Below are 72,089 nucleotides of genomic sequence, written 5' to 3' on the forward strand. Positions count from 1 at the left end.
ATCATCCCCTTATATCACATGCAAATATCTCATCCTTGAAATCTCCCGAATGCATTTGTCGAGTCATAGAAATATATAGAAATTGCAATGTCATGGTGGTGCGAAAGTTTCTAGATTCTACAATGAAAACACTTGAGTCTAGAAAGAGTGAGATTAAGAGGTGTTTTCACAATACAACCTTCATTTAGACATACATAATTGAGGAGATAATCCTCAACACACAAAGCATGGGCTCATATAAAGATTTAGTCAATGAAAAGCCGACTTTCCAAGTACTAGGAAAGGGTTCAAAAGAGCAATTCATTTTGGATAATAGTGAAGGTGAATGATACTGTAGAGGAACACCAATGATTTCAAATAGTTCACAACTCTATGGCACTAAAGTGAGAAGTTTAAGCATATGGGTAGTGAATTATTGTGTGAATTGCGACGAACATGATATCTCAAAATTGTACATTGAAGATTGTGCAAGCAAAATTGTAATAAGTTCCAAGATCCTTTTTTTTCGATCAAGGGCCATCAATGTTTTGTTCACTTATTTATACATATTTGTATAACATCAATTGAGTTGGTTTTTCTCTAAGTTTCTTTCATTCCGTCCTATGTACTTGTGTGTTTATACTAGTTATTTTGTGGTTGATGTATTAAAAGGACAATTTTATTGCTATGGATTATTTATGCTGAGAGAATTTACTACTTATAACACAAAAGTGCAAGTTCAACTAGAAGTTATTTAACATTCCAAGAAACCCCTTTCATAAGTCTTGAGCCACTCCAAATCATCATATAAACCTAAACATGGACTTTTATAAACATATAAATTCCTCATATAAACATTAGCTCAAGCCATTGCAAATCATTATGAATCCCCACATAAACCTAAAGATCTTGGATGTCAATTATTGACATGTCTTTTGTTGTGATAGAAACATTGCTCGTCATAGCCCACTGATTTTGCTCATGGCCTCTAAATTATTTTTACTAAGTTCTCATTTTCTCTGCATTATAGGAGAGTTGCATTCTTCACCTAAAAAGTTCATAGTTATTTATCTATTGCATAACTTCAAATGATACATCTTTCATTGCGATAACAATATAGTCTTTAACAATTATATAAAATCCTGTTCATAGTCTTGTTGTTACCTTTACTAGCTTTTTTTATCTCATAATCTGATTGTATTGCTCTCACAAACTTACACCTTCATTGATATTATGGCAATCAGTCTTTCAGCATGACCAAATATTTTTTTCACAGCTTATAGCATCTTGTCCATAGTCTCACAAATACCACTAAAACAGCCTTGATTTCCACTGCTAAACTCTGAGATCATAAGTTTAAAAATAGATGAACCAAGATCGTTTACTATTTACCATATACATTCCATTTCATGATTACACCCCCAAATTGATTCTTCATTTATGTATATACTCCCTTTTTTTACAGTTCAATGTAAGACGAATAACCAAAAGTGGAAAAGCACAGATACCAAAGCATTCTAAACAAATGACTCTGATGCCCATCATCAACAGTTAGTGGCAGACCATTTGCAGTTCCATTCCATGACTCTGTAACTAGAAATACACCATACCAGCTCTCTTGCAAGTTACATATGGCACCATGGTCTCTTAAAGTTACATATGACACCATAACCTCATCATTCATGTCATTTTCATGCCTTGGATAGTAAAGGAGCCTCTTGAAAATCTTCCATTTGGGCGGTTTTTCTATTACCATCTTCAAGGTGTGTTTCATCTTCAACTGGGAAAATCCATCCTGTGATAAACCCAATATGTTAAAGATAATTATTGGATGCATAGCTGATAAGATGTGAGTAGAAAACAGCAGAAGCAAATGAAATTCATGTTGATATAGTGGTAAAAGAGAAAAGGGGCATCACCTGAAAACCATAAAAAGGATGCAAGAAAAAACACAGCAGTCAATATTAGTGCAGTGGTACGCCAATTATTCAACTTGTCCTGCATGGAAAGTGGATAGAAATGGTCAAGAAACATCTCTATGCTGAAGTTATGATCTACGGAAGGATTAAAATTAACAAACCTACCTGAACTGCACCAACCAGCGGAGAAGAAGGAACATCCCCAAACACATGAATGCAAACAGTGGATACAGCCATTGCCAATGGTCTTAGATCTGTTGATACACATTGCAATGACAAGTAGTTGACGGGACCCTACACAGTTAGCCATCAATAATCAGCCCCATGTACACACTAAAATTAGTTCAAGGGGAATCGTAATACAATCTTCCGACCAAAACTGAAAACTTACCTGTGTGGCAAATATGAAGAGTTCACCTAAAGAAAAAAGAGGAATAAACAGTAGCAGAGTGCTGGAAGTGAAGGCTGCAAAACAGAAAACTGTCCCAACAAAGGTTGTGATAGCAAGAAGCTGTGACACCCAAATGTTCCAGCAAATACCTCAGTATTAATCTGCATAGACACATAGGGAACTCTATAAGGATGGAAAATACCTTAAAACCATTTTGGATAGTTGAGCCAATTTTATCAAGAATAAGCCCTCCAGCTACAGTACCAAAGATACCACAAATAATTGTTATACCACCAAAGACTAGATCTGCATTTTCCTGCATTCATTTACAAGCATAGCTTAGGTCAAACATCGTCATTCAAATCTCTCCTATAAAATAGAGCCAAAGGCGCTAAGGTTTGCAGGAGAACAACATACAAGATTATAAATTGAGTAGCCTGCTCTTGGTCCCCAGTATGAATATGCACCAAGAACAAAGGTGAACACGGTGTAACCTAGAAAACATCAACAGTATATCCAGCTCAGAGATAAGTAAAGAAGTATATTCCAGGAGCAGTGTATATAAGTATATTGCACCAAGAACAAAGGTGAACACAGTGTAACCTAGCAAACATCAACAGTATATCCAGCTCAGAGATAAGTATATTTAAGTATATTCCAGGAGCAGTGTAGAGAAATAAAAACTGTATATGTTCACATTTGTTCATGGTTAGCCCCAAGATAATGGCACATAAAACTTTACCTAGAACATTGATTGTATAGCTCCTGCTTTGAAACAGGGTCTTCACATCCATCAAAAATACTTTGCTATGCTGGACCAACTGTTGAAAGCTTCCTCTCCTGCCAAAACAAAAAGAAAAAAATATAATTCTAATATGCTTTATAGACAAGGATGGATAGGATCAACTACTTAGATTCCTAACTTACGAATTGATTTTATTGTTCTCCTGCTCCTTCATATTTCCATCATGATGCGCATTTTCTGAATGACCTTCATGATCAAAGCAACGCCAATGCTTTAGTTTCATGCATTGCAGGCTTTCTTATTTCTTATAAAATAAACATGCCCATCCTTGGGAGTGCTTTAAATCATGAAACTATATTCCTTAATTTCACCATTAGCGAAACAATGTTGATTGACTACCTAAACAAAAAGGAAATGCCTAGCTTCTATGTTCAGTGAAGTAAATAAATATATATATTGGGGCTTCTAGCTCAATTATTAACCACTTCATCCACGATTGGTCTACGATTTCAATCCCTTCATGCACTTCATAAAGATGTGCGTCACCTGGCATTTTACCCAACAAATTAACTTCATCAGGTCAGCACCATTAGGGAAAGGATGCTGGATCTTCTCTTTGAGATTCCGTCCAGCCACAGGTTCCCATGACTATCATATTATAACTTCACCCCACTCACGAACCCAACCATTATATGTGAGTTAGTGATTTTGGATTTAACGTGGAGAACATCCAAATAACAAAGTGAATGTCACTTATGACATAGAAATTGGAGAATGGAACATAAAGCAATCAAGTTCTAGGAGAGTTCTGCTTGGGATATGGCATAGGGCATCATTATAATTTGCCGAAGACCATATATGTAATTCGGAGATAAATCTGTATAGAGAAGATAAGGTATGCCTAAAAGAGTAGAGATAGGCATGAAGAAAAAGCGGGAAGAAGAGTGAAGAAAAAACAAGGGAAGATAAAAAAAAAGCAACGACAGGAGAATATAAGAAAAAAGCAACAACAGTTGAGGGCAATTTTTTAAACTCTCGTTGCATTATTTCTGAAGGGTGATCAGGCATTTAAAAGGAGGGGCTGAGCTCTACAGGTTGAAAAAAACAAGCCATCACATGCTTATTTTGGAGGTCAGACACGGCTACAGCGTGGTGACAAAGTAGAGGTGCTGGTTTCTATTGCAGGCATCATACGACATCAAACAGTGATTGTTTGAGATGATTCTGGTCAGCATCGCATTCTTCATCTTGATACAGGATTCTAAATATTTGCACACAAAAAACCAAGCTTTGTTAGAGAAAACGGAATTTGTGAAGGAATCAGTTGGCATCAACGTTTAACCTTTTTTTCTATCGAAGGCTAGGAGAGTCCACATTGGATGTCGTTTGTTTCTTTGTATTCCTCTTATCAAATTTGATCTTCTCATCTTGCTTTCCCCAGATTTTCTTGAAGGTGTGGTGAAGACTAGAACTTGAGACCTCTTGCCTCATCATTTTGAGTTATTTCACTTGTAAAATGTTTTGTAGATGAACATTATTTAAACTTCTTACTATCTGAATTTGGGTGGTTTGGGTTCTCAAATTGGTGCAAGTTTGTATCCTCACAAGAGAAAAGGACAAGATAACATAGTCCTTGAACCAATTTGAGAACCAAACCACCCAAATTCGGATAGTAAGAAGTTTTCCTAGTGTCCATTCACGAGACTGATTAAAAGTGAAATGACTCGGAATGATGAGGCAACAGGTCTCAAGTTCTAGTCTTCACCACACCTTCAAGAAAACCTGGGAAATACTCATTGGAATTGTGTAGAAATGAAGAGCACGTGTTGATAGAATTATCTCAAACAATCACTGCCTGATGTCATATGATGCCTGCAACAGAAACCAGCATCTTGCAGCCACGTTCGATCTCCGAAATAAGCATGTGAGGCCCACAATGGAATGCAGTCCCCAATTTATAGGCCTATTCATCCTCCAAAAATGACGCATCAAGAGTCTAAATAATTCCCTCCACTCCTGTCATTGCTTTTCTTCTTCATTCTTGTTGCTTTTCTCATTCGTGTCTATCTCTACTCTTCCACCCGTGCCTTATCCTCTCTATAAACATTTATCCCCAAATTAAATATATGGCCTTCATCAAATGCCCTAAGCCATATCCTAAAAATAAATCTCCTACAACTTGATTATTAAATTGCTTTATGCTTTATTTTCCAATTTCTATGGATGTCCTCCACTTTGTATATAAAATCACTTGAAGTCGAGGTTTAACTTGTTTCTTTCATATCAAAGACTAGGAGTGTCCATATTGAAAACCGTTCATTTCTTTGTATTCTTCATAGAAATTTCTATTTTCTCATCTTGTTTTACATAGATTTCCTTGAAGGTGTGGTGAAAACTAGAACTTGAAACATCTTGCCCATTGTTCTGAAGCAGCTCACTTACCACCAATTCGCTTGACGAAACCTAAAGTTTGTATTCCTCCTATAAATTTCTATTTTCTCGTGTTTTTTTTCATAGATTTTCTTGAAGATGTGGTGAAAACTAGAACTTGAGACGTCTTGCCTCATCGTTCTGAAGCGGCTCACTTAACAGCAGTTTGCTTGTCGAAACCTCAAGTTTGTTAAAAGCCAGCTCATGTTTTATTGTTTTGTTTTGTGCGGGCGAATGATGACATTGATCCTCTGGGAGCAATACTTTAAGTAGTTGTTAAATGTGAACATAGTTAGGAAAGTGTGAACCTAATTAAGAGATCATTGGATTTCCAACTACCTGTAGATATTGGTTACATACACCAATTCTACAACTTTGTAATCAAAAGCTCGTTTTTCCTAATCTACTGACTTTTCCTCAAGTCTTCTAGGTGATATTGCTATGTGAGAGTTAGTATAATATCCGTGCATTTTCTACAAATGGTATCAGAGTAGGTTTTGGTTACTTTCTCTATCCTATTCTTCCTAATAGGCAAACAAAGATCTTTCTCTTTATCTCTTCCCTTCTAAGAAGTCGTACAACATCTCCATCTATAGCAATGAAAACTTCAAACAGCAAAAAACTATAGCCGAGGCAATTTTTCACTATTTTCACATTTTCAAAAAGTAGATTTCGAGTTGATTCTTTTGACTACTTGCACACCCAAATTGGATTTTTGGTTCTAGACAAAAAAGGTTTGCCGTAGTCTCAAACCCTAACTACACAACAACTGCAACAACCAGTTTTTACCACAGCAAAACAAGTTTTCAGTATAGCATAGTAACTCTTCTCTATTTCTTCCAGCCCATTGCTTATACTATTCTTCAATATTATATTGCTTTAGTACATTTTGGTGAGTGAAACCACCAAGTACTGTAATATCTTATCCATCTTCTTTGCAATGGCTGGGAAAACTAATATTTTTGGCATGCTTAATGTTGAAGACAAGTTGGATGGTACTAACTATCATATGTGAGGTACATGACGAGACATGCATTGGTTGCAAAGTAGCTACGGAAAATTATCATGGGATCTGATGAACATCCAACTTCATGTTCTTCTCTAAACTCTCTCCCATTGAGGAACTGATGTAAATAATGCGTTGAGCTCCACTCTTCAACAATCCACTTCTTCACAACTTTAGTAAGATGGTAAGGATGTTCAAGCCCATGCTCTCATTGCATTGTCAATCAAACATCACATTGTTTAACATATCTGATATTGCACCACCTCCAAAAGTGCTTGGTATGCTTTAAAGAACCAATATGTTCAAAGGAATGAAGCAATGGTTGTTATGCTCCCGTGGCAACATGAAGAGAAAAAGATGGAAGAAAGTGATTACACGGATGCATTCTTGATAGAGATCAAAGACCTCAAGGAATAACTACTCAACATTGATGAAGTGATTTCTAACAAACAATTAGTTTCTCAATGTCTTCTTGCTGCTTTTCGGATTCATATCAAGGCTCTGCCATGACAATAAGGCTTCTTATTACAAGAGGTAAAGAAAGCTTCAACTTTGATGAGCTTCAATTTACAAAAATCTCAATCTCAAGCAAATCGGGATGTTCTTAATAGTGGTGATCAAGCTTTTGTTACCTCATCCAAGTTCAAAAGTCAAGAAAACAAAATAACCTTCTTTTTAAAGGCAATAATGCCTCGACTTCCCATGATGAGAAGAAGAAGAAAAGGTGCAATTACTATCATAAACCATGCCATGACATTAGTGAATGTTGAAAGAGGAAAGCTAGTGAAGAGAAGAAAAAACAAATTGGTCTTAGTATTACCACCTCTATTGGTAAGAAGGAAGAAGCACACATTTCTCAACATGAGTGAGCATTCTCCATATACACAATGTATGATCCCTCAGAGGATGACATATGTTTATTGGTAAATGAGTCTAAAGATGCTTGGTATTTTGATAGCGGTTCTTCTAAACACATAACTTCTTGCGAAAATGTGGTGGATTCCCAAACACAACGCAATTTTGAACTACAACATTCTTGGTTCAGCCATTTAAATTTGGGCAACCTTGCATGGCTTAGTAAGCATAATAACATTAAGACCAGATTATTTTTTTTTCTCTTCACTAGCTTTCCTTTTTCAACATTAGCTAATGTTGTGGCCTGGATTACGACAATAATTACACCTTTTCTTCTTCTTCTCATCATGGAAAGTTGAGGCAACATTGCCTTTAGAAGGAAGGTTATTTAGTTTTCGTCCTTGTTGGCTTTTGAACTTGGAAGAGGTAACAAAAGCTCGATCACCACTATTAAGAACATCCTAGTTTGCTCGAGATTGAAATTCCTGTAAGAGACAGGAGATTAGCTCATCAAAGTTGAAACTCTCTTTACGTCTTGTAAGAAGCCTTATTGTTGTGGCGAAGCCTTTTGATATGAATCCGGAAGCACATCAAGAACTTTAGAAACTAACTACTTGTTTGAAATCACTTCATGAATGTTGAGTAGTTGTTCCTTGAAGTCCTTGATTTTTGTTAAGAATGCGTCCATGGATTCACCTTCTTGCATCCTTGTCCCTTCAACTTGCTACTTAAGCATAACAACTCTTGCTTCATTCCTTCGAGCATATAGGTTCTTTAACACATCCCAAGCACTTTTTGAGGTTGTGCAAGATCGGATGTGGAACAATGTGTCATTTGATCGATAATGTAACAAGCGCATGGGCTTGAGCATCCTTACCATCCCACTTAAGTTGTGAGGAAGCGGATTGTTGAGTGGAGGTTGAAGCATTGTTTGCATCAGTTGTCCCTGAAGGGGAGCAAGAGTTTGGAGAAGAACTTGAAGTTGGACGTTCATCGGATCCAATGACAATGTCCCATAGTTGCTTTGCTACCAATACGTGTCTCATCATGTACACCCACATATGATAGTTAGTACCATCCAACTTGTCTTCAACATTAAGCATACCAAAAATATTGGTTTGCTCAGCCATTGCAAAAGCAAGAAATATGGATGAGATATTGCAGTACTTGGTGGTTATATTCACCAAAATGTACTAAAGCAATATAATATTGAAGAAATAGATGAGAGATAAGAGTTACTCTACTGTGCTGAAAACTTATTTTGTTGTGGTAAACATTGGTTGTTGCAATTGTTGTGCAGTCAGGGTTTGAGACTGCTACAAAACTTGTTTTGATTGTACCTCCAAAACCAAAAATCCGATTTGGGCATGCAAGTAGTCAAAAGAATCAGGTCGTAATCTACTTTTTGAAAATGTGAAAATAGGGAAAGATCGCCTCTACTGCAGTTTTCTATTGTGCGAACTTTCATTGCTATAGATGGAGAGGTTTGTTGTCTTCTTAGATGGGAAGAGATAAACAGAAAGATCTTTGTATGCCTATTTGGAAGACTAGGATAGAGAAAGTAACCTAAACCTGCTCTGATACCATATGTAGAAAATGCAAGGATTTTAGACTAACTCTCACACAGCAAGATCACTTAGAAGACTTAAGGAAATATCAATAGATTAGGGAAAACGAGCACTGATTACAAAGATGTACAATGGTTTATATAACCAATTTCTACATGTAGGTGGAAACCCAACGGTCACTTAATTGGGTTCACACTATTCTAACTATATTCACACCTAACAACTACTTAACTAGGTTTATACTATTCTAAGTATGTTCGCACCCAACAACTACTTAATTAGGTTCACACTATTATAACTATATTCACACCAAACCTTTCATAGGATACACATTAAGTGTAACACTTATCATATTGTTCAGTGCATAGGATAGATATATGTCCATATAAGATGGCTTGGTGATGAATCCATCCTTTGATGTGTGTAAAAAATGTCTTATAGTGGGCCATCTTCCCAACAAGTGATATTTTGGAGCTTATCCATGTTCGCTTGTTTCCAAGTTAATAATATCAGTTGGATCATTATTCTTATCCACTTTGGTCATGTTTAGAGAGAGAGGGAGAGGGAGAGATGAAATAGTCATAAAAACTCAACCACCGAAGTTGAACTAGAATATGCTACACCACATTAGAAGTCTATCTAGAGGATTCTATAATTTTCCAGTCATAATATGTAAGCCTATGATACAATGACATACTCAAAATAATACCTATCATATGAATTGGACTTGAGATAAAGCAGAATATTGCAAAAGGAAGCATCAGAATAGCTTCTCCCCAAAAAGCAGCTCGCCAGTTTAGCAAACTCCCAACCTACAAGCAACAAATCACAGCAATTATTAACCAACACCCATCAAGAGGCTAAGGATAGGAGATGATTATAATAGGGAAACCATACTTACCACACCTCCATAAACATAACCCAAAGCCATTCCAACAGGAATACACATGTAGAAGAGAGAAAGCCACGCTGTTTTCTGAAATAAAATAAAAATCATCATAAACACACGTAACTTCAGCAGATACACTTGTTGCAGATGCTCAAGATATTTAACAAAACACATATATTGCATAATATAACCTTGTCATGAGGGGCATTATCAATAACAAATGGTGCTGCAAGACTGATGAAAGATGCCTCTCCAACGCCTACAAGCCTAAAGAGATAAATTAATAATTAAAAAGGACCATGTCCAAGTATTAATAATAAAGAGGTAAACCAAGCTTACATTCTTGCAATGGATATGGTCCAAAATTCAACTGCGCAACCACATGCTGCTGTTGCAAATGTCCAGACTGACAACCCAACTCCAATGAGCTTGAATGGATTGCATCTGTTCACAAGATAAAAACGCGTCATTACTGTAATATACAATTTGATACATTGCCTCTTATTTATAGATGTTGAAATGAAGTAACCTTTAGAAACTAATTGCAGGAAGAAAGAGATTTATTATCAGTAACCTATGCAAGGATATCATAGGATATTCGTAATGACAGATTGATTAGAAATAGAAGCATGAAAGATTACTTCATGAAACAACCTATTTTACCTAGCTTTAATGCTTTACATATCATTTGCAAACTTGGCTTTCAAAAACAATAGAACGCCCTCTTCATGAAGAGGCAATAGAAATAAAAAAAATGCCAAGCTTCACATCATATAATCCAAAATCCCTAATCTAATCTCCCACAAACTATATTTTCTGAATTTATACTTGTATAGAAAACCCATAAGAACCCTCTTCTTTTAGAAAGTTCATGAATTAAGACAAAAATGAAATTTCACTTTTTATCAGAGTATAAGTACATTGAGAGACCTACTCTTTTGCCAAATGCGCGAAAATGGGTGATGCAATCAATAGGCCAACCATGAATGCTGATGAAAGGACACCATCTTCAAAATTGGTCAGCCCAAAGCTCCCTCTGAAAGATGGTAAAATAGAGGCCTTGAGATTCTACAGTATTTTCCGGATTGTTGAGATTAAAGAAGGATAACTGCAACTGAAGACCTTACTGAATTCCACTGCCACTATAGCAAGTTTCAGTAGGATTACAAGTGGAATTTGCGGCAGATCCATTCACCCCATTACTTGCAATTGCTCCACGATCGAGATAATTGAGGAGATTTATAGCACAAAAGATGAGAAGCATCCTATGATCACCACATCATAGGAGAGTTTGAAAATGGGAAAACATATTGGGAAATCATAATTCATAATTCTCTCAACAGCAAGGTGCATCATACTTATCAATAATACCTCTCTGGAGAAAACCATGTTGGCTGGTTTTCTGTTTGAGAATGCCCAGACATATCAATCTATTATCCACTGCCTTGTACACTTGATATAATGACACGATGGAAAAACAATAATTCGACACATACACCTGCAAAAAGCACAAAATAAGAGCTTGAATTTATAAATATAAAAACGTTCTGTCACAAAGAAATTAGAGTGATCATTGAGATAATAAAAAATACATCAATTCAAAAGGGCACAGGATATAGAAACACTAATGTGGGCTACGAAGTTTTTACATAGTTGAACCATACATTATAATCTAAATGCATACACGTACAAAAGTAGGAAAAAAATTAATGTTTAGACGACCACAACATTTCCATACATAATATATGATATAATTTCCAATACGTCTGTAATTTGCTTTGATGCTTGGAAAAGGAATATCCTGACTGATGTGCAAAGAAGTTTTATTTTTTCTAAATAAATCTAAACACAATACGTGTCTTTTCTCTCCCTTTCTTTCCTGTGATACACTGCATCACGTCTTTCTTTCCTCCTAATTTTCATACTGAATTCCAGTAAGTCTGTAAACTTCCATGAAACGGGAAATTCGACCCAATAAATCACAACATAATATGTGTATATTTCTTGTTACTCGCGTCTTACTTTGAAGATCTATATGCTCTTCGTTTCTCTCTCTCAATCTCAATCTCAAGATATTAAGAAGAACAAAAGAACAGAATAGTTTTTCAAATCAAAACCTTCACAATACAAAGAATTCACATGGACTCTAAATCAGGGAGAAGCAGAACAGAGAGGGCAAGGGACCTAGAGAAATCTTGGAGAAAACAAGTAGCATTGATTTGATTCACAGCCATGGTAGAGATAAAGAAAGAAATTACCTGGAATCCAGAGATCAAGCAGAGATGAAAACAGAGACGGAGTTCTTCTTCGCTGAAGATCGATCTCTCAGTTTGAAATCTCTGTGTAAAAATCATTTGGTAGACAAACTCTCTTCAGATGATTAATTATTATTATTATTTATTTATTTTTCCAAAAATCAGATGATTAATTGATGGTGTGAATGTGGCGATCCAATCGCTCAAGTTGCCCGTGGGCTCTAGCAGGGCACCCGATGAACTACGGTTGTTATCCGACCGGGCCCAGTGTGAACACGAGGACTACGATAGGACCATGGTCCATGGAAAAAATGAACACGAAGACTATACTTTGTTCGTTGATCTGAAACTGAGTTGTTTGCTAAGCTTAGTCGCAGCTAAAGCCCCGAAAGCAAAAATAGAGATGGCCATTGAGAATGGAAGCCAAATAGCTACAGAAAAACTCGATAAAAACAATTTCCCTACGTGGAAAATTCAGAATGACGAATTTCCTGATGGGAAACAGGTATTGGGAGTACATTGAAGGAGACCTAGAAGAGGCTTCAAAATGCGACTGCTGCACAAATTAGGGCATACAAAGATTGGAATCAAGGAGCAAGAAAAGTGTTGCATTGGCTATCACTTAGATTCGATGTTTGGACATATACAAGATGCTCTATTCCCAAAGGAGGCTTGCTATAGTTTGGTGAGACTGTTTGCAGTAAATACAAAGGCAAGAAAACTTCAATTGAAAACTGAACCGAACTGTTGAGAATCGAACTCAACTTCCCATAGAGTTCACATTAGCCAGTGGACATCATACTAGGCTAGATTTGTAATTAGTAGAAAGGGCACTTGCCTTAGACTAGTTGGTATTTAAACCAACTCTTTGTAACTTCGTTATTGTTGGATATAATCTATCTTTTTACTAATATATCTTCTTGTTCAAGCTCTCTCTCTCTCTCTCTCACGGCGCGCACGTGCCTTACATGCACTCACACACACACATAGCTCGCTTCCGTTGCACGTCACCACCTACATCTCACTCTTTACACGCTATCAAAGTGTGTGGTTTTCTGAACAAGCTCACTCAACTGTGTTGTGATCACAACACCAACAATCAACCAAACTGGTTCAAGCAACAGAGAAAGAAATCGACATCATGAATACTCAGATGGGAAGCGCTCTTCCTACGAAAAGCTCAATAGGACAAACCTTGCATCTTGGGAATACAAGATGCATCAATACCTTGTCAGACAAGGTTATTAGAGCTATATCGAAGGAGCTCACAAAACGCAACCCAACCCAACCCAACACACGCTAACTACCCAGTGTGGGAGCAGGCCTCAAGCCGTGTGTTGTATTGCCTTGCATCATGCGTACATCACCATATGCTCGGCTATATTCGAGAGTCAAAAACGCCAATAGAAGTGTGGGGCAATCTCAAGAAGATTTTCACAGCCAACACGGCCGCACGCAAGCTCCAACTTCGACATGAGTTAAACAATATGCAATAGAGGGAGATGTTAATCACCATCTATACCTTGAAGATCAAGGAGTTGTGTGATGCCCTCGGATCAATCAATGCCATCATCGACGATGAAGAAATGGTGCAAATATGCCTCAACGGCTTAGCACCATGATTCAACACAATTAGATCGGTCATTCTCGCAAGGGAGAATCCAGTGCCTTCATTTTTCGACCTTCAATCGATACTATTGGTGGAAGAAAATGATACACGACAAAGGAGAAATGCACCAGATGGTCATATGCTCTACTCCAAGTCAAACGATAGAAGAGGATTCGGTTGAGGAAATAGAGGTCGATTCGGCTGAGGCCGACAAGGTTAACCGACCTGAGAACTCAACACCCACCATTGGCAAGTCAATAGGCGCAATCCTAGAGAGTTCGGCAGAATGGGGAGTCATCCTGCCAGACTGAGCCATCGCAACAACCCGATTGAATGCGGGTACTAGGGAAAACTCGACCACTACGAAGAGGAGTGCCAAAAGAAACAACGAGAGTCGACTTCGACTAGCTAAAACCTCACTAGCTATGTTTCAAATTTCGACTACGATGATCGTGGCGGAATGTTCATGATGAGGCACAAAGCGCATTCAATGTTGACACAAGGAGAGACAAGTACCTCTCCTTCGGATAATGTATGGTTTGTCGACTCCGGAGCATCCAATCATATGACGTCCCACAAAGATTGGTTCAATCGGCTCGGCTATGTCGAAATCGGAGATGACACAACTCACTCGATTCAGCATATCGAAAATGTCCCATTCAGGAACGATGGCAAACTGTTGAGCGGCAAGCTCAACCGGAGCCGGATCGGCTGAATAAGCCGGAGCCGGTAAGCGAGACGGATCGGGCGAAACGGATCGGTATGACGGTGAGCAACCGAACCGGCAAGCAGTGGAGGCCGGGTGCAATCCGTAACCGGAAGTCCAATCGGAAGCCTAGTATAGGATAAACTACTAGGTAGCTATAGTCTCGTAGTAAGTGCCAGATGCTCGTGTGAGCATTGAAGTACATGGTACTTCTGTCAGTCCCAAGAGGACTTGTATAAATAGTGCTACTTAGCACAGTGTGTATACAGAGTCTTGATATAATTTTGAAATTACGTTCTGCTCTCTCTGTCTCTCTCGTTGTGTGTGTGTGTGTGTGTGTGTGTGTGTGTGTGTGTGTTGTTCTTTGTTTTACACTTCCGCAAACACTTACGTTTACATGGTATCAGAGCACGAGGGTTGATAACCTCTGCTGCAGACATTTACTCTTGAGAAGAAAACCCTAACAGGTCGAAAACAGACACAATAGAAGACATGGATAGAGGCATGGCTACGTCGCTCCCGAGGGAGAAGCTCGACAGGAGCAACTACGCATCCTGGTCTTACAAGATGCACCAGTACCTGCTTGGACACGGGTACTGGAGTTATGTCGAAGGAGCGAATGATGCGGCGCCAGACTCGGCACACAAGGACTTCCCGGTATGGGAACAAGCGGCAAGCAGGGTGATGTACTGCTTCGCTTCCAGTGTCGGCGATCAGCTGCTCAGCCACATCCGTGACGCCAAGACACTGAAGGATGCTTGGGGGAACCTGAAAAACGTTTTCGCCGCAAGCACCACTACCCGGAAGCTGCAACTCAGACAAGAGTTGAGCAATGTTCGACAGAAGAACATGTTCGTGGCAGACTACACGGGCCGGATAAAGGAGATCTGCGACTCGCTCGCCTCTATCAATGTTACCGTAGAGGAAGACAAGATGGTGCAGGTATGTCTCGGAGGCTTGGCGTCCAAGTTCGGAGCGTTCCGGACTGCGGTGTGTACAAGGGAGAATACCCCCTCATTCTTCGACTTACAATCGATGCTCCTTGTAGAGGAGAACCACGCCGGTGCATCTACCAATGCATCCCCGGACAGCCGAATGTTGTACACAGGAATGGATCGGTTCCATGGGTGTGATGGAAGAGGTGGGTCGGCACGCAATGGAGGCGGCTGGCAAGAGCAGGAACGAAGGCACTATAAGTGTGCTGACAGCAGTTCCGGGACTTCCACAAGCAGGGGGAGTCAAGGCGGTGCCGGAGGCCGGCAAGACAAATCCACTACGGAATGTTGGTACTATGGCAAAAAAGGCCACAGGGAAAGCGAGTGCTGGAGAAAGCGTGCTGATTCGGACAAATCCGGATCCGGCAAGACCGGTAAGGATGGCCGGCAAAACTCGCACTACGCAAACGGATCAGGAGGATTCGGAACCGGAAAGGCCGGTAAGGGGCCAGCCTTGGTGATGAATCACAAGGCAAACTCAATGAAGAAGACCACTTCCAAAACGGAGGAAGTGTGGTATGTTGATTCCGGCGCGTCGAACCACATGACGAGCCACAAAGAGTGGTTCTCCTTTCTGGAGAAACCGGATCAACCAGGAGTAGTCGAAACTGGAGACGACACTCCTCACCCAATCGTGCATGTCGGAGAGGTCCCTCTAAGCCACGTCAGACAGAAAGGGAAGTTGATGAACGTATTACACATTCCGACAATCACGAAGAACCTGGTGTCCGTCGGTCAGATTGTCGACCAGGGGATGCAGGTGCGGTTTACGCACCTCGGGTGCTTCATTGAGGATGAGGGCGAAGTCATTGCGCAAGGGCGCAGAGACGGGAGGATGTTTATCCTCAACACCAATGACTTTGGCACCGCTCTGTTCGTGAAACGACAGAAGGTCGAGTCGGACATCGACCTGTGGCACAAGCGGATAGGCCACGTCAACTACCGGAGGCTTTAAGATCTGCAAACGAAACAAGTCGTTTTCGGTTTGCCGAAGTTCAGCGGCCGGAGAGCCGAAATTTGTGAAGCCTGCCAACTTGGGAAGCAACACCGGCTTCCATTCCCTACCGAACGGAACCGGAGCCGTAACAAGCTCGATCTCATCCATTCGGATGTGTGGGGACCGGCACAAAGTGTAAGCCTTGGCGGGAGCCGGTACTTCGTCTCCTTCATCGACGACTATACCCGACATACTTGGATCTACCTCATTGAGCGGAAGAGCGAAGTCTTCGACTGTTTCCGGAGCCTCCAGAAGATGGTGGAACGGGAATCGGAGAGGAAGATCAAATGCCTTCGGTCGGATGGCGGAAAGGAATATTTTTCCGGCCAATTCACTAGTTATCTGCAGCAGAAGGGAATTCGGCGAGAGTTCAGCTGCAGATACACACCGGAGCAAAATGGTGTGGCCGAAAGGAAGAACCGGACACTCGTCGAAGCAGCAAGGGCAATGTTGGAGGAGAAGAGCATGCCCCGGTTCTACTGGGCGGAGGCGGTCCGGATGGCCGTCTACATACAAAACCGCATTGGTGACAAGGTGTCAGCTCATGAGCTGTATTTCGAGCGCAAGCCGAACTTAAGACACCTTCGGATATTCGGCAGCACAACATATGTGCATGTGCCGGATCAGAAGCGGAGAAAGCTGGATGCAAAATCGGAAAAATGCATCCTAGTCGGCTATGCTCAAGAGCAAAAGGGGCATAAGTGCTATAACCCCCTGACGAAGGAAGTCCGAGTTAGCCGGGATGTTGAGTTCGATGAATCGGCATCCTGGTACTCTGTACCGACTCTGACTTCCGATCCCAACCTAATGTCAGAAGATCAAGCCAGTGAGCCTGAATCAGCCCTGGTAGAGGATGATGAAGCCGGGACTCAAGATGAGAGTCCGGAATTGTTTCGGTTGAGTGGACCGAACGAGCGACTGAGTCAGTTGGACCAGTCGGATGAAGTGACGACAAGTGGTGGAGACTCTGCCGTGCTCTCCCCGCGCAAGGAACCGAGGAAACGGTTCACGCGCAAAGAGAAGGGGAAGAGGAAGATGTCGGAATTCGAAACCGGCAACGATGAGTCGGATCGGTGCGTATCCGACTCCGGAAAGGAGAAAGGCAGATCTTCAGTAACGAAGACCTAACTGGCCAAGAAGGGCCTCAAATCAGGTGACGGTGCGTTGCGCCGATCAACCCGTCAGAAGGATCTCGTCGTGCGGTACGGGTACAATGAATACACGTACATGACTAAGGTGACATAAGTGCGTGAGCCAGAGAGCTATGCAGAAGCGGCAAAGGACGCAAATTGGCGTGCCGCTATGGACGAAGAAATGCGGGCACTCGATGCCAACGAAACTTGGGACCTAGTTGATCCTCCCCGTCACTGTAAACCGATCGGCTGCAAGTGGGTGTACAAGGTCAAGTACAATGCCGACGGTTCTGTTAACCGGTACAAAGCCCGGTTAGTGGCGAAGGGATACGCGCAGACCCACGGAATCGACTATGACGAGACCTTCGCTCCTGTGGCGAAGATGACGACGGTTCGTGTGGTACTGGCGGTTGCTGCGGCAAGGGGGTGGCATCTTCACCAGATGGATGTGAAGAACGCCTTCCTTCAAGGAGTGCTTGAAGAAGAAGTCTTTATGACTCAGCCCCCCGAATTTCAATCGGAGATGAACAAGTCGGCGGTATGCCGACTGAAGAAGTCGCTTTACGGCTTGAAGCAAGCCCCCCGAGCCTGGAACGCGAAGATCACGCACCGGTTGCGTAAGCTGGGGTTTGCTGTCTCTAAGTCGGACTCTTCGTTGTTCATCCGGCAAGGCTCTGACGGTCCGGTATGTATACTCTTGTATGTGGATGATTTAGTCATCACTGGACCGGGTCTTCCCGAAATCAACCGCGTCAAGTCCCAGTTGTCGGACGCATTCGAAATGAAGGACCTGGGGGACCTTCATTATTTTCTTGGGATCGAAGTGATCCGGACCCCCGACGGCATATTGCTCTCACAACGACATTACGTCTTGAATATGCTGTATAAGTTCGGTATGACGGATTGCCGACCTGTCTCCACACCCCTGGACCGGAACCAGAAGCTCTGTCCCAACTCCGGACCGGCCTGCAATGAGAAACGGTTCTGACAGGTTGTCGGAAGCCTGATCTACTTAACCATCACTCGACCCGATATCAGCTATCCGGTCGGCATGGTAAGTTAGTTCATGCAGAAGCCGACCGTGGAGCACCTTCACTGCGCGCAACGAATATTACGGTATGTCAGCGGCACTAAGGACCGGGGACTGCTATACCGGCGAGGTATACCCGAAGAGCTTGTCGGTTACACAGATGCTGACTGGGCCGGCGATGCGTCTGATCGCCGCTCCACTTCCCGATACATGTTCTCCATAGGTAGCGCGGCCGTTGCGTGGAGCAGCAAGAAGCAGCCCATAGTGGCTTTGTCAAGCACTGAGGCTGAGTACCGGGCCGCTACCGTTGCCACTTGTGAAGCCATCTGGCTTCGGCGACTGCTGCGAGACTTGCGGATCGAGGTACCGACCCCGATCCCGATTTACTGCGATAACATGAGCAGCCTGCAGCTCGCCAAGAACCCTGTGTTCCATGCTCGCACAAAGCACATCGAGGTGCACTACCACTTCGTGTGTGAGCGGGTCCTGAGCGGTGAAGTTGACCTACGCTATGTTCATACGGATCGGCAAGTTGCCGAAATCTTCACCAAGCCGCTCGGATTGGACAAGTTGCAACACTTTACCGACATGCTTGGTATTCAGCATCTCGACGTGCCGCACTTGAGGGGGAGAAGCAAGGGCAAAGTCTCTACCGAAACGGGCAAAGGCCAAAAAATTGTTGAACCCGTCGGTAAGAGGAGAGCCGGAAGAAGAGGAGACAAGAAGATGAAGGAAGCCGAGTCGACGAAGGAAGTCGACACATCCAAACAAGTCGGAGCAAGCGGCTGTGAAGAAGAGTTGTGCACTCAGGAAGAGAAGTGCATGCTGTGTGGAGGTCATCACGACGGCACTAACCATGATGCGGAGTCGAATGAAGAATTCGATTTCGGTTCACCGGCTGAAGAAGCCGAGGGAAGCATGGAGAAGGCCAAGACTCGGAAGTGGTCCGATGTGGTGAGAGGCCTGAAGCCGGAAGTCGAATCGGAGTGTACCGATTCGGACAAGAGCTGGAACGAGTCGGAGACAGCTGACTCGGATCAACAGATGGATCTGGACGAGTCGGATCGACTGAAGGCCAAGGGGACACGGACACAGCGGAAGTCGATGCCATCGTGGGAGAACCGACAGATCGGCAAGCGCTGGAGTCACAGCAACGTGAGTGCTGAGATGGGCCTATTGAGCAGACATGCCGACCAAGAGGGTCGAGGCGCGCAGAACCAAAGGGGTCGCGGCAAACGGGACCGGACCGAACGAGGAGCGCGAGCAAGGCGGAGTGACGCTAGGAGATGTCGGTTGGAAGAACCGACTGCCACAGAGGTCGACACTACGACCCCACCTCAGGTTGATCTTGAGGGGGAGTGTTGAGCGGCAAGCTCAACCAGAGCCGGATCGGCTGAATAAGCCAGAGCCGGTAAGCGAGACGGATTGGGCGAAACAGATCGGTATGACGGTGAGCAACCGAACCGGCAAGCAGTGGAGGCCGGGTGCAATCCGTAACCGGAAGTCCAATCGGAAGCCTAGTATAGGATAGACTACTAGGTAGCTATAGTCTCGTAGTAAGTGCAAGATGCTCGTGTGAGCATTGAAGTACATGGTACTTCTGTCAGTCCCAAGAGGACTTGTATAAATAGTGCTACTTAGCACAGTGTGTATACAGAGTCTTGATATAATTTTGAAATTACGTTCTGCTCTCTCTGTCTCTCTCGCTGTGTGTGTGTGTGTGTGTGTGTGTGTGTGTGTTGTTCTCTGTTTTACGCTTCCGCAAACACTTACGTTTACACAAACAAACCTACCTCAAAAACGTCTTGCATGTCCCAACCATCACGAAAAATTTGGTCTCGGTCGGCCAAGTAGTAGAACAAGGCATGCAAGCGCGGTTCAATAATGAAGGGTGCTTCATTGAAAAAGACGATCAAATCATAGCGCACAGTCATCGAGAAGGCCGAACGTTCATCCTCGAGTCGAGCGAAGTGAAATCCGACATGTTCGCAAACAACATCAAAGTCGAAACCGACTTGAAATTGTGGCACAAACGAATTAGCCACATCAATCTCCAAAAGCTTAAAGGAATGCAATTGAAAGGAGTCGTAATTGGACTCCCGACATTTACCGAAAAGGAAAAAGTTGGTGTATTTGAAACTTGCCAATTCGGCAAACAACACTGACAACCATTCCCGAAAGAGAGGAATGTGAGCAAAGGGACCTTAGTGTTGAAGACGCAGTTGTCTTGTGCGGAACAAATCAACACTCCCCTAAGGTGAGGATCATAAGTGGATGTCGGCAAGGTAGATTGATGGCATCAGAAACAGAAACAGAGAGAACGCAAGAGAGAGATGATTAGGCACAAGATGAACTATATTTCAACAACAACCACACCACAAAACTAGGTTACAAAGTCAATTTATGTACTGACTGACTTAGGGCAACTGCCCTTCTCACTATTATAAATAGCCTAAACCTAGTGTGTATAGAAGGAAACAATGTGAATACGTTCATTAGAGACCCGCATTCAACACTCCCTCGTAATGGGCGTATACATTGAAATTTTGTAAATCAAAATAAATGTACAATATAGATTGATACAAAGTTTTCGAACAAATCAAAATTTCGTTTGAGTCGGTGAACTTCGAAAAACTAAAGGCCGAACTGGCCGAGGTTGGGGAGCCGAACTTCGAACTGTCGAAGTTGATTATTTGAAAACATCCTAAGTGTTCGACTTAATCAGACTGATTCTTCGTTACGCCCATCTGGTGCCGAAGGGACTTCGCCACATCAGACGCAACAACATATTCGGCCTCGATCGTTAATGTGGCAATGCACTTCTGAAGTTTCGATTTCCACGAGATTGCTCCATTGCTGAACTTAAAGCAGTATCCGGTTGTCGATTTTCAACTGTCCACACAACTGGCAAAGTCTGAGTTGGTGTAGCCAACTACGCTTGAAGTGTCGTTCGGACCGAATAGAATGCCAAGGTCTTTGTGCCCACCAGATATCTGAACACATGCTTTACTGCATTCCAGTGCGATCGGCTAGGGTTGTGCATGAATCTATTGACGACTCCTACGACGTGAGCAATGTCAAGTTGTGTCGTGACCATCGCGTACATCAGGGAGCTGACTGTCGGTGCATATAGTACTGGCTTCATAGTTTCCCCCTCCGAACCGAATATCGGGCAGTCTCGGCGAGATAGTCGAAGGCTAATGGGGAGCGAGGTCGAAGCAGATTTCGTCGATTGCATATTGAAGCATTCAAGGACACGTTTAATATAGTCAGATTGGGATAGAAACAATTGTCTTTGATTTCGATTTCGACTAATCTTCATGCCGAGAATGTGTCTTGCCGAACTAAGGTCCTTCATGGCAAACTTCAACTGCAGTTGCCGAATGAGTTTGGCAAGCTCTCCGGCTTGCTGACCGGAGATTAGCATATCGTCCATGTAGATGACGAGGAAGATGGGTGACCCATCTCAAGTTGTTTTCGTGAAGAGACAGTGGTCCTCATCGCTCTTCGAGAAGCCGACCGACTGAATGAAGTCATTGAACTTCTTATACCACTGTTGCGGTGCTTGTTTTAGGCCGTAAAGACTCTTCCCGAGTCGATAGACTATATGTTCTTGGCTGGTGCCCCTCACACTATATCTCCATATGTCTCCTTCCAAAACTACCCTCAATATCCTCAACCTGACCACACCATGGACCCATAATACAGTCCATATTAGGTGAGTAAAAAAAGCCTACATCATGCAAGATGGCATAGAGCTAAATTTTTAGAGAGGTCACACATTTTCCTCATCGACTTTGGCTTCCGTCACCACAAACATTATAATGCTCCTTGAGGTTAGGCCTACGACATCATCACAAAATATTGGGGCCAAACCATCAATTGGAGTTGCTACAAGGTGTAAGCCATCACCTTAAACTTTAAATGACACAAGGGAAGAAGTTGTGAGAAACATCCCTCACCTAGTTGATGTTCATCTTGTTTCCCTATCCTCTCCTAGAGAAATGATTACCCAACCATATGGTCTCGTCATCTACCAATACCACCCTGACCTCATCCATCCCTTTCCCACTTAGGAATCCTCTCCAAAAATTTTATTAGTGTCAATTATATGTGGAATACTTCTCATTGAAAAGAATACATAAAGATAAATAAACTAGGATTACTCAATGCAAGTTGTGCACCAAGTTGCAACACATACTTCACCTTAATGCAAGTAAAACTTTAGAGGGATGTTGATTTTGGAGAGTGTTAATGGATGTGAGATCATGTGTGCATTATGGCATGAGTATCGTGAATAAGACAACCATAATCTCCAATATAGTAGTTGGAAATTGACTATCCTGAACTATTCCAATAAAATTCACTCTACCAATTGATTATGCGTAGAATAACCAAATCGTTAGTAAGGGGGACCATCATATACTCATATCTAGGGATTCCACATTACGTCATTATGCCAAAAAAATTGTGCACACCTTTACTAGGTCACACTACATTAAGGTTTCAAGAATAACTAAAAGCCCATCATGCCTTAATACTTGGAAGGCTCATACACTTGATAAGTGTCAGAAGGGTCATGTTGTCCTAAGGATAATGGAGACGATCGCTTCAACTTGTGAAAATAAAGTTAAATCATTGAAAAATCTAGAGTCCACTTGTTCATTGGCAATCTAGATGACATGGTTTGTTTTCACATCGAGTTGAATCAACTCAATAAGTGTTATGGGGGTTGAGTTCTCCCTAGGACAATAGAGAACACTACTTCAACTTGTGAAAACTTAAGTCAACTTGTGCATTGCATATCTAGTGTGGGTGACATTGTTTGTTCTTAGGTGGCCACTTAAATATTGTTGCATTCGATTGCATTCAATTTTGTGTTGACTCTAGTGACCTTGACAATCCCACCTTTTTTCATCACGATCCACAAATCTCATTCATCATTTCATGTAGCCACCTAATTTATACACTTTTGAGAACATCTATTTGATTTATCATCTTAGGTATCGCCATCCTACATTAAAAATCCATCCCACTCTTTTTGACACCAACAACTTTATCTTGCCCTACTCTTCACCAATCCATGTTCTTTGACTCGATCATGGACCTCACCATCCTCATTTGGTTGTGAGTCAACTTCGTCGTACTTCAACTCATAATGTAAATGGCTCCCATATCTTTTCTTTGACATTTCCAAGTGAACAAGCTAGAAACTAACCACTAGCTTTAATTTTCTACAAGCAAGATTGTTTGTTGTTGAGAAACATCAAACTTGGCATTGTATCTCTACGCCTTTTTATTCGCGTAAAAAACAACGATACGACTGAAACCATGGCAAGACAAGACGGGGTAAGATGAGGATGTGCAATGACAAGACATGAGGGTCAAGTCAACACAAGAGCTTTAAATGCTCCTTTCAATGCTCATAACCGTGCAATGGAGGAAATATCGATCCACTTGATCGAAATGGCCGGCGTGTGGTAATTTGCTACGAAATACATACATAGTTCGACCAGGTCAAGCAATGTCTACTTTTACTACATTGAAAAAGAGAAGACCAAAAAACATCTCTCTCTTTTTTTTTCTTTCACTATATATACATGCATAAGTTACATAGAGGGGAGGCTCAAGGCTTTCCACCGCACATAAACAAAGAGATTTATACATATAGATTTCTTTAATTTCTTAATTAATTAAATTAAATTTATACATATAGAGTTCTTAATTAAATTAAATTAAATTAAATTTATCAATCGGTTTGAATGGCTTCTACGTCGAAGCCGGCCAGACGAGGCGGAGCCGCCTCCTCCTTCGCCGCCGTTTTCTTGGCGGCGCTGCTCCATCTCAGCGGTTCCATGCGCGCCGCCGCCGCCGCGCGCTGCGGCAGCCAAGCCGGAGGAGCCATTTGCGCCGATAATCTCTGCTGCAGCCAATACGGCTACTGCGGCTCCACGAGCGCCTACTGCGGAACCGGCTGCCAGAGCGGGCCCTGCACCCCCTCCTCCTCCTCTTCTTCTTCCTCCACCTCCGCAGGCGGCTGCGATCCGCCCTGCGAGGCGAACCTCTGCTGCAGCCAGTACGGCTACTGCGGCTCCAGCAGCGCCTACTGTGGAGCCGGCTGCCAGGGAGGGCCCTGCAGCTCCTCGGACGTCTCTTCCATCATCACGAGCGGCATCTTCAATCGGTTCCTACCACGCCGGAACTCCGCCCCAGCTAGCGGCTTCTACACCTACGCCTACTTCCTGGCGGCGGCCCGAGCCTATAGCGGCTTCGGAACCACAGGCGGCTCCGACGTGAGAAAGCGGGAGCTCGCCGCTTTCTTTGCCAACATAGCCCACGAGACCGGAAGTAAGTCTCTCTCTGTGTCTACTCTAGTCTCTTCTAGTCTGGTTTGGTCTAGTCTAGTCTAGTCTAAGTCTCAAGTCTCGTCCGCCCGCCCGCCTGCTAGTTACGATCATTGGTCATCGACCGTGAGTACTTACGAGAGGCGGATGGGATGGACATTACGTACTTGTAAAATTTTAGGAATCGGCCGTGGTTCGGTTTCGGCCTAACCGGTTTGGCCTTGTCCAAACCGAATCGGTTAAGCCTTAACCGGTTTCAGAGTTTCCAAGCTTGAGCTGAAAAATCGGTTAATCTGAACCCCCTTTAAGAGTTTTCAAGCTTGAACCGGAGAACCGGTTTGGCTCAACGATTAAGCCTTATCCGGTTTGAGAGTCCCTCAAGCTTGAACCGGAGAACCAGTTAAGGCTTAACCGGTTTTGGCTCTAAACAGTTTGGTTCGGTTTGAGCCTTGCCAAATGGAGCTCAAACAAATTAAGGAGGCTCAAGCATGAACCAAACCAAACCACCAAACCAATTAAAAACGGTTTAATGGCTCAGTTCAAGTTTGAACCGAGCCGTTGTCGACTCCTACTTGTGTAATGTCCGCTTGCCATATGATCTATCTCATGTGTTTTATAACTCTTTGTTGCCCCCCCCTCCCCTTTAGGTGGCCAATACATCGAGCAAGTCGAGAAGGATACGTATTGCGACTCCTCTGCCCCTTGTGCCCCTGGACAACAATACTATGGCCGTGGCCCCATCCAGCTCTCGTGGAACTACAACTATGAGTCGGCCGGGGATGAGCTCGGGTTCAACGGGATCAACAACCCTGGCATTGTCGCATCGGACCCTGCCATCTCGTTCAAGACTGCCGTGTGGGCGTGGATGGAGGGGGAGTCGCCCACGTGCCACGATGCCATGGTCAATGGTAACGGGTTCGGCGCCACGATCAAGGCAATCAATGGGTTCCAAGAGTGCGGGAGCAACCCCTCGAATCTCGACGGAAGACAAAGTCGTATCGCGTTCTATAAGTCGTATTGTGCCACCTTGGGTGTAGACCCAGGGCCAAACCTCTCTTGCTAAATTATTTATGTTAGGATGCTAAGAGATCTTAGTTGATAATAGATATTGGCATGAATAACTTGGGCCTACTTTGGTTATCCTAGGATTGCCTACATGGGGTGTTCTCAAATATATGCTCATATGTATAACTTTGATGAATAATAGATCTACCAAATTTCCAAATCTTTCCAAATCACTGACGACCATCCTAACTACATGTCTGCACTACAAGTGGAAAGAAGATGTATTGATATTACATCCGATGGGTGCGAGAAATTGCAATTTGTTAAAATTTTGTATGTGGGTTTACTTAAGATGGTTGTTAGTGCTAGAAATCGTAGTTCATAAGCGTGTGCAACTATTATGACAACCAAGCACTCGACGATTGTAAGGTTGTCAGGTGTGTGGTGGACACTATGAGATATTCAAAAGTTTAGATGGTGAAGGTCAGAAGAGAATTGTATGGAGAAGAGTTTACCTCAAGTAGATTAGTTGTTGAGATCAACATTTTACATGTGTAATGCACGAATGGTGTGCCATGACCTAGTGAGTTGTTCTCATCATTTGACGTCTCTTGTTTACAAGGCATAAATAAGAGTGCTTATGTAATTACTGTTGAATACGGGTGTCTAATGGATGTATTCACATTGTCCCTTGTACAATCTAGGTTTAGGACATTTATGTAAATATGTCAAAGGGCAGTTGCCCTAGCCCATTTAGTATATAATGGGCTTTGTAACCTAGCTCATAAGGTTGTTGCTATTGTTAGAGAGTTGTTGCCTCCATTGTATTGTAACCATTAAATAAAGTTGTTACATTCTCTCTCTCTCTCTCTCTCTCTCTCTCTGTTCTTTGATCCTGCGTTCATTCGTACACTCGGTGATCTTCAACTCAAGGTGTTATTTATGTTTCTGCATTGACGGTCTCAGAATCCAACATTTGGTATCAGAGCGAAGGTTCTTCAACTCGTTGTTGGTTGTCATCAGTTTTCCAACAACATTCTTGCCCTTCCTTCTTGAAGATCCTGAGTCCAAGATCTCATTTTGAGAAGAGAAAGACATATGAAGATTCACACTCTACTAGGCTAAATCACTCTTAGAGTAAGTCAACCGGTTGTACTTTGTTTCTGTAATTGTAGCCGCTTGGAGTGGAATCCCCATCAAATTGGCCTCAATTGTGCTTTATCAAGTTAGACAACAATCCCACAGTTCCTTTGACGCAGCCTACTCGTTTGTCGTAACCACTCAAAGTAGATCTGACCTTAGGAGCAACTCCATCTGCACTTCACTCGGCTAGACGAAATTCAGGAAGACTAGTCAAATTTGTCTCTCTAATCGTCATAGTCGCTTGAAGCAAGATTGGCTTGGAAAAATGCCACATAATCTATGATTGGTCCCTTGAAATAAGCAATCGGAATAGAACTGGTAGCAAATTGTGCTTAATCCGGCTAGGTGATATTTAGGAAGACCAGTCGGCTTTGTGTTGGAGACAAAGTCGTCTATGCGGAAGATCGAGAAGCATTCGATTGCTGTTGAATACCTGCGTATGACAGTTTGTAGGTCGTTGCACAAAGAGAGAGAGAGAGAGACAGAGAGGCACAAAAGACTTTCTTTATTCCACAAAGCAATAATACAACATCCAGAAAAAAAAACCTTTACAAAAAGGTTACAAGGTCACTATATATAGGGACCGACTTAGGGCAACTACCCTTTATGCTAATTACATAAATGGCCAAAACGGGATAGTGTGAATACGTCCATTATACACATGTATTCGACACTCCCCCGTAATGGGCGTATACATGGGTTATCTAAGATTACAGGTATAGACTTAGGTTCTCGGACATATCAACTTTGTTCGAGTCGGCAGGGTCCGAAGGCAGAAGACCGAACTGGTCGGGTCGGAACAGTTGAAGCCGATCATTAAGGAACTGATGTCGGTTGTCGGGAACCATCCTGCTCTGTGTCCGGCTCTAACCGGACTGGTTTGTCGTTACGCCCATCTGATGCCGAAGAGACCGAAAACGGTCTGCCAAAAGACACTTGGTCATTCCATCTGCGACATTGTCGGTTGTGGATATTTTCTCTAGACCGATTTTCCCTGAAATGACGCAGTCCCGAACGAAGTGATATCGAACGTCGATATGTTTGGAGGCGTTGTGGTGAACCGGATTTTTCGACAAGGCAACAGCACCTTGACTGTCGCTGTAGACAACTGGAGCCGAGTCATGGTCGACTTGTCGAAACGTGTGCACCAGCCGACCGAGCCACAAAGCTTCTTTTGCTGCGTCGGACGCAGCTACATATTCTGCTTCGGTCGTTGAGGTCGCTGTGCACTCCTGAAGTTTCGACTTCCACGAGATTGCTCCATTGCCGAATTTGAAGCAGTATCCGGTTGTTGATTTCCGACTGTCTATACAGCCGGCGAAGTCCGAGTCGGTGTAACCGACTACGCCTGAGGTTCGGTTCGGACCGAAAAGAATGCCGTGGTCTTTTGTGCCAGCCAGATATTTGAACACATGCTTGACTGCGTTCCAATGCGATCGGCCAGGATTGTGCATAAATCTGCTAACGACTCCTACGGCGTGAGAAATATCAGGCCGTGTCGCGACCATCAGGTACATAAGGGAGCCGATTGCCGGTGCATACGGTACCGACTTCATATCTTCCCCCTCCGTATTGAAATTCCGTGCTCGGCCACAACCGAGGAACAGGATCGATTCACAGAAAACGGGAAATACAACAATGCACGAAAAACAATAGAGAGAAAGGTACACTGGATGTTTTACGTGGAAAACCCTAAATGGGAAAAACCACGGGAGTCCTCAAACTCCAACTATCACTATGAACAGGGATGTACACTGGTGAAGCTACAAGGCAACAACCTTGAGCTCACTGTCTTCGCCACAGGCGGCGGCAATACACAGAGGCAACGACCTCTTCGTCTCTCTCTCTCTCTCTCTCTCTCGGCTGCTCTCACTTCGCATGAAAATTAAGCAACAACCACATAAAACTGTTTGCCCTAAGTCATATTTATACATATATGACTTTCGGGATATTTACAAATATAGCCCTGCATCCGGATCTCTCTCCGGGTACATTCGTCATCCGGCTCCGTAGCCGGGGTCTTCATCATCCGGATCCGTATCCGGGTACTCTTCATCCGGCTTCATGCCGGGTACTCTTCATCCGGCTTCATGCCGGGTACTCTTCATCCGGCTCCGTAACCGCAACCGGGCTTGCCGTCATTCATCTCCGGACATCCCATCCGGAGGGACCGTAATCCCAACAAACTCCCCCTTCACTTCGGCATGGGATGTCTCTCCAATCCGATCCTCTTCCGGCATGCTTCCAGCTTGTCGGGTGTGAGCACCTTGGTCAGCATATCCGACCCGTTCTCGTCAGTGTGGATCTTCGTCAGCACGAACTCCTCGTCTTCTATCCTCTCCCGGATCCAGTGGTATCTCCGCTGGATGTGTTTCGTCCGGGAATGGTAGGCCGCGTTCTTCGCAAGGTGGATGGCACTCTGACTGTCGCAGTAGAGTCGGTACTCCTCCTGTTGGATACCGAGCTCTCTAATGAAGTCCTTCATCCATATTATTTCCTTGCCGGCTTCAACAGCTGCCATGTACTCCGCCTCCGTGGTTGACAACGCAACCGTCTTCTGCAGCCTCGACTGCCACGAAACGGCTCCCCCTGCATAGGTCATCACATACCCTGATGTGGACCGGCTGGTATCTGCATCAGCCGACATATCCGAATCGGTGAAGCCGTCGAGTTGGGGCTTACCGGAGCCGAATCGAAGGCACACGTTTGCCGTGCCCTTCAGGTATCGGAGTGTCCACTTGACCGCGTTCCAATGCTCTTTGCCAGGATTGCTCATGTACCGGCTCACCACTCCGACTGCATATCCTATGTCCGGTCTCGTACACACCATGGCGTACATCAAGCTCCCGACGGCTGAGGCATACGGCACTTTCATCATATCCTCCTTCTCAGCCTTTGTCTTGGGGCTCTGCTTGCTGGACAACTTGCAGTTTGCTGGGAGGGTTGACCCGACCGGTCTTGCTTCCGACATGTTGAACCGGTGAAGCACCTTCGTCACGTACTTCTCCTGTGACAACCACAACTGCTTCTTCTTCCGGTCCCGGATGATGTGCATCCCTAGTATTTGCCTCGCCGGACCCAGGTCCTTCATTGAGAAGGTTTGGTGAAGAGCCTTCTTCAGCATCCGTATCTTGACCTGGTCCCGTCCGACGATCAACATGTCGTCCACGTACAGGAGGAGTATTAGAAAGTCTCCTCCTTCGAACTTCTTCACAAACACGCAGTGGTCGGACTGCGTTTTGAGGTACCCTTCGTCGGTCATGAAGGAGTCGAACTTCCGGTACCATTGCCGGGGAGCCTGCTTCAATCCGTAAAGGCTCTTCTTCAACCGGCATACCAGGTGCTCCTTCCCTTTCTTCTCGAATCCTTCCGGTTGCTGCATGTAGATCTCTTCATCGAGGTCACCGTGAAGGAATGCCGTCTTCACGTCCATCTGTTCTACCTCGAGGTCCATGCTTGCCGCTATGCTCAGCACCGTCCGGATAGAGGTCATCTTCACTACCGGGGCAAATATCTCGTCGAAGTCGACGCCCTTCTTCTGCTGGAACCCCTTCACCACGATCCTGGCTTTGTATCTCTGGGGGTTTCCGGCATCTCCCGGTTTCAGCTTGAACACCCACTTGTTTCGAAGTGCCCGCTTTCCTTTCGGCAACTCCACAAGTTCATATGTGTGGTTCTCATGCAGGGAATCCATCTCCTCCTGCATGGCACTTAACCACCTGCGGCTCTGGGTGTCGTGCTTTGCTTCTTCAAAGCTCTCCGGCTCCCCCTCGTCGGTTAGCAGCACGTGCTCTGGTTCCGGAAATCTCCGGGGGGCCCTTCTCTCTCTTAGAGGATATCTCCGTTCGGGAGCTTCGGTAACCGGTTCTTCCGATTCTTCTTCTTCATCCGAATCCATTTCGGGATCGGGGCCGGTTCCGGTATCATTTTCATCTTCTTCGGCCGGTTCTGTTTCTTCACCGTCTTCGGCCGGGTCTTCGAGTGTTAACCGGTCCCTTGCCGGTCGGGACTGCTCCTCGTAGAGTTTATCCTCACCGGTCGACTTGGAGCTCTTCATCTTCTTCTCCGACTCCCAGTCGGCGAGCGTCTTGTCCTCCATGAAGATGATATCTCGACTCCTGAATATCTTCTTGTCGACCGGGTCCCATACTCGGTAGCCGAACTCGTCGTCGCCGTAACCGAGGAATATGCATGGCCGGGTCTTTGGATCTAACTTTCCTCTCCGGTCCTTTGCCACATGCACGTATGTGAGACACCCGAACACCTTCAGATGCCGGTAGGACACTTCCTTACCGGTCCACACTTTCTGCGGCGTGTCTCCGTCCAAAGGTACTGAGGGTGATCTATTTATCACATACGTCGCCGTCGACATTGCCTCAGCCCAAAATCCCTTGGGTAGTTTCGCATGCGCTAGCATACTCCGGACCCTCTCCATTATGGTCCGGTTCATCCTCTCGGCCAGCCCGTTCAGTTCCGGCGTCTTCGGCACAGTAAACTCGAGCCGGATTCCCTTCGAGCGACAGTACTCCTGGAACTGCCCCCGGTATTCCCCTCCGTTATCCGCTCGTATCGCTTTCAGCTTCTTGCCGGATTCTCTTTCCACTCTCGCGTGGAGTTCTCTGAAGACGGACAACACTTGGTCCTTTGTCTTCAACGGTGCCGTCCACAGCTTCCGGCTGTGATCATCAATGAATGTCACGAAGTACTGGGCTCCGCCATGTGACTTCGTTTCTACCTGACACACATCAGTGTGCACCAGCTCCAAGGGTGCGCTACGTCTCGTCGGTGGCCTTGAGTGGAAGGAGGTCCGGTTTTGCTTACCGGCCAGGCAGTCGGTGCACTTCTCCAGGTGCACATGCTTCACTGGAATAAGGTTGTCTTCTGCAAGCCTCTTCATCCCCTTCTCACTCATGTGGCACAGTCTTTTGTGCCACAGCTCACCGGCAGTGTCGGCTGCCACATTCAGCTCTTCCGGACATAACCAGGCATTCATCAGGTACAGAGTGTTGACCTTCCGGGCCCGAGCCACTATCAGGCTCCCCTTGCTGAACTTCATTACGCCGTTCCGGATGCTACCCGTGTAGCCTTCATCATCTAGCCTCCCGGCCGAGATCAGGTTCAATCGGACCTCCGGAACGTGTCGCACATCCTTCAACAGCATCTTGCATCCGGTTGATGTCATCAGCCACACGTCTCCTATACCGGCAATTCGGCATGTACCTTCATTTCCCATCCGGACAAAGCCGTGCTCACCGGCTGTGTAGGATGAGAAGTATTTCTTCTCCGGGGTCAGGTGGAACGACGCTCCGGAATCGACCACCCAGGTCATCTCTACGCCGGCAAGGTTCAGCTCCCTCTCTTCGGTAATGAGCATTATCTCTTCTTCACTTGCCGCGAGTGCCGTCGTTCCTTTCCGGTCCTGCCCTCGCCGATCCAGACCTCTCCGGTCCGTGGCTCCCCGGTATGCACCGTTTCTCTCCGGTGACTTCTTCGAATCGGTGTCGTCGGCTCCGTTGTCCTTTCGGTAATGCCGACAATTCTTCCGGAAGTGCCCCGGCTTCCCACAGTGGAAGCAGATGGGTCTTCCTCTTGACTGCGACCGGGTCCCCGACTTCTCCCGTCTTTGCGGACTCCGGTTCCAGTGTCTTCCCCGTTCCGATTCGGTAAGCAGCGCCTTCGAGTCGGAGGCCGGTTCTTTATCTCTCCGACGCGCTTCTTCATTTAGAATACTTGTCTTTACCGTTTGTAGGGACAAGTTGTCTTCCGTGCAGGAGGTGCTGAGAGTCACCACCAAGTTCTCCCAGCTGTCCGGCAATGTACACATCAGGATGATGGCTTGCATTGCATCCTCCAACGGGAACTTGATCGCCGCAAGCTGGTTCACGAATCCCATGAACGTGCTTACGTGTTCCACCATACTCTCGCCGTCCCGGTACTTGAGGTTCACTATCTTTCTCATCAGGGAGGTCCGGTTCAACGCATTCTTCCTCTCATAGAGGCCCGACAGCTTCTTCCACATCTCATAGGCGTTCGTATCGTTCGCCACATGTTGCAGGACACTTACATCGACATATTGCCGGATCGTCGCTACTGCTTTCCGGTTCAGGAGCTTCCACTCCGACTCAAGTACTCCCTTCGGTATTTCCGACCTGTCAATCGGTTCGTACAGGTCCCGAACAATCAGAAGATCCTCCATCTTGATCTTCCAGTCGGCGTAATTCTGCGCATTCAGCACCATCATTCCCGGCTGCCCGCTGCTGCCGCCTTCCATTTTCTGTGTTACCGTCGCTCTGATACCACTTTATTGAAATTCCGTGCTCGGCCACAACCGAGGAACAGGATCGATTCACAGAAAACGGGAAATACAACAATGCACGAAAAACAATAGAGAGAAAGGTACACTGGATGTTTTACGTGGAAAACCCTAAATGGGAAAAACCACGGGAGTCCTCAAACTCCAACTATCACTATGAACAGGGATGTACACTGGTGAAGCTACAAGGCAACAACCTTGAGCTCACTGTCTTCGCCACAGGCGGCGGCAATACACAGAGGCAACGACCTCTTCGTCTCTCTCTCTCTCTCTCTCTCTCGGCTGCTCTCACTTCGCATGAAAATTAAGCAACAACCACATAAAACTGTTTGCCCTAAGTCATATTTATACATATATGACTTTCGGGATATTTACAAATATAGCCCTGCATCCGGATCTCTCTCCGGGTACATTCGTCATCCGGCTCCGTAGCCGGGGTCTTCATCATCCGGATCCGTATCCGGGTACTCTTCATCCGGCTTCATGCCGGGTACTCTTCATCCGGCTTCATGCCGGGTACTCTTCATCCGGCTTCATGCCGGGTACTCTTCATCCGGCTCCGTAACCGCAACCGGGCTTGCCGTCATTCATCTCCGGACATCCCATCCGGAGGGACCGTAATCCCAACACTCCGGACCGGATGTCGGGCAGTCTCGCTGAGAGAGCCGAAGATTCATGGGGAGCGGGGTTGAAGCAGATTTGGCTGATTGCATGTTGAAGCGTTCCAAGACACGTCCGATATAGTCGGTCTGAGACAAAAAAAGATGTCGTTTATCGCGATGCCGACTAATTTTCATGCCAAGGATGTGTCGTGCCGGACCGAGGTCCTTCATGGCAAACTTCAACCGCAGTTGCCGAACGAGATCGGCAAGTTCGCTCGCGTGGCGTCCAGAAATGAGCATGTCGTCCACGTAAATGATGAGGAAGATGGGTGATCCATCTTGAGCTGTGTTGGTAAAGAGACAATGGTCCTCATCGCTTTTTGAGAAGCCGATCGATTGGATGAAGTCGTCGAACTTCTTGTACCATTGTCGCGGTGCATGTTTGAGGCCGTATAGACTCTTCCTGAGTCGGCAGACTAGATGTTCTTGGCCAGTTGCCACGAAGCCTTTTGGCTGCTCCATATAAATTTCCTCGTCAAGATCACCATGGAGGAATGCTGTTTTGACATCTAGCTGAATCAGCTCCAAGTTGTCGGCTGCCACTACGCCGAGTAGAAAACGAAGGGTTGTCATTTTCACCACTGGTGAAAAAATCTCGTCGAAGTCGACGCCATATTCTTGTCGGAAGCCCTTCGCAACTAATCTGGCCTTGTACTTTGGGGTGGTCGAATCAGACGTCTCTTTTAGTCGATAAACCCACTTGCAAGGAAGAGCACGTCGGTTCCTAGGTAATTCGACCAGATCCCAAGTCTTGTTTGCCCGAATGGAGTGCATTTCCGACTCCATCGCCAGATGCCAGGTGGCGGAATCGACAGATGTCGATGCTTCTTCGTAAGACGTCGGTTCGCCGGCGTCGGTGAAGAAAATTCCAGGAGAGTACCTCTCCGGAGGTTGCGACAGTCTCTCGGATCGTCGAGGTATGATTGGACTGGTCGCATCGGGTATCGAGGTCGGATGGTCCGAAAGCGGATTGTTCTGCTGTGCCGAGTCGGGGTTGTCCGAGTCGGTAGTGTAAGGTTCAGCTACCCGTGAAGCTGACCGTGTGTTGAGAGCAGGGCCTTCTTGAAGGGTCGGCACATCGGAAAACGTTACCCTTCGGACTTCGATCGGTTTTTCGACTGATGGATTCATAGCCGACTCGTTGAACACAACGTCCGAACTTCGAACGATTTGCCTGCGTTCGGGGTCCCAGAGTCGGTATCCCATTTCGCCGTCGGATCCATATCCAAGGAAAATGCATTTCCTGGACCGAGGTGCAAGTTTTCGGCGATCATCTTTCGGAATAAGGGCGTACGCCTCGCATCCGAAGATCCTCAGCTTGTCGTAATTCGGCTTACTGCCGATCCATAGTTCCTGAGGAATTTGAAGTCCTAGAGGTCTACTTGGCGACATATTGATTATGTGTACTGCCGTGAGTAGAGCCTCTGCCCAGAAGCCATCCGACAGTCCGGAGTGTTGGAGCATGGAAACTATCCGTTCTTGGATTGTCCGATTCATGCGTTCGGCAATCCCGTTTTGCTCCGGACTGTGTGGTGCCGTAAATTCACGTCGGATGCCGCGTTGTCGGCAGAATTTGACGAATTCTTCGGATTTAAACTCTCCCCCATTGTCTGTCCGAAAGCATTTCAGCTTTCGGTCGGTTTGATTTTCTACCATAGCGAGCCAATCGGTGAAGATCGAGAAGACCCGATCTTTGGTGCGAATTGGATAAGCCCACACCTTTCGAGTCGAATCGTCAATAAAAGTGACGAAGTAAGAGGCACCGCCGAGAGACTGATGCGGCATTGGGCCACAGACGTCCGAGTGGACCAAATCGAGAGGTCTCGTTTCTCTTGGTGCTGATGTCGGGTGTGATGCGGCTGCTTGTTTGCCATACTGGCAATGCTCGCAGAATTGATGGTCCGAGAAGGAGAGTTTGGGGATGTATCCGGCTCTAGATAGGTGCGTGATGCCGGCCTTGCTGAGGTGTCCTAATCTTCGGTGCCATAGTGATGACACAGGAATATCCACCAAAAACAGGTTACCCTCTCTGAGCGTAACATGTAACGGATACAGGGAGTGTATCTTGGGTCCTCTAGCAAGCAGGAGGTTCCCCCTGTGGAGTGTCCACCCTCCCGAAGAAAAACCGGCACGAATGCCGTCTTCATCTAGTTGTCCGACTGAGATCAATGGCCTTGAGAGCTCGGGTACATGTCGGACATTGTGGAGTACAAGTGTAGAGCCACCTGCAAGGTTGAGCTCTACTGTGCCGATTCCGATGATGTCACAGTGCTGTGAGTTGCCGACTCGAACTGAGTCGGAGTGACGGATCGTATATTGCCGAAATTGGGATCGATGAGGAGTCACGTGAAATGACGCGCCCGAATCTAAGAGCCATGTGCTCGATTCTTCAGTCGTGAGTAGAACTTCTGATCCGACTGGATTTTCGATTGATAGTATATTCGGGTCGTCCGGTAGTACATCAGCTGAGAAGCTGACGTAATTGATCTCCTCATGCCGGCCACTCTTCTTGTTGTTCTTGTTCTTGAGTGCGCGGCAGTCGGCTTTGATGTGTCCGGGTTTCTTGCAATAGTTGCAGATTCGGTTATCCCATGACTGGCTCCGTCTTCGCTGATTGTTCGGCGGCCGTGAGGAATCTCTTCCTCGTATGTTCGATCGGTCTGTCGAACCTTGTACTACGTAAGCGTCGTCTGTTGAGTCTTTGGCGAAAGACTTTCTCCGAGCTGCTTCGGTCAGGATTGCGCTCGTGACTTCGGAGTATTTAACAGCCGTGGTTGACGCGTTGCACACGGTTGTGACGAAAGTTTCCCATGATGAGGGAAGGCTGCTCATGAGTATCATTGCTCTGAGTTCATCCTCGATCGCCATCCCCTGTGACGAGATTTGGGAGCTTATGCTTTCGTACTCATTGAGGTGTGCTTGAACCGAATCGGATTCTTTCATCCGCAAGTTGTAGAGGCGCCGGATCAGAAACATCTTCGTTGCGGCGACCTTCTTTTCGTAAGTGTCCGACAGTGTTTTCCACAGTTCGAATGCTGTCGTACACGATTGCACCGTAAAGTATACCGATTCCGATAGGTGCATCCGAATCGTGGCGCGGACAATTCTGTCCAGCTTCTGCCACTCAATTGGTTTGTATCCTTCTGGAGGTTCTTCATTTTCGATGGGATCGATTTGCCCCTTGACTATGAGATAGTCCTGCATTTGTTCCTTCCAGAAGTTGAAGTTCGATCCATCGAACTTTCGTAGACTCATTTCTGACGAGCCGGATGTTGATGCCATCAAATTTGGTTTTGGTTGACGAAGCTCGGTTCAGAGTTGACTACGAGCCTTGTTGGAGTGCAGCCGGTTGGCTCACCCGATATCGCTCTAGTCGGATTTGAACCCGAGTCGGTTCGGCTTCGGAACTTGCTCGAATTGACTCAGGTAGCTTGAGGGACAGAACCGACTGGTCTTCCCGAATGTTGCCGAGTCGGAGTGAGCCCGGTTCGCTTCGGATATATATGCCGAATACCGATTATTGAAACCGATTATCTGGACCGATTCTGCTTCGGTTGACTGCAGCAACGAGAGAGACGGATCCGACTGATCCTCCCGAATGTCGATCAGCCAGATGAAGCACGAATTTGGGGTTGTTGTCTTGAGACCGATCTGCACCGAGTGGTTACAACGAGCGGCGAGCAGCGTTTGATGACCTCTTCGGATGCCGTTTAACCGAATGGAGCACGATCGTGTCAAAGTTGCACAAGGGGATTTCACCTCGAGCGGTTACGATCACAAGGAACGGAGTACAACCTGCTGGCTTACTCCAAGCAAAGATGATCTAACGCGATGAGATGCAGGCCTCGTTTTTCTTCTTCTTCTCTCTTTTTCGAATGACGCAGGAAACCGAATGCTGAGACGACGGCCGACAGCGGATTGAAGGACCGACTACTGTGCAGGCTCTGATACCAGATGTTGGAGACAAAGTCGTCTATGCAGAAGATCGAGAAGCATTCGATTGCTGTTGAATACCTGCGTATGACAGTTTGTAGGTCGTTGCACAAAGAGAGAGAGAGAGAGACAGAGAGGCACAAAAGACTTTCTTTATTCCACAAAGCAATAATACAACATCCAGAAAAAAAAACCTTTACAAAAAGGTTACAAGGTCACTATATATAGGGACCGACTTAGGGCAACTACCCTTTATGCTAATTACATAAATGGCCAAAACGGGATAGTGTGAATACGTCCATTATACACATGTATTCGACACTTTGTCCCTCCACTCACCATAGTCACTCCGAGCAAGTTTAGTACCCACCTGCCATTTGAAACTCAATCGGAAAAAACTCGTGTCCAAATCTGGCTAGAACGAATTCCGATGAGCTAGCTAGCTGCATCCTACCACTGTTTGGACCTAATCTTGGACAGAATCTCCCAAGGCCGACATGGATGGCTTCAACATCCAACTCGTCAGAAAGGAGTCTAAGGAAGTTTGACAGATCAAACTTCAACTTCTGGAAGGAGCAGATGCAAAACTATGTTAATAGTCAAGGGGCAAATTGACCCCATTGAAACCGAAAATGCCCTAGAAGGATAGGTCAAGCCGAACAAATGGTAAAAGCTGGACATAATCGTCCGCGCCACAATTCGGATGCACTTGTTAGAGTCAGTGTACTTCATAGTGCAATCGGGTTCGACTGCCTTGCAACTATGGAAGACATTGTCGGACACTTATGAGAAGAAGGTCGCCGCTACAAAGATAAATTTGATTCGGCACCTCTACAACATGCGGATGAAAGAATACGACTCGGTCCAGGCTGTTATGTACACATAACATAGGAGGGGGTAGGTCACTAATATTTACATAAGTGAAGGGTATGTTCACTAATGTTAAAGGGACTAATGTGATTGGATAGAAGGAATGATAGGTGCATGCACTATCATGATTTGGACAACCAATGAATGGAGAGCCTTCTAGAAAGACACATCTATTCAAGGGGCCTAGGAAAATGTATAAATACGAGGCTTTGCTACCCTCATAAGCACATCACGTCGGAAGGTTGCTGTCTTAGACACCAGTGGTGCGGGCTGGACTTTCTTCTCAACAATCGTGTTTATCTCTTCCAAGGTATTAGTCATCCTATTATCCGGCGGTATGGGACGTCGGTGGTAGGTTGGCTATGTTTAGATCATAGCTCGGGGGTGGTTGGGTGGAACGCATCCAATCTATTTTCCTTCTTTTACTTTAGTTTGGTCTATTGATTAGTAATAGACTCTTAACAGTGGTATCAGAGCCTTTACTAACATTTTTTTGTTGCTGTTTTGATGTTTTTTGCGTGTGAGCGATGGGGATCTAACAAGGTTCGTCATGCTCTTCACAGGATCAAAACAACATTCTTAACTCGATATTCTTCTTTCTCGATCTCTCTTTTCTTTTCTATGATGCTTTCTTCTTGGTCATATGGAAGTGGTATTATGTTTTCTTTTCTTTTCTTTCATCTTTCTACCATGATACGATGTTAATCTACTTATGCATCGGGCCAAGCGTGTTTGGACTAATCATACATGCTCAACTCATGGCCCTTTTGCATATTGCAATGTATCTCCCACTCTCCCTTTGCATGAACCATCTCTTACGGTAATAATTATTCTTGTCACAAAGCTTTAGAGAAGCTATGACAAATGATCATAAGGAGGAATGGCTTGAGGCCATGAATGATGAGATGAATTCTTTGCAAGACAATCACACTTATGATCTAGTAAAGCTGCCCAAGGGCAAGAGAGCATTGAAAAACAAATGGGTTTACAAGCTAAAGAGTGAGGAACATTGCTCACAACCAAGATACAAGGCAAGACTGGTTGTGAAGGGTTTCAACCAAAAAAAGGGGATTGATTTTGAGGAGATTTTCTCACCAGTAGTGAAGATGTCCTCGATCAGAGTTGTACTTGGTATTGCAACTAGTCTTGATCTAGAAATCAAGCAACTTGATGTAAGAACTACCGTCCTCCATAGTGATTTGGAAGAAGAGATCTGCATGGATCAACCCAAAGGTTTGGAGTCAAAGGTAAGGAAAATATGGTATGCAGGTTAAAAAAGAGCTTGTACGGCCTAAAACAAGCTCCTAGACTTTGGTATAAAAAGTTTGACTCCTTTATGTTGAACCAAGGGTATAATAAAGCAAACACAGACCACTGCATGTTTGTTAAGAAATTCTCAGATGGGGATTTTTTCATTCTGCTCTTGTATGTTGACGATATATTGATCGTTGGTTAAGACACCAACAAGATTGAGAAGCTGAAAAAGGAACTCAATAAATCTTTTGCCATAAAAGACTTGGGACCAGCCAAGCAAATCCTTGGGATGAAGATAACCAGGGATAGGGCCAACAAAAGACTATGGTTGTCTCAAGAAAAGTACATTTAGAAGGTACTTGATAGATTTAACATGGTGAAGAGTAAGCCTGTCAACACTCCACTCACGGGCCACTTTAGACTCAGCTCAACTCAGTGCCCTACGAGTAAGGAATAGCAAGAAGGAATAAAACAAACACCATATGCCTCTGCAATTGGTAGTTTAATGTAGGCTATCATATGCACAAGGCCGGACATTGCTCATGTCGTTGGTGTAGTGAGTCGTTTTCTCTCGAACCTGGAAAAGATCTTGTGATATCTGAGGGGTACCTCAAGAGTCTATCTAAAATTTGGTGAGAACCAAACTATATTACATGGATATACAGATGTCAATATGGCAGGTGATTTTGACTCTAGAAAGTTTACATCAAGGTATCTAATGATCTTTGCAGGGGGAGCGGTCTCTTGGCAGTCGAGACTGCAAAAATGTGTGGCATTATCCACAACAGAGGCTGAGTATATTGTTGCCATAGAAGCTAGTAAGGAATTGCTATGGCTAAAGAAATTCCTACAAGAGTTGGGGCTCATCCAAGAAAGGTACATTTTGTATTGTGATAGCCAAAGTGCTATACACTTAAGCAAGAATTCTCCCTTTCACTCTAAGTCAAAACACATTGATGTTAGATACCATTGGATTAGAGATGTGCTTGAAGAAAAGAAAATACACATTGAGAAGATACATACCAATGAGAATAGCTCCGACATGATGACAAAACGTTTGTCAAGGGAAAAGCTTGAAGTTTGCAAACAAAAGGCAAACTTGGTTGTGCCCCCCACTTGAGCTCAAGGGAGAATTGTTGGGGCTTGTCCACTCAAGTGGAGCCGGCTGAGAGCCAAAGGGCCAATTGAGAGTCAGATGTGTGTCGGCAATCAGCTGAGCATACAACCGATTGGGAGTCGGTTGAGCGCCGAATTCGCTTAGAGCCAAAAAGGAGAAAAGTTATAATTATTTATAATTATATATATATATATATGCCCTTTTTCTTTTAAACACGTTCGCGTTCACAAGTGGAAGGATCGCAGATAAATAGAAGGATAAGGAATATTCTGTTTGATTTTAGTACTTTTTCAGTGATAATACAAAACATATTGATACAAGTATCATACATTGTCAAATATACTATGAAAAAGGTTAAAAATCTGCCATTGTCGTGATTTAAAAATAAATAAAAAAATTGAAATTTCAAAAAGTTACATTCTCAATTTATATCACAAACTTTACAACCAATGTTTTTTTATAAGAAACGATATTCATAGGAATCGAAAGAATTCAAAACACATGCTTTTACATTACTCGATCTATTACAAGCGGAAGGTAGTTACACTTAATAGCCAAAAATACATTTATGATCATTCCTTTACGGAGAAGCACTACTATAACTAATATACAATGAGGATTCCTCCTCGGATGTACCAATCAATGCATTATCTTCATCATAAACCAAATGGTGTGGCTCTAGATTATGTGTAGCAAAGCTCGTTTGTGTTCGACTCGAGCCACCTTGTAGACCTGGTAATTTTTCTTTTATTATATCTATTGTTGACTTCCTTAAACGTCCAGCTTTTGTAAGCATGAAGTCGTATACGATGATATCCACATTAGAAATATCAAGGGTCGCGGTGTAATGAATGTTTCGCTTCCTCTTCCTACTTCCCCTTCTCATCGGGCATTCCATCATCTCCAATGTATACTTACTCGTAAAAGCATTTTCACTTCTAGTGTTGTACCAATGCACTTTTATAGACTTGATCGTGTTTTCTATTTAAGGCATTAGAACTTCTAGAATTCTACCAATCCAAAATTGGTGGCCTTGTTCGTTGTCATTAGCAGGTGATGCAATCAACATCCCCACTGCGAGCTCTTGCAAATTTCCTTGCCATCTAGCTTCAACTGCTTTGGTCATCCTTGGTCCCACATAAATGCCTCTTTCTTGTGGATGAACCAAACTGTCACTAATCTCATTAGTTGCTTGCTCCGGAGATTTATTTACATGATCATGTTGTAGCAACCATGTGAATTGCATTTCCAAAGTCCAATTATCACTAGATACACAATTGTCAATAATTCATTTCTGATCACTGTGAAACACATCCCACCATGACATGTCTTGTTGTGCGGCATATTTCTTTGCGGCCTCAATATGCTTGAATTTTTCTGTTAAGGCTTGGGGCCATAAGTGTTTTTGATCTTCTACCAAGTCACTATGCAACTATTCTTTTGTATCAATTGGCATTTATTTAGCTCCATAGACTATTGTACTCGACATACAAAGTAAGAACTAGCAACTGCCTTCAGGTTCCCATTTTGTAGAAGATGAATATTGCTTCGCATACAAACGCGTAGAACCACTTATATCATTTTTCTTTATCAAAAAAATGTGAAGATGAATATTGCTTGACATACAAAAGCGTAGAACCACTTATATCATTTTTATTTATAAAAGAAATGTGATTGAAGCTTATATTGTTTAACTGGGCGAGCACTTTAACATTCACATCACCCCCATTTGATATATATCTCTTAAAGACATATACCTCCTTCAAGTGTAACACTTTTGGGCATGGTGTGTATGCATCACTATTGAGAGACAAGCTCAACATCGGCCGGATCGGCTGAGCAAGCCGAGGACCGGATTGGTTGGGACCGATTGGTTAGGCCGGACCGGTGCGTAAAACGGATACGCAAACCGGTGTGTAACAAGAGGCCGTATCGGTGCGTAAATCGAAAGGCCGTTAGAGAGATATTCCTTGTAAGGAATAGTTTTGGGAGTAAGTGTCGAGGCTCATTTATGAGCAGTCAAGTACTTGTTAGGAAACAGGTCCCTTCGGATGGGAAGTGAGAAGAATCCGGATGTGGAGTACCCGGCAACGGAAGAGCCGGTGAGAACCGGATGTGGAGTACCCGACAACGGAAGAGCCGGTGAGAATCGGATGTGGAGTACCCGACAATGGAAGACCCGGTGAGAACCGGATGTGGAGTACCTGACAACGGAAGACCCGGTGAGAACCAGATGTGGAGTACTTGGCAACGGAAGACCCGGTGAGAACCGGATGTGGAGTACCCGGCAACGGAAGACCCGGTGAGAACCGGATGTGGAGTACTCGGCAACGGAAGACCCGATGAGAATCGGATGTGGAGTACTCGGCAACGGAAGACCCGGTGAGAACCGGATGACGAGTACCCGACAAGGAAGACCCGGTGAGAACCAAATGCTCCAGGCCCGGTGAGAACCTCTCATCGGATGGAAGGGACATATATGTAAATATGTTCCAGAGAGCCCACCGGGGCTATATTTGTAAATTGGTCTGACTCGTTCCTATCTATGCCGGAATCCAACACCTTCTTCTTCCCTTTCTCTTTGTGTGTAAGACATCTCCTCGGCTTCCTACGTGGGGAATGCACGACCGAGTCTCCACTACTCGTCGGCTAGTCATCAAATTGGTCGAACCGACTCAGTCGTCCATTTGGTCCACTTAACCGAAACGAAATTGAACTCTCTTCGCGGGTCCTGATTTTAGGCTCATCCAGAGGCATCTCTGTCTCGCTGACCTCATCTTCAGAGCTCGGATTGGAGTTGAGATCCGGAGTCGGAGGCAAGTACCAGGACGCGGACTCGTCAAACACAACGTCGCGGCTCACGCGCGCTTGTTTGGTGCGCGGGTTATACCACTTATAACCCTTCTGCTCGTTTGAGTAACCGACCAAGATACACTTCTCGGCTTTCACGTCCAACTTCCTCCTTTTCTCCTTCGGTACATGCACATACGCAATGCTATCGAAAACTCTCAAGTGTCGTAGATTCGGCTTCCTTCCGAAATACTGCTCATGCGTGGACAATTTTTCTCCGATCCGATTCTGGATGTATACCGCGGTTCGTACCGCCTCGGCCTAATAGAACTTGGGCAAGCTCTTTTCTTCTAGCATTGCCCGTGCCACTTCCACAATCGACCGATTCTTCCTCTCAGCCACACCATTTTGCTCCGGCGTGTATCTACAACTGAATTCGCGCCGAATTCCCATCTGTTGTAGATAACCGTTGAATTGACCGGAAAAGTATTCTTTTCCGCCATCCGACCATAGGCACTTGATCTTTCTTCCTATTTCTATTTCCACGAACCCTTTGAGGTCTCGGAAACAGTCGAAGACTTCGCTCTTCCTCTCAATGAGGTAGATCCACGTGTGCCGCGTGTAGTCGTCGATGAAGGAGATGAATATCGGCTCCCGCCAAGACTAACGTTTTGTGTCGGCCCCCACACATCGGAGTGTATCAAGTCGAGCTTGTTCCGGCTCCGGTTACGCTCGTTGGGGAAGGGAAGTCGATGTTGCTTCCCAAGCTAGCAGGCTTCACAAATTTGTGCCTTCCGGCCACTAAATTTGGGCAATCCGAACACCACCTGTTTCGATTGCAGGTCCTGAAGCCACTAATAATTGACGTGACCTATCCTCTTGTGCCATAAGTCAATGTCTGACTCGACTTTTTGTCCCTTCGCGAACATTGCGGTGCCACCGTCAATAGGGTCGAGGATGAACATCCTCCCATCTCTGCGCCCTTGCGCAATAACACGGCCTTCTTCCTCAATGAAGCACCCGAGGTGTGTAAACCGAACCTCCATCCCTTGGTCGACGATCTGTCCGACTAACACCAAGTTCTTCATGATTGTGGGAACGTGTAGCACGTTCATGAGTTTCCCTTTCTGCCCGACATGGCTCAGGAGAACTTCTCTGACATTCGCGGATGTGGAGTGTCGTCTCCGGTTGCGACTACTCCCAGTTGCATCGGTTTTTCTAGGTACGAGAACCACTGCTTATGGCTCGCCATGTGATTTGATGCGCCAGAGTCGACGTACCACACCTGGTCCGGTTTTGGGGTGGTCTGCTTCATGGGGTTTGCTTCCTGTCTCATCACGAAGGCATACCCTTTTTCGGCTTTTCCGGATCCTTCGGCGTAGTGCGATCGGTGCCGGTTTCCTTTGTTGGTATGTCCGGAACCAGTCCTCTCCGACTCGGCGCGCTTTTTCCAGCACTCGCTCTCCCTGTGGCCTTTCTAGCCACAGTACCAGCATTCCGCGGCGGATTTCCCTGGCCGGTTCTCGTCGCCTCGACTCCCCTTGTGCTGTCAACATCACTTCGGTGCCTTCTTCCTTGATACCGTTGGCCGCCTCCATTGCGTACCGACTCGCCTCGTCCACCACGACCACGGGGCCTATCTCCCTCCGTGTACAACATCTTGATGTTGGCATGCATGCTTGTCAACGCACCCACGTGGTTCTCCTCTATAATGAGCATCGACTGTAAGTCGAAAAACGATGGCGTATTCTCCCGTTTACACACAGCAGTTCGGAACGCTCCGAACTTTCACACCAAACCCCCGAGACAGACATGGACCATCTCGCTTTCCTCGATGTTCACATCGATGGAAGCTAAGGAGTCGCATATGTCCGTCATCTTCGAGGTATAATCAAGCCCTGACAATCGAACTGACACAAGTACTGACAGTACTGATAGGAATACGCTGACCTAAGCTATGCTCAGCCACAATCGAGACGTCGGATTAATCACAGAAAACAGGAATGTGGAGAGATGTATCTACACACGAAACAGTAAAGAAGAGAGTGCACTGGATGTTAACGTGGAAAACCCAAATATGGGAAAAAACCACGGCAGCCCTCAGACTGCAAAATATCACTATATCAAGATTACAACAATGGGGCACAGAGGCAACGACCTCTTGCTCCCTCGCTTCGCCACCAGGCGGTTACAACAGAGGCAACAACCTCTTCCTCTCTTGTCCTCTCAGTCTCTCTATACACAGTTCCGCTCAGAATTATCGCGACAACGATAATCACACAACCAACTCTACATCATCAACATTAAGTTTGCCCTAGGTCATATTTATACTAATATGACTTTCGGGCCCATCGGTTAATGACCGATTACGCCGATCTACCCGCCAGAAGAACCCAGTTGTGCGGTTCGGATACAACGAGTACATGGCGCATCATTATGCGTACATGACCCGTGTAGCGGAAGTGCGTGAGCCAGAAAGCTACGCAGAAGCGGCTAAGGTCGCGAATTGGCGTGCCGCAATGGAGGAAGAGATGCATGCATTGGCGGAAAATGAGACCTGGGACCTGGTTGACGCACCGAAGGGTGTGAAGCCTATCAGATGTAGGTGGGTGTACAAGGTCAAGTACAACACCGACGGCTTGGTCAACTAATACAAGGTCTGGTTAGTGGCAAAAGGCTACGCGCAGAAACACGACATCGACTACGATGAGACGTTTGCGCCGGTCGCGAAGATGACGACCGTCCGTGTTTTGCTCGCAGTAGCTGCGGCAAAGGGGTGGCACTTACATCAGATGGATGTAAAGAATGCATTCCTGCAAGATGAGCTTGAGGAACAGGTGTACATGGTACAACCCCCCGGATTTCACTCCAGAACGAACTGAAGCAAGCCCCGCGTGCTTGGAACGCGAAGATCATGCAACAACTACGTCGGATGGGCTTTGCAATGTCAAAATCGGACTCTCCTGTTCATCCGGAAAGGTCGACTAGGTCCGGTCAGTATCTTACTATATGTTGATGACTTGGTCATCACCGGTGCCGACCTAGGTGAAATCAACCGCGTGAAGCTCCAACTTGGGGCATCGTTCGACATGAAGGATCTGGGGGATCTTCATTACTTCCTTGGGATCGAAGTGATCCGTACCCCCGAAGGCATATTGATCAGCCAACACCATTATGTGCTGAGTATGCTCTTCAAATTCAGGATGGCCGACTGTAAGTCCGTCTCGACTCCTCTGGATAGAACCGTGAAGCTTTGCCCCAATTCCGGAAAGGTATGCGACCTGACGAGATTCCAACAAATTGTCAGAAGCCTTATCTACTTGACAATCACCCGACCCGATCTCAGTTATCTGGTTGTGGTGATCAGTCAGTTTATGGCGCGATCTACCGAGGAGCACCTTCAGTGTGCGCAATGCGTACTACGGTACGTAAGCGGAACTAAGGACTGGGGACTGCTATATCGGACCGGTACAACCTTGCAGTTGTTCGGCTACACCGATGGTGATTGGGCTGGCAACGCCGCCGATCGTCGATCCACGTCCGGATACGCGTTCTCTCTTAGGAGTGTCGTGATATTGTGGAGCAGTAAGAAGCAGGCGACAGTTGCACTGTCGAGCACCGAAGCTGAGTACCGAGGAGTGGCTTTCGCAACATGCGAAGCCATATGGTTTAAGCGGCTACTTAAGGACTTGCAAGAGGAGGTGTCCAATCCGACGACGATCTACTACGACAACCTCAACAACATCCAGCTCGCGAAGAACCCCATTTTCCACGCATGGACCAAGCACATTGAGGTGTACTACCATTTTGTCCGTGAGCGTGTCCTTTCTGGTGAAGTCGAACTTTAGTATATTCCAACGGATCGGCAAACTGCCGACATCTTCACCAAGCCTTTTGGACTGGAAAAGTTGCGGCAATTCTCAGGTGCGCTTGGGTTGCGTCACCTCGACGTGCCGGACTTGAGGGGGAGAGATGTCCCGGATGACCACGGAAGGGGGAGAGAAGATCGTGACGCCGACCGCGACGCCGAGTCGGATGACGAATTCGATTTCGGATCGGCTGATGAAGCCGAGGGTGGACCCGCGGAAGATTCCGGAAGCGAACATAAGGGGAGCAACCGAAATGAAGAGCCGAAGTCAACCAAGCATGGGGGAGATGACGCCGTCAAGGGCAAGAAGACCGAAGACGAGTTGGAGACAACCAACTCAGACGAGAGCGAAAACCGATTGGAGGTAGCCGAGTCGGTTCGGATATTTGATTCGGATACACTGAATCAACCGAGGGCCAAGCAGAAAAGAAGGCAGCAGGAGAAGCACCAACACATCGACAACAAGGGAGCTGTGAAGGGCCGTGGGAGCAGACAAGCCGACCGGAAGGGTCGAAGCACGCAGAATCGAACAGGTCGAGGAGCGCGAGCGAGGCATGGAGCCAAGAGAAACCGGAGCAGTGATCTGGAAGATCTGGAAGAGCCTCAAGTTGAGCTTGAGGGGGAGTGTTGAGAGACAAGCTCAACATCGGCCGGATCGGCTGAGCAAGCCGAGGACCAGATCGGTTGGGACCGATCGGTTAGGCCGGACTGGTGCGTAAAATGGATACACAAACCGGTGCGTAACGAGAGGCCGTATCGGTGCGTAAACCGAAAGGCCGTTAGAGAGATATTCCTCATAAGGAATAGTTTTGGGAGTAAGTGTCGAGGCTCATTTATGAGAAGTCAAGTATTGTCAGTACTTGTGTTAGCCCGATTGTCAGGGCTTGTATAAAAGGTGCTCACTGAGCACGGTGTATGTACAGAGAGTTAGTATTTGTTGCATTGAGTTTTTTGTGTGTTTCCTCTCTATCTTTCCCGCGTACTGTGTATACTCAAGCTCTCCATTAAACCTGCGTATTTTCTGTGTGTTTGGTTCTCTATTGCTTTCGCACATAATCTTTTACAATCACAAATGACATCGAGTAGTTTCGGTAATGTGAAAGCATCATGCCGAGACAACTGTTTGGAGAATGTGCTAAACATATGATCTATATGATTATGTTAGGAAACAGGTCCCTTCGGATGGGAAGTTAGAAGAACAGTACTGATGAGTAAACTCGGCCGAGGCCGAATCCGGATGTGGAGTACCTGGCTACGGAAGACCCGGTGAGAACCGGATGACGAGTACCCGACAAGAGCGGGATGGTGAAGGCCCGGTGAGAAGTGCTCACCGGATGAAGGGACATATTCGTAAATATGTTTTCTGAGAGTCAATTGGGGCTATATTTGTAAATAGCCGAAAAGTCATATTAGTATAAATATGACTTAGGGCAAACTTAGAGTAAGTTGTTGTTGTCATTCTTGTTGGCGCAAGATTAGAGCGCAACAGTGTACAGAGAGAGAGAGAGAGAGAGAGAGAGAGAGAAAGAGACGAAGAGTTCGTATCTCTGTTGCAACCGCCGCCTGTGGCGAAGACAGTGAACAAGAGGTCATTGCCTCTGTGTTCATCTATTGTATATTGTTACATAGTGATAGTTAGCAGTCAGTGGACTGCCGTGGTTTTTCCCGTGTTTGGGTTTTCCACGTAAACATCCTGTGTACTCTTCTCTCCATTGTGTCTGCATTCATTCCTGTTTTCTGTGTTTGATTCTAAGCTTGGTTGTGGCTGAGCGTTGTTCATCGGGAGCGTGTAGTTCCTGACAAAGTGGTATCAGAGCGAAACGACACAGAAAATGGACGAATCGTTGGGAGGCATGTTCAAGCTCACCAGCTCCAACTATTCAGTGTGGAAGTCGAAGATGAGGGACATGCTCGTGGTTAAGGATCTTTGGTTTCCGGTTCAATTCGGGGACAAGAGACCGGACAAAATCGACGCCACGATATGGGAGGTGATGCACATGAAGACAATGGCCTACATACGGTGCTTCATCGACATGAGTCTATACAACAACTTCAATGAAGAGAGCAAGGCTCATGAGCTCTGGGAGAAGATCGGTGATGCACATGAAGACAACGGCCTACATACGGTGCTTCATTGACATGAGTCTATACAACAACTTCAATGAAGAGAGCAAGGCTCATGAGCTCTGGGAGAAGATCAACATTATGTTTCAAAACAAAAATGCTGTTAATCAGATTTCGGTATTTCGGAAGCTAGTAAGACTCCGGTACCAAGATGGCTCCAGCATGGCGGAGCACATGAATGCCTTCCAGGGGCTGATCCACCAGGCAACATCATTGGAAGTACCTCTCGCCGATGAGGTACTAGCACTACTCCTGGTCGGTTCCCTCCCAGATAGCTAGGAGATGTTGGTTGTCACTTTGGGCAACGCCGGGCCGGAAGGGAAATGGTTATCCCTAGCAAGAGTGAAGTCGAGCTTGCTAGATGAGGAGGCGCGTCGGAAAGATAAGGATACGAGCTCCGACTCCAAAGCGCTCCTTACCGAATTGGAACACGGAAGACAAAGGAACCGTAGTCCCCAGAACCGGGAGAAGTCGGGGACACGGTCAAAGTCAAGGGGGAGGCCTACCTGCTTCTATTGCGGCAAGCCGGGACACATCCAGAAAAATTGTCGGCACTTCTGAAAGGACAATGAAACCGACGGCACCGATTCGAAGTGGACACCGGACCAAAACGATAAAGAACGGAGGGGGCCGGACCAGAAGGGAACGCCGACAAATGCGGCAAGTGAAGAAGATTTGATGCTCATCACTGAGGAGAGTGAGCTAAACCTTGCCGGCGACGAGATGACCTGGGTGGTCGACTCCGGAGCGTCGTTCCACCTTACCCCGGACCGGAAATACTTCTCATCCTACTCAGCCGGTGATCACGGCTGTGTCCGGATGGGGAATGAAGGTACATGCCGAATTGTCGGCATAGGAGACGTGTGGTTGACAACGCCAACCAGATGCAAGCTGCTGCTGAAGGATGTCTGACACGTTCCGGAGGTTCGTCTGAACCTAATATCAGCCGGTCGGCTAGATGATGAAGGCTAGACGGGTAGCATCCGGAACGGTGTTATGAAGTGCAGCAAAGGGAGCCTGATTGTGGCTCAGGCCCAGAAGGTCAACACGTTGTACCTGATGAATGCCCGGTTATGCCCGAAAAAGTGAACGTGGCATCCGATACTGCTGATGAGCTGTGGCACAAGAGGCTATGTCACATGAGAGAGAAGGGGATGAAGAGGCTTGCAAACGACAACCTCATTCCAGTGAAGAACGTGCACTTGGAGAAGTGGACTGATTGTCTGGCCGGTAAACAAAACCAGACCTCCTTCCGATCGAGGCCACCGATGAGACATAATGCACCACTAGAGTTGGTGCATACTGATGTATGTCAAGTGGACACGAAGTCACATGCCGGATCACAGTACTTCGTGATGTTCATAGATGAACACAGCCGGAAGCTGTGGGCCACACCGGGGAGAAACCGGCCGGAAGCTGAAGGTGGTTCGAGCAGATAACGTAGGTGAATACCGGGTGCAGTTCGAGGAGTATTGTCGCTCGAAGGGAATCCGGCTCGAATTTACCATGCCGAAGACGCCGGAACTAAACGGGCTGGCCAAAAGGATGAACCGGACCATAATGGAGAGGGTCTAGAGTACGTTGGCGCATGCAAAACTACCCAAGAAGTTTTGGGCTGAGGCACTGTCGAAGGCGACATATGTGATAAACTGATCACCCTCAGTACCCTTGGACGGAGACATGCCACAGAGAGTCTGGACCGGTAAGGAAGTGTCCTACCGGCATCTGAAGGTATTCGGGTGTCTTGCGTATGTGCATATAGCTAAAGACTGGAGAGGAAAACTAGATCCGAAGACCCGACCATGCATATTCCTCAGTTACGGTGACGATGAGTTCAGCTACCGAGTGTGGGACCTGGTCGATAAGAAGGTATTCCGGAGTCGAGATATTATCTTCATGGAGGACAAGACACTCACCGACTGGGTGTCGGAGAAGAAGATAATGAAATCCGAGTCGACCGGTAAGGATCGATTCTACGATGAGCAAACCCAACAGGCAAGAGACCGGTTAGCACTCGAGGAACCAGCCGGTTACGGTGAGGATACCGAACAGGCAGAAGAAGAAGTAGAGGAAGTTGAAACCGGAATCGGCCAAGACCCCAAATCAGATTTGAATGAAGAGCAAATGGAGGGGCCGGTTATCGAGGCCCAAAGACGGAAATATCCTCTTAGAGAGAGAAGGGCCCCCCAAAGATTTCCGGATGCAGAGCATGTGTTGCTAACCGATGAGGGGGAGCCAGATAGCTTCGAAGAAGCGAAGGATGATACCCACAACCGCAAATGGTTAAGTGCCATGCAGGATGAGATGGATTCCCTGCACGAGAACCATACGTACAAATTGGTGGAGTTGCCGAAAGGAAAGCGGGCACTCCGAAATAAGTGGGTGTACAAGTTGAAACCGGGAGATGCCGGCAACCCCGCGAGATACAAAGCCAGGATCGTGGTGAAGGGGTTCCAGCAGAAGAAGGGCGTGGACTTCGACGAGATATTTGCCCCGGTAGTAAAGATGACCTCCATCCGGACGGTGCTGAGTATAGCGGCAAGCATGGACCTCGAGGTAGAGAAGCTGGACGTGAAGACAACATTCCTTCACAGTGACCTCGAAAATGCAACAACCGGAAGGATTCGTGGAGAAAGGGAAGGAGCACCTGGTTTGCCGGTTGAAGAAGAGTCTGTACGGACTGAACCAGGCTCCCCGACAATGGTACCGGAAGTTCACTCCTTCATGGCTGATCAAGGGTAGCACAAGACGTAGGCCGATCACTGCGTGTTTGTGAAGAAGTTCAAAGGAGGCGACTTCCTGATACTCCTTCTGTACGTGGACGACATGTTGATCGTCGGACGGAACCAACCCAGAATTTGGATTCTGAAGAAGGCTCTCAACCGAACTTTCGCGATGAAAGACTTGGGTCCGGCAAGACAGATGTTGGGGATGCATATCATCTAGAACCGGTCAACGAAGCAACTGTGGCTGTCACAGGAGAAATATGTGACAAAGGTGCTTCAACGGTTCAACTTGTTAGAAGCAAAACCGGTCGGATCGACACTCCTAGCAAACTGCAGATTATCTGGTAAGGAAAGCCCGAAGACGAAAGAAGAGAAGGTTGATATGATGAAGGTTCCATATGCCTCTGCCGTCCGGAGCTTAATGTACGCAATGGTGTGTACCCGATCGGATATAGGATACACAGTTAGAGTGGTGAGCCGGTTTATGAGCAATCCAGGCAAGGAGCACTGGAACGCGGTCAAATGGATATTCCGGTACTTGAAGGGCACTTCAAATATGTGTCTCCGATTTGGCTCCGGAAAACCTCAACTTGACGGTTTTACCGATTCGGACATGTCGGCTGATGTGGATACCAGCCGGTCTACATTCGGGTATGTAATGACATATGCTGGGGGAGCTGTTTCGTGGTAGTCGAGGTTGCAGAAGACGGTTGCGTTGTCAACCATGGAGGCAGAGTACTTGGCGGCTGTGGAAGCCGGCAAGGAAATATTATGGATGAAGGACTTCATCGGAGAGCTCGGTATCCGGAAAGATGAATACCTGCTCTATTGCAACAGTCAAAGTGCCATCCACCTTGTTAAGAATGCGGCCTACCATTCCAGGACGAAGCATATCCAACGAAGGTATCACTGGATCCGGGAAAGAGTAGATGACCAGGTGTTCGCGCTGACGAAGATCCACACGGCCGAGAACGGGTCAGATATGCTTACCAAAGTACTGATACTCGACAAGCTGGATGCATGCCAGAAGTGGACCGGACTAGTAAGACATCCCATGCTCGAGTGAAGGGGGAGTTTGTTAGGAAACAGGTCCCTCCGGATGGGAAGTGAGAAAAAAATCTGGATGTGGAGTACCCGGCTACGGAAGACCCGGTGAGAAACGGATGACGAGTACCCGGCAAGAGCTGGATGGTGAAGGCCCGGTGAGAAGTGCTCACCGGATGAAAGGACATATTCGTAAATATGTTTCCTGAGAGTCCATCGGGGCTATATTTGTAAATAGCCGAAAAGTCATATTAGTATAAATATGACTGAGGGCAAACTTAGAGTAAGTTGTTGTTGTCATTCTTGTTGGCGCAAGATTAGAGCGCAACAGTGTACAGAGAGAGAGAGAGAGAGAGAGAGAGAGAGAGAGAGAGAGAGAGAGAGAGAGAGAAAGAGACGAAGACTTCGTATCTCTGTTGTAACTGCCGCCTGTGGCGAAGACAATGAACAAGAGGTCTATGCCTCTGTGTTCATCTATTGTATATTGTTACATAGTGATAGTTAGCAGTCAGTGGACTGCCGTGGTTTTTCCCGTGTTTGGGTTTTCCACGTAAACATCCTGTGTACTCTTCTCTCCATTGTGTCGTGCATTCATTCCTGTTTTCTGTGTTTGATTCTAAGCTTAGTTGTGGCCGAGCGTTGTTCATCGGGAGCGTGTAGTTCCTGACAAATTATGTGTGTGGCCAACCAAAAGAAAATTGACTTTCACTTTTCTAAACACTCCTTGGTTGACCAACATACTTAGATAGCCAAAAACAGTTGAATTTTTGTCCTCTCTAGCAATATTGTCCAATTGAATGTAGAGAACAGGGGGGAACGGTTGGCCCCAAAACATCAAAACTCGGTGAATCACTGTAACTGTGAGGTTAGGGTCATTGTGAACATTGGGTTTTGTAATGAAGACGTGAGGTCTAACTGACCTATTATAAGCCAAGAACCCCACCAAGTGCATTTGAACAAGGCACTCATCATTGATGTCTTTGGGGCGCCTCCACATATGAGGTAAGCACATCTTCTTCCGGTCCATGTCATCGATCATTACGCACATGTATTGTTCGGGCCTCTTCAAACACTTCTCTCTATGATGCATTGCCTTCTTTCGTTCTAATGATTGTGCTTCACGAAGCTCCTGCAGTAACTTCTTACTCATATCCTTTTCCATTGATGTCTTCGCACCTTTAGCCAAACTTTTAATGTTCACACAAATCGAGCAGTACCCTATGCGTACTTTCTGCGGAATAATAACATTTGAAAACCATGTTCTCCACAATCTTGTGAATTGGCTGTATGTGACGTATTTATCACTTGATAATAGCATTTCTGATCGATAGACATTGTTCGGAATCGAACTCAATTTCCCATAGATAGGTTTCACACTAGCTCATGGACATGTTGGGCTAGTTTTGTAAATAGTAGAAAGGGCACTTGCCCTAGCTTAGTTGGTATATAAACCAACGCATTGTAACTTAGTAGTTGTTGGATGTCTTATGCTTTGATGTAATTTTGGTTAATATACAATTTGTCCATCTCTGTCGTTAGAGCTCTCCCTCTCACTCACTCTCTCAAAGGTATACAATGCTTTGTGAGTAAAGATCGTACTATCTCACAACAAAATGCTCGTCGTAAAGCATATGAAGAAAGATTGAAAAATAAGGTTAAGGATTTGCCTAAAGATGGAAATGTAGGCAAATAGGGACACATGATCTATGAGACTAACCCACGCCTTTTACGACTATGCTTTTGGAATTGCAATGGATACCCATGGAATGCGGGATTTGGCATAGAGGAGTTCACCGATGACTCGTATATCATACTTCTTGTTGAAACATGGGAGCATGATACTCAAAGGATTCAAGGTTTAGGAAACTATAATGTACACTCTTTGATATGGAAGAAAAATCCAAGACAAAGAAGAGGACAAGGAGGGGTGGCATGTTTGATTAAGAAGGAAATAGAGAAATATGTGTCAATCATAAAAAATGATGAAAATAAATGCTACATATGGCTCAAAATAGAAACACCTAATGATTTGCCCACTTTTGTGGTTGGATGTTACATTCCTCATCAAAATTCTAACTTTTATGCTTGTTTGGATAAAGATCAACCGTTTGCCAATCTAGAAGATGATATTGCTTATTTCAAATCCAAAGGGGAAGTTATTGTCTTTGGTGACATGAATGCTCGTACAAGAAGTTTCCAACTTGATTCACAAGAATCTTTCATGCCACATATCTCAAGGATGCAAGAGGATATGCAAATGTATAACCGCTCTTCTAGCGATAAAAAAGATCCGGACCAATTTGGGAAGTTACTCCTACAAATGTGCAATAGTACCGGATTGCTTATTGCAAATGGTATTTCCTTATGGCCCAACACTAATGGTTTTACATGTAGAAAACACAATGGAAATAGTGTGATTGACTATGTGCTACTTTCCGAAGGTATTTTGGATCATATACATAAATTCTCACTTGGTGAATGGGCACCGGAATCCGATTATAGGCCTTTATGTATTGATCTCAAATGTATGCATAGGTTTGATTGTGAGAAGGCTATTGAGGATAATAAACAACCGCACTTGAACATGAACCTTAAGCGAGCACCCATGTATTCCAAGATGGTTGAGGATATGTTACAAATGACAAAGATACAACATGGTGCCACACTAGAATGCAAATGGGAAGCTTTCAAGAAAGTCATTCTCTCATGTACAAACAAATGTTTTTCGACCAACCGCACATCTTGGAAATGCACCAAGAAACATAGGAAAAAATGGTTTGATAAAGAATGTCGTGAAGCTCGAAAGTGCCTTATGGTTTTGGATGTAGTTAAGGATAAAGAGAATTACCAAAAGCATTTGCATGAGTATAAAAGGCTTATTCAAAGAAAGAGAAGAATATGGGAAGTTACTCAACAATTTATCCAAACACAAGAGAAAGCACATGCATGCGCTAAATTTTGGGGAAATCTAAAGGGGAAACGTGTTGAGAGTTATGGTGACTTAACTCTTCACGAGTTGTCTATGCATTGTAAGAATTTATATGAGTTATCTCTTGCCGGAAAGATGACATGTTATGGTTCTCTTTCACAGATGCCTCCCTTCTTTACAATTGAAGATATATGCATAGGACTTAAGAAATTGGCCTCTCGAAAGGCAAACAATCTTCAATGTATAAAGGCTGAAATGCTCAAATGGACGGGAAAGGAAGCACATATATGGATAAGCGATATGTTTAATGATGCATTGCAACATGGTATGCCGTACGATTGGACTACAAATTGGATCAAACCTTTACATAAAGGTGGAGATATAAATAATGTAAACAACTATCGAACCATCATGGTTGGTTCATTAATGGCAAAACTATTTGGATGTATAATAGAATCAAATATAAGTTTATGGGCTTAAAAAAGTGGTAAGAGAGCTTATGGACAAGCTGGCTTTCAGAAACACCATAGCACCATTGATCACCTTATCACCCTTCGAGTATTAATGGAGGAAAGTCGTCTTAGAGGTAAAGGTTTATATTGTTTCTTTGTTGACTTCAAGAAAGCTTTTGATATGGTACCTCGTGAGCATCTTTGGAGGCGAATGGAAGAACTTGAGGTGCCAAGTGAATATATGCTTGCAATTTCCCGAATTTATGAGAAGGTTATATGTTGTGTGCACATGAGAGATAAACTTTCAGATTTTTTCAAAAGCACTATTGGTGTTAAGCAAGGATGCCCACTCTCACCAACACTATTTAGTCTATGCATTAATGAATTGGAAGAAATGGTTACCAAGTTTGCAAAGGAAGAATGTGTTGAAGAAGTTGCCATTGGGAATGTTGTGATTATGCTTTTGCTATATGCAGATGATGTAGTGCTTTTTGCAAATACTTTAGGAGATGCACAAAAGCTTGTGAAGGCATTGGAATTTTTTTCCATGCATACTAAATTAAGTGTCAATAGCTCTAAAACAAAGATTATGCTTGTGAAGAGCCAAAAAAGAGATAAACCATGCATTATGTACAACAATGAGCCACTTGAATGTGTGGAAAGCTTCAAATATCTTGGCCTTGAAGTTCCTTCAAATCATAGATGGAATGAATGTGCTACACGCCGCTTAGAGGCGGGTAAGCGAGCATACTATGCATTTGAGAACACATGCAATCTTGGAGATATTAAGTGTTGGGTCCTCAAGAGATATCTTTTCGACACTTTGTTGACACCGATTCTTCTCTATGGGGTGGAAGTATGGGGTGGTAGCATCCCTAAATCTATGTGGAAAGAGTTTGAAAATGCCCAAAAGCATTTTCTTACCAAGTTTCTACAAGTTAAGAAACAAACGCCCTACACCCTCCTCCTTGAGACGAGATTGCTTCCCATTGAGATCATGACCATGGAAAGGGTTGTTGAATACATGCTTAAGGTTCAAAAAAGTCCCTCACATCGACTTCCTAGAATTGCGTGGGAAGCAAGCAAAAAGATCCAAAATATGCATAATAGCAAAATTTTGTGTTCCGGTTGGATGCAAGATATAGAAAAATGGTTTGGTAGATGGGATACGAGACACTTGCTTCATGATGCATCATTAGATTCCTCTGTAAATGAGGCATTTTTGCAATGCCAATGTATCATGACATGGGACAAATGTGGAGGCTCACGCTTCACACATTATACTACACATGTTGCACCTAACTACAAAACCATATTCTTTGCGGAACGGGGAAATCGTACACATCCATACATGTTAGAGCCCATACCATTATCTACCATTCGAACCATTGCTTCCATGCGACTTAGCTCACATGCATTGTGATGTGAAACAGGGCGTTGGGGCACAAGTGATGAGAGTGGTCGGCTATGCTCACTTTGCCCTAAACAAGTTCACGAGTCTGAGTATCACACTTTGATACAATGCTCTGCCTTTGATCATATTCGACCATGCTTTCCATATCTCTTCGATCGAGCCCAATCTTTGCATGAATTCCTCTCACAACCACAATGTGCACTCTCGATTGCAACATTCATTGGTAAAGTTCTTGAACATCAAGAGTCACTACTCACTTTCACGCGTATCACGTGAAATGTAATATTTTTGGTCTCATAGGTCATATTTGACCTCCGAAGACGATAATATAATCTATCTATCTATCTATCTATCTATCTATCTCTTTCTGTCTCTCTCTCTATCTTGAGACACACACACACACACACACTCATCTTCCGCTGCATTAGAACCACTCTTGCCTCCTCATTGCTTTACATGGTATGAGGGCGTGTGGTTGCCTGATCAAGTCTATTCGACTGTGTTGTGCTGCACGCCGACGATCAACAGAACCAGACCATTGACAGAGAAGAAATCACCATGAATGCTCAAATGGGAAGCACTCTTCCTATTGAGAAGCTTGACAGAACGAACTTTGCATCTTGGGAATACAAGATGCATCAATACCTTGTTGGACAAGGCTACTAGAGCTATATCAAAGGAGCTCACGAATCACACCCCAACCCAACACACGCTGACTATCCTGCTTGGGAGTAGGCCGCAAGCCGCGTGTTGTATTGCCTTGCATCATGCGTTCATGATCATATGCTTGGCTACATTCGAGAGGCAAAAACGCCAAAGCAAGTGTGGGAAAACCTCAAGAAGATCTTCGCAGCCAATACGGCAGCACGAAAGCTCCAACTTCGACAGGAGCTGAACAATCTCCAACAAAGGGACATGTCAATTGGCAACTACACCTTAAAGATTAAGGAGTTTTGTGATGCCCTTTGATCGATCAATGTTAGCATTGACGAAGAAGAAATGGTGCAGATATGCCTCGGTGGCTTAGTACCGTAATTTGACACAATAAGATCGGCCGTTCTCGCGAGAGAGAATCCTTCCTCCTTTTTTGATCTCCAATCATTATTGTTGGTCGAAGAGAATCAAGTGCGTCAAAGGAACAACGCACACAAAGGACAAATGCTATATTCGAACTTCGATGGAGGAAGAGGACACGGTCGCGACAGGAGAGGCCAATACAAACAAGGTCGACACAATTAACATCGTAACTCCCTCCAATGGCAAGCAGATAGAAACGGCCCCAAAGAGTTCGGCAGAAGGGGGAGTCATCATGCTGGACCAAGCAACTGTAGGAACCCAGTTGAGTGCAGGTACTGTGGAAAACCTGACCACTACGAAGAGGAGCGTTGGAAGAAGAAACGTGAGCAAGGCCGAAAACTAACAAATTACGCCACGAACTCCAACTACGATGACCGCGGCGGAATGTTCATAATGAAGCACGAAGCGCACTCAATGTCCACACTTGTGTCAACTACCGCTTCCACTCCGAACAACGTATGGTTTGTCGATTTGGGAGCATCCAATCACATGATGTCCCATGAAGATTGGTTTAGGGAACTTCGGAAGCCCGAACGTCCTGGATATGTCGAAACAGGAGATGACACGGCTCACCCCATACAACATATCGGGAATGTCCCATTTGGAAACAATGGCAAACAGACCTACCTCAAGAAAGTGCTGCACGTCCCCACCATTACGAAAAACTTGGTCTCAGTCGGTCAGATTGTCGAACAAGGAATGCAAGTACGTTTCAATAATGACGGATGCTTCATCGAAAAAGGCAATCAAGTCATAGCTCACGGTCGATGAGAAGGTTGGATGTTCATCCTCGAATCGAGCGAGGTAAAGTCGGCCATGTACACAAAGGGCCAGAAAGTCGAAACCGACTTAAAACTATGGCACAAGAGAATCGGCCACATTAATCTCTAGAAACTACAAAACATGCAATCGAAAGGAGTTGTAATCGGACTCCCGAACTTTACGACAAAGGAGATTACAGGCGTATGCGAAGCATGTCAGTTTGGAAAGCAACGCCGTCACCCATTCCCTAACGAGCGGAATGTGAGCAAAGGGATCCTGGATGTGGTACATTCAAATGTGTGGGGACCAGCCCAGACAACAACATTCGGCGGAAGCCGATACTATGTCACGTTCATCGACGACTTCTCCAGGAACACCTGGATCTATCCGATGAAGCAGAAGAGTGAAGTGTTCAGGCACTTCCAGACATTCAAAGCCGAAGTCGAAAAAACCACGGGTCGACATATACGTTGTCTTCGATTAGATGGAGGCAAAGAATATTTTTCGGATGAATTTTCGGCATATCTCCGAAAAGAAGGAATCCGACGAGAGTTCTCGTGTCGACACACGCCTCAGCAAAATGGCGTAGCAGAGCGTAAAAATCGCCATGTAGTAGAAGTCGCATGAGCCATGATGAACGAGAAGAACCTACCGAAATCATATCGGGAAGAAGTAGAAAATACGGTCGTATATCTCATGAACAGGTGCACAACCTCGGGAGTACACAATATAACTCCGCATGAGAAGTTCTTTGGAAAGAAGCTGAACTTGTCACATGTCTGCATTTTCGGTTCTATCGTCTACGTACATATTCCCGACAAATAGATAGAAAAAGCTTGATCCAAAGTCAGAGAAATGTATCCTCGTAGGATACTCACTCGAATAGAAGGGGTACAAATGCTACAACCCATTTACCCATAAGGTTCAAACAAGTCGAGACGTAGTCTTCGACGAATACGCATCCTGGTATGCACCAAAGAACACTTCGATTCCAACCTCGCTTAATGCGGATGACACTAGAATAGAAATAGAAGTTGAGGATCGACTCACACAGATGTTAGAAGACAACCCAATTACGACACGGCTGAGTGGGCCATCAGAACCGCCGAGCGATGAAAGCACATCTCGACCGAGTCCGAAGCTGGACAAAGGGAAGGGGAAAATGTGGGAATATGAAGATCAGGAAGAGGCCGAGATGCTTCACTATCTTGACAGTGAATTTGAAGATCTCGACATCCGCATAAATGGAGCGAAGAAAGCCATACTCCCCATGGATCGAGAGCTATGTCGGTCCACCCATGAAAAGAACCCCGTAAACCGCTACGGCTACGATGAGTACATGGCGTATCACTACGCTTTTATGATGAAAGTAGTATAAGTACGGGAACCGGAAACATTTTCCGAAGCCGCAAAGGATCTGCGATGGGTCAACGGGATGAATGAGGAGATGGAAGCTTTATGCAAAAACGAGACATGGGATCTCATTCCTCTCCCCCCGAACAAGAAAGCGATAGGTTACAGATGGATATACAAAGTAGAATACAATGCTGACGGATCCGTAAATCGCTTCAAAGCACGGCTCATTGCGAAAGGATACGCGCAAACGCACGGCATAGACTACGAAGAAACCTGTGCCCCAGTGGCAAAGATGACAACTGTACAGACAATAATTGCACTTGCCGCAGCGAAGGGATGGCACCTCCACTAGATGGACGTGAAAAATGCTTTCCTCCAAGGAGAGTTAGAAGAAGAGGTGTACATGATACAACCACCCGAATTTGAATCGCGTAAGCATCTGCACGTCGTATGCTGACTCAAGAAGCCACTCTACGGCCGCAAACAAGCACCGCGTGCTTGGTACTTGACGATCACGGAGTATCTTTACCAAGTCAGATTTCGGATGTCAAAATCTGACACCTCTCTTTACATCCGAAACAAGTCGAATAGCCTGATCATCATCATCTCGTACATGGATGATTTGGTAATCGGAGGAAAGGATCTCGCCGAGATCAAGAAAGTCAAATCACTTCTTTCTGGCAGATTCGAAAGGAAAAACTTACACGAGCTCCATTACTTCCTAGGTATTGAAGTAATTCGGACACCAGTCAGAATAATGATCTCTCAATGACACTACATTCTCAACTTACTCTACAAGTTCGGAATGACCAAGTGCAAGACTGTGTCTACCCCACTTGATCGTTATCTCAAGATCGATGCCAATTTCGGAACCGCTGAGAGCGAGCCGACCTCAGTTATTCGGTCAGCCGACTTAGCCAATTTATGCAGGATCCGCTATCGTGGAGAAAACCGTCCCTAGGCGGCACTCCGGTGGTCGGCCCGAGTGCCGGCATGAGTCCTATAGGAAAGATCAGTGGCAGCAAGTGAACGAGATCGGACGACGGAGGGCGAAGGCGAAAGATTGAGGAAGGGCGGTCTGTGGAGATCCTCACACTGATCCGGCGGTTGGCCGAGTGCCAGCGTGAGTCCTATAGGAGAGATAGGTGGCGGTAGGTGAATGTGACCAGCAGACATGGCCGACACAGAAGTCAGGGAAAACAGGGAGCGGTGTTGCCGCGACCTTACACACATGGTTCTAGACACTCCGATAGTCAACCCGAGAGCCGGCGTGAGACCTCGAGAGAAGAACGGTGGTGGCGTCAAGGCGGGCAACCGAGATGGCAAAGGGGGAAGTCCCACGGAGATCCTCACACTGATCTGGCGGTCGGCCTGAGAGCCGGCGTGAGATCTCGAGAGAAGAACAGTGGCGGCAGCAAGGCGGGCAACTGAGATGGCAAAGGGGGAAGTCCCACGGAGATCCTCACACTGATCCGGCGGTCAGCCTGAGAGCCGGCGTGAGTCCTATAGGAAAGATTGGTGGCGGCAGGTGAACGTGATCGGACGACGTAAAGCGGAGCGAAAGGAGGTATGAGGCTGGCGAGGTGGCCCCAAACCGGATACGGGCCCGACCGGCAGGGTCGGCAGGACAAAGATCAGACGCGCTTGGTACACGAGTCAGTGACCCAACAAAACGGAGGCTGAGAAGGATCCTTCACACCTGCCTGGAGACCCCGGCTGTTCGCCCGACGTGGCAACATGAGACCGATGGTAATGGAAGGTGGCGGCAAGAGGACAAAGGTGGCAACGACAGAGGCACCGACCGGCCGAGGTGTTACAAGAACGAAGGAGGCCATGCGGGCCAGGACACGGCAACGGTGATCTTCCGGTAAGCTGTAAGGGGACACCTAGTAAAGGAGCGGTGTGTCGAGCCGGAAAGGGCACACCCGAAAGCAGAACGGAAGGCGTGCGTGTGGCCACTGAGGGCCAAAGCAAAGCAAGGGTATGGGACGGTGCTCGGCACAGATGGTGCCAAGCAAGGAAGGCAGAAGACGACACACAGCGGTGTTGGGAACGAGAACATGGGCGCGCATAAACAGACTATGCAGAATGGAGACCAGAAACAAGGTAGATGGCCGGAGAGGGATCCTCCACACCGAGTCCCGGAGACCTTGGCAGTTCGAGCCAACGTGGCAACGTAAGACCAAGGAGAAGGAAGATGGTGGCGAGGGGACGAAGGCAAGCGGAAGGCTCCAAACCGGTGGCAGCAACGCAAGACGAAAGTGGCCAAGCGGGCTACTACGAGGTGTTCCTCGGGCGGAGGAAACCGCATATCTGAAGGAACGAGAAGTGTGCATGCGGTTGAAAGAAGGGCCAATAGTGGGGCACGCATGCTACGGGGTCGTGGCGAACGGCCTATTGATGGGTTGAATGAACCTACGGAGAGGCAAGCGGCACGAGGATGAACTGGACCCGGGAAACTTGGATAGCGAGGATGACCGGTTCAGAGCGAATTGCGATCCGGAGGACGAAGGGTAAGCACGGGCCGGTCTTCTCCGGCAAGACTCTATTTTGGCCCATATCGGTGGATGCGCGGTTAGGTGGGGGCGGATATGGTGGAGAAAACCGTCCCTAGGAAGAATCGGAGAATATCAGGAGAATCGGCGGACTGCATCATGTGTACTCACCCTTGTATAAACGTGTGAATAATAGGGGGTGCCTTTATGGCGCCGAGTGGGAGTCAGGTCGGGACAAAGAATCCCATGTAAATCGGGATTTATCCCACGTTGTGATGCATCCCTCTCCTTGTTCTATAAAAGGAAGGGAGTGCCCTTGATGATGGGGTTGGCCATTTTGCGTTAGAGGGTATACCGTCAGGTTTAGGGGTTAGGTAGTTTCTCTTGTTCTTACTTCATTCTAGGGTTTCGTCTTGGTAGTTTCTTCTTCTTCTTCTTCTTCTTCTTCCTCGTTGTGTGGGTTGAGAGTTCGTGTCTGCTTAGGGTTTGCTTCTGCTCGGTCTCCTATGCAAGACCCCGCTCTGTGCGACGAGCCCGAGAGCTCCCCAAACAGCGGCTTGGCAGCAGACTACTGTTGTAACCTACCCTACCTTGGTCCGGCTCGAAGCTGGGGATGTATTCTTTCTCTTGTAATATACATGCTCGTATCTGTTTGTGCATATTGGTGTATTCGGTGGTGTCGGAAGCACAACCCCTTTGCTTCCTGTGCATAAGAGTCGGTGTAGCGCGCATGCTCTCTCTCTCTCTCTTCGAACCATTCGAACCATTGCTTCCATGCGAGTCTGAGTATCACACTTTGATACAATGCTCTGCCTTTGATCATATTCGACCATGCTTTACACATCTCTTCGATCGAGCCCAATCTTTGCATGAATTCCTCTCACAACCACAATGTGCACTCTCGATTGCAACATTCATTGGTAAAGTTCTTGAACATCGAGAGTCACTACTCACTTTCACACATATCACGTGAAATGTAATATTTTTGGTCTCATAGGTCATATTTGACCTCCGAAGACGATAATATAATCTATCTATCTCCCTCTCTCTCTCTCTCGTGTTTGGCTGCATCCGGGTCGTGTCCGGTGTCAGTTTTCTTGGCATCCCTTTTCTCCCTAGTCCGAGACCCCCGTGGTCCCGCCCATTCCAATCTTCATATGAACTACGCTAAGAGGATACTTCGGTATGTCAATACGACAATGGACTACGGTGTTATGTACAAGACCAATGCAATCATTCGACTCGAAGGGTACACAGATGCAGACTGGGCAGGATATAAAGCAGACAGGCGATCCACATCCGGATTCGTCTTCTCTCATGGTAGCGGAGCGATCTCCTGGAGCAGTAAGAAGCAGCCGACAATCGCATTGTCGAGCACGGAAGCCAAATACAGTGGCGCAGCAGTCGCCACATGCAAAGCCGTCTGGCTGAAACGAGTACTAAAGGATCTGGGCATACCCATCAAGGATCCAATTTGTCTCTATTGCGACAACATCAACAGTATCTACCTGGCACGGAATCCCGTATTCTACGCTTGGACTAAGCATATCGAAGTCCACTACCACTTCATCCGCAAGCGCGTACAGGCTGGAGAGATCGACCTACAACACATTAGTATGCACCTCCAGGTTGTTGATATTTTTACGAAAGCTCTAGGCATCGACAAGCTCGGGCAATTTGCATCGGACCTTGGTCTCACGACATCTACATTGCCGAGCTTGAGGGGGAGTACGCAGCACGGATAGACTACGCAACACGCAACACGCAGAAGCGTAAAACAATAAAGTCGAAATCCGAATCCGATTCCTTAAATCAAAGTACTCCGAAGACCGAAACGACTTTTCAACAGTTGGAAGTTGTGTTTGAAGGGGCGTGTTGAGAATTGAACTCAACTTCCCATAGATAGGTTTCACACTAGCTCATGGACATGTTGGGCTAGTTTTGTAAATACTAGCAAGAGCACTTGCCCTAGCTTAGTTGGTATATAAACCAACGCATTGTAACTTAGTAGTTGTTGGATGTCTTATGCTTTGATGTAACTTTGGTTAGTATACAGTTTGTCCATCTCTGTCGTTAGAGCTCTCCCTCTCACTCACCCACTCTCTCTCTCTCTCTCTCTCTCTCTTTATCTTGAGACACACACACACACACACACACACACACTCATCTTTCGCTGCATTACAACCACTCTTGCCTCCTCATTTCTTTACAGACATCATAAACTTCCCGACGTGTGTAATTATCAGAGAGGTGCATCTTGCCGGTAGTGGGCATTACTTCACAATTTAACTTGAAGTAAATTTTCATCCAACCAATATCGTGTCTTCTAATTGCACCTTTCATACTTCGAACCTCTTTACGATTGACAGTGTAATCCCCACTAAGAAGACGTCGTTGTACTCTATGTAGCTGTATGTTACTAACACATAACACAATTTTGAATGCCACTCTACATATTTGTTGCGCATGGAAGATATAATACTGGAATGAAACTTTGATCCCCGAAGAGTTTTCAGACACCATTTGCATATGTGAGCTGAGGTAAGTGTCTTGCTCATCACCAGTCATCGAAAAATAGTAATGCCTTAATTCTCACAACTTTGCTTTTCCAAACATTGACATACAACCACGAGCACAACATGTTTTGTTGACATCAAATGCAAGTTGCTTATTTGATGTCACCAAGTTAAATCTTGCCAAATAAATTTTACGTGGGATTCTTCTAATATGGATATGGCTTCCCGATTTCTTTTCTTCACTAGAAATAGGGATAACCACATTAGAGTCAATTATGTTGTTGTTAGGTTGACCCCCCATGATCTTCAATGTTTCATTGGCATTAACTTCATTGTCTATATCTTTATTGATGTCATATTCTTCTACAGAGAACTCTTCACATGAGTCATTATTCACATGAGGTATAGGAGAAGATGAGCTCAAACAATATTCTTCGACAGGGTGGAAGCATGCTACGGTGTACCAACTTTTGGCCAAACATTTAGTACTAAATCGGGGAAGATAATAAACATAAAACATTGAAAATAAAACAATTACTCAAGAAAATAGTGGATCATCATCCATTGAATGAGGTTTGAATTCAAATAACAAATTCAATACAAATGTACAAGGATATTATAGGTCACAATCGAAGTGTCCCAAGGCCGTATTTAATACATTAACTATAACTTCATTCTCCTAGGTAGAGTTGTATGAAAGCAGACCTGGAGAAGATCTCGAACGTGTCACTTGGTCAGTCTGTTAGTCTCTCTCTCTCTCTCTCTCTATTCTATCTCAAAGTTTCTATCAATTGCACATATTACCTATCTCTCTCTTTCTCTCTTGTTTCCTCTCACTCCACCTTTGATTCTCTATTTCCCCACGTTGTTCTTGTTGTGTTCTCTCTGTGCTCGTTGTTCTTACTGTTTCCCTATGATCTCTGAACTCTGTATACCCAGAGATTGTTGTTTCCCCTTTGTGCTCGTTGTTCTTGTTGTTTCCATACGTTCTCTGAACTCTGTATATGCAAAGATTGTTGTTTCCCCTCTATGCTGGTTGTTCTTGCTATTTCCCTATGTTCTCTGAACTTTGTGTATGCTTGTTTGTCTCCTCTACACGACGTCGTCAATGAAGTCTTGCATATAGGTGATTTCCTTGGGTTGGTCTGCTCCCAAGGTGAAGACATCAACACGGTGTGGTACCTTTGCCTAGACCTTGGCTCACATCGTTCCATCTACAACTTGTATGACCTCCAAGTATTCTTTGTGCTGCATTTACGGTTTAGGGTTTGATTTTTCATATTCTTTGTGCTGCATGTCCAACTGGTATGTTTTCGTATTCTCGATGTTTCATGTCCGACTGTTTTGATTTTGTGTGTGTTTGACATGGATGAGTTTTTGTCCTCTGTCCAAGAAGAGGCTTGTACATGCAACTTAGATTGAATTGGCTATCATTATTTACTGGTTGTTGATGGTATTTTGATGAGTTTTCTTCTTGTACACACATATTCTTTCAACAAGAATAGTGAAGACCAGGACAATGATGAGAAGGACACCCATCAAGAAGACATCGGTGAAAGAGAAAGTGAATACACCAGTGAAGGAAAGAAAAAGGATGCCTATCAAAGAAAGCAAGAAAACACCCACAAGAGAAAGGTTGATGAACTCATCAACTCAAAGGAAGAAGATGTGTCACTCCATCATTTGGGGCACATCTCTCGGATGGCGTTATTTCCTTCGAGCATGACCTAAAGTTTATGAAGAGCTGAGAGATTGGTTGATAAAAACCCGGGGGTCACCACATCCTGATACAAGGCGAGGATTCCACATAAGTGGGTTGAAGGAGTATATGAACTTATTGAAGATGAGATAGGAACATGTTTATGATACTAATCAAATCTATAACACCTGTCCACCAAGTTGAATCTACAAAAGTAAGGGCCATAATGAATGAGAAGCATGAACAGATGATGGCCGGTTGCATAGCTTCCATGAGCTCAAGAATACAAGCATTTCTTGCTAATTTGGAAGTAGTTAAATCAGCTGAGATACAAGCAAAAAAGAAATTCTCTTCAATAAAAACTACATATGAATGGATTGCATCGACAATCGAAAATTCGGAAAGTGAGGTGTTGAAAGGGGAGCTGAGGAAAGAGCTAAACAATATGGGCACTCAATTAGGATCACAGATGAGAGACCTTGATACTTGCAGAAGTGCACATTGCGAACTAGATAATAAGTTGTCAGCTTTAAAGCTACATTTTGAAACTTTGAGTCCATCTATAATTGAGCACCCAAGTGGTATGGAAAGTACCATTACAAGTATAGCTATATCACAGTATTGGCTTTATAAGTTATTTATTTTTACTTATGTGGTATAAATATCACATTAGCTAATATATTATTATTTGTGTTTGCAAACTGCCAGGTGTATATTTTGGAGCCTCGGATTCAACATTTGAGGCTATGGATGTTATGATTACACCGTGTTTGCACACATATCATGTGCTATGTGCTAAGTACCATTTTGAGAGAGAAAATACATGTATGGACTGTAAAAGTACAGTTACTGTTGAATGGTACTATGCTTGGGGTTTGAAAGTACACTCATACGATATGTGGCTTTACGTTTGTATTATATGATGTCAATTTACATTTGGTTTAGAACTGGTGTAGGCCACACACAATTCATACTTCAAATTAGGAAAACAATGGATTAGTACTAGTGTCTCTCCAACAACTATTATGAGGAACCCTATTTATGTGGGTTAGTACTGGTTCATTCATCACATCCCGATAGGTGTGTAGTACTTTGATGTCAATCAAGAAAAGTTTTCAAGTCTTAATATATAATTAGTATGGGTTGTTGTACGGAAATTTTCCATGATTAGTACTATAATTTGAGTAATTTGGGAACAAGGTGTGTAATACATTGTTTAGGATTCGTACTAGTTATGTAATTTGAGAACATGGTGTGCAGAACACTGTTAACGATTAGTACTATTCGTTGTCGTCAAGGATTCCGGCCATATGAGGAAACAAAGCTAGATGCGTGTGAACGCGGGTGTGCACAAGTGCACGTCTTTTGTACAAACATATGTAAATAGCATAGTAATGATTCAATAGGAAACAACGATGTAACAAACGATGTAAATAGCATATGTAAATAGCATATGTAACAACGATTCGATAGGAACTTTAGTACCACATGGATGGGAAAGAATCGAGGGGAGATCTGTGAGAAAATCAATTCTCATAAAGACGATGTAATGGCCTTCCCTTGTGCTATAAAAGGGGAGGCCTTGAACTGTTTTGGGATCCAGGATTTAGAGGAGGACGAAGCTCTACTCGGTTGAGTGCCAAAGCTCTCTCTTTATCCTCTTTGTGTACTGTGCTCTATATTGCGGAACAAGAAGGTGGATCCTTTGCTTGCACTGGAAGCCCTTGTGATCCCGACCAAAGGATCATCATTCTGTGTGTGTGTGTGTGTGTGTCTGTTGAGCTGAGAACTCCTTCACTGACTGCGCCCGGTTGTACTCATTGCGTGTTCTATGCCTAATCGAATCGTGACTCGTTGTTCTGACTCCGTGTCCTTTTCTCATCTTTTCCGTTCTATTCTGTTCAGTTCAGTTCTATGTCTGTTTGGGTCCAAGCGACGTTAGGATCTTCCGATTCACGTGCAAGTGGAGATAGTCGGTTGGCTCCACTTCCCTTTTCCTTCCTCTATGTTCGACTCCTTGGTTCAAGACCCTTGTGTTCCTACCCCATTTCAACGCATACACACGGAAAAGCGTGACATATTTGGTGAACCCGATGCGAAGGAGAGCGGCAGAGGAGTCTGAAGATGAGAGGAAGCGAACTCGCTGAAGCAATGGCGGTGGCTGTAGACCGCCTAGTTAACACTCACGAGCTCACGAGCGCCCTTGATTGGGCGATAGAAGCGATGGTTGACAAGATAAGCCAAATTAATGGGAAAAATGCGACAAGCTACCTGGAGGCCTATAGGGCCGAGATGGTGATGAGGAATATTCCAGAGGGCAGACAACTGTATGGATTTCCTCGGTTGTAATGTCGAGCATCCATGCGGAGGTGCTCGAAGTGCAAGTGGACTACTATAATTGGGTAGACTTCGAGGGGTGGTTTCTCGAGAAGTACAACTTTGATGATTCTCTCCGGCTATCGAAGAAAGATTTCATGGATTGGGTCGAGAGCCCCGACAAAGGTTGGAACGCATTGAAGCTCCTTCAAGAGTTTGAGTCGCAATTCGCACGACTCTTGATACTAGACCAGACCATGCTTGATATGAGCAAGGTTCTGATGTTTGTTAAGTCGGTCGACTTGCTCGATCGCGAAAATGTGGATTTCTTCTTGGAGACGGATGAATGGCTCACAACGTCATGTAATGGTGATGTGTTCATGACACTATCCCTCCTTTGAGAACGTTGAGTGGAAGTCGGCTTTAACATTGTAGGGCCGGGTTTGTTTGGATAGTGGTGATGAAAGTCGTCGACAAGAGCTTGAGCATTACAAATGTTATCGACAGGTTCCCAAGTGCGATCACTCGGAGGATAGCCAAGCCAATCAACTAGATAATATAGCTTATTGTGCAAAATCTTAGAATTGAGAACAACAGTTGCCTCGTATTCGGGGCTCTCAACCAGTTGGTAAGAAGGCGGTGGTGGTATGACACAATTAGGAATTAAAGAGGTGCGGCAAGGTTCCAAAAGAGAGCTATGAACGACTGGGTGAAGCCGCATATGTGTAGGAAGGTTAAGACGAAATGTTGCATCATTAATTCGTGTTGTGATGACAAAAGGACCTAAGCGTTGATAATCGAGCTTAGCACACGGGCGAGTAGTCTTGATGTGACGACGGAGCAACCATACGCAGACACCAACCTTAAAAGGAGACTTAAGATGATGCCGATCGAGATTGGTCTTATGGTGTGCTTGTGCTTTTTGAAGATATGAAGATAACTAAAACTTGATTGTTGTAGTCGGTGGAGGTGATGCGCTGCACTAGGGTTTCGTGACACCTCAGGGAGATCCAGGATACACCATCGAGGGTGGTTTCCAATTTAGGCAAAGAAAGGTATAACTTTGGTAAAAGATTGTACTGTGTTGTTGCATGCAAACTCGGCAAGATGTAAAATATTGCTCCAATCATCTTGTTGATAATTGACGAAGCATTGAAGATGGTGCTCGAGTGTTAGATTTGTGCACTCTATTTGTCTGTCAGTTTGTGGATGATAAACTAAAGAGAGTTTGCAGGAGATTTTGAGGCCTGCCCATAGGTGCTTCCAACAAGGTGAGATAAATTGAGGACCTCGATTGCTAATAATATCATTTGGGAGACCATGATGGCGAAACACCTCATGCATAATGAGATCTGCAGTTTCTTCACTATTAA

The 72,089-nt window shown here is 45.3% G+C and overlaps 2 protein-coding genes across 3 annotated transcripts; one reads left to right on the forward strand and one right to left on the reverse strand.

Annotated features, from left to right (window-relative positions):
* Positions 1-1,392: 1,392 nt before the first annotated feature.
* Positions 1,393-12,136, reverse strand: LOC147861278 (putative sphingolipid transporter spinster homolog 2). Of its 2 annotated transcripts, XM_087323596.1 has the most exons (16): positions 12,041-12,136; positions 11,154-11,280; positions 10,910-11,047; positions 10,717-10,818; positions 10,122-10,226; positions 9,974-10,049; positions 9,795-9,869; positions 9,603-9,705; positions 3,217-3,280; positions 3,032-3,129; positions 2,707-2,783; positions 2,492-2,605; positions 2,290-2,409; positions 2,064-2,192; positions 1,899-1,977; positions 1,393-1,774 (listed from the first exon to the last, which is right to left on the reverse strand). In XM_087323596.1, the coding sequence occupies exons 2-16, from the start codon at positions 11,204-11,206 to the stop codon at positions 1,671-1,673; spliced, it is 1,437 nt and encodes a 478-aa protein (XP_087179722.1). In that variant the 5' UTR covers positions 11,207-11,280; positions 12,041-12,136; the 3' UTR covers positions 1,393-1,670. The 2 variants fall into 2 exon arrangements, with proteins under 2 accessions (XP_087179722.1, XP_087179723.1); XM_087323597.1 differs by lacking the exons at positions 11,154-11,280; positions 12,041-12,136 and having other exon boundaries at positions 10,905-11,045.
* A 12,014-nt stretch (positions 12,137-24,150) lies between these two features.
* Positions 24,151-26,078, forward strand: LOC147861279 (endochitinase A-like). The gene is made up of 2 exons (XM_087324037.1): positions 24,151-24,855; positions 25,499-26,078. Exons 1-2 carry the CDS (start codon positions 24,270-24,272, stop codon positions 25,912-25,914), a joined length of 1,002 nt encoding a protein of 333 aa, XP_087180163.1. The 5' UTR covers positions 24,151-24,269; the 3' UTR covers positions 25,915-26,078.
* Positions 26,079-72,089: the final 46,011 nt, after the last annotated feature.

The sequence above is a fragment of the Azolla caroliniana genome, unplaced genomic scaffold (genome assembly GCF_043228905.1).
Source record: "Azolla caroliniana isolate FFs.n. ecotype wild unplaced genomic scaffold, voAzoCaro1.0.p SCAF_8, whole genome shotgun sequence".
Taxonomy (NCBI): domain Eukaryota; kingdom Viridiplantae; phylum Streptophyta; class Polypodiopsida; order Salviniales; family Salviniaceae; genus Azolla; species Azolla caroliniana.

Excerpts from the sequence above, each read along its gene's own strand:
- LOC147861278 (XM_087323596.1), bottom strand. The coding sequence starts at position 11,206 with ATGTCTGGGCATTCTCAAACAGAAAACCAGCCAACATGGTTTTCTCCA. Across the intron at positions 3,281-9,602 it reads AAGTCCAATTCATATGATAG|GTCATTCAGAAAATGCGCAT; the intron begins GTATTATTTTGA and ends TTGATCATGAAG. Across the intron at positions 2,784-3,031 it reads CTATACAATCAATGTTCTAG|GTTACACCGTGTTCACCTTT; the intron begins GTAAAGTTTTAT and ends GATGTTTTCTAG.
- LOC147861279 (XM_087324037.1), top strand. The coding sequence starts at position 24,270 with ATGGCTTCTACGTCGAAGCCGGCCAGACGAGGCGGAGCCGCCTCCTCC. Across the intron at positions 24,856-25,498 it reads CATAGCCCACGAGACCGGAA|GTGGCCAATACATCGAGCAA; the intron begins GTAAGTCTCTCT and ends CCTCCCCTTTAG.